Source organism: Pogoniulus pusillus, chromosome 41 (genome assembly GCF_015220805.1).
Source record: "Pogoniulus pusillus isolate bPogPus1 chromosome 41, bPogPus1.pri, whole genome shotgun sequence".
NCBI classification, from domain to species: Eukaryota; Metazoa; Chordata; class Aves; order Piciformes; family Lybiidae; genus Pogoniulus; species Pogoniulus pusillus.
Window position 1 is genome coordinate 3,657,429 of NC_087304.1, and position 67,939 is coordinate 3,725,367.

General features: G+C 54.2%; 3 protein-coding genes across 6 annotated transcripts in view; 1 reads left to right on the top strand and 2 right to left on the bottom strand.

Moving 5' to 3' along the window:
* Positions 1 to 1,211, top strand: part of DAPK3 (death associated protein kinase 3) — a 12,005-nt gene extending 10,794 nt beyond the window's left edge. For both annotated transcript variants that reach the window (XM_064175166.1, XM_064175167.1), the window contains exon 9: positions 96 to 1,211. In XM_064175166.1, the coding sequence (XP_064031236.1) occupies positions 96 to 638 (543 nt within the window). In that variant the 3' untranslated portion in view covers positions 639 to 1,211. The remainder of the gene's footprint in view (positions 1 to 95) is intronic.
* A 4,819-nt stretch (positions 1,212 to 6,030) lies between these two features.
* On the bottom strand, positions 6,031 to 18,119 carry NMRK2 (nicotinamide riboside kinase 2). 2 transcript variants are annotated; one of them, XM_064175206.1, is made up of 8 exons: positions 17,927 to 18,119; positions 15,236 to 15,326; positions 13,266 to 13,314; positions 12,820 to 12,991; positions 8,011 to 8,082; positions 7,437 to 7,543; positions 6,512 to 6,597; positions 6,031 to 6,407 (listed from the first exon to the last, which is right to left on the bottom strand). In XM_064175206.1, the coding sequence occupies exons 1-7, from the start codon at positions 17,950 to 17,952 to the stop codon at positions 6,512 to 6,514; spliced, it is 603 nt and encodes a 200-aa protein (XP_064031276.1). In that variant the 5' UTR covers positions 17,953 to 18,119; the 3' UTR covers positions 6,031 to 6,407. The 2 variants fall into 2 exon arrangements, with proteins under 2 accessions (XP_064031276.1, XP_064031275.1); XM_064175205.1 differs by lacking the exon at positions 17,927 to 18,119 and adding an exon at positions 15,825 to 15,950.
* Positions 18,120 to 33,033: 14,914 nt separating this feature from the next.
* ATCAY (ATCAY kinesin light chain interacting caytaxin) lies at positions 33,034 to 53,464 on the bottom strand. 2 transcript variants are annotated; one of them, XM_064175186.1, is made up of 13 exons: positions 53,041 to 53,464; positions 51,119 to 51,248; positions 46,048 to 46,112; positions 45,192 to 45,413; positions 44,167 to 44,352; positions 43,113 to 43,215; positions 42,475 to 42,606; positions 41,751 to 41,837; positions 39,533 to 39,631; positions 38,928 to 38,963; positions 38,459 to 38,494; positions 37,381 to 37,413; positions 33,034 to 35,768 (listed from the first exon to the last, which is right to left on the bottom strand). In XM_064175186.1, the coding sequence occupies exons 2-13, from the start codon at positions 51,193 to 51,195 to the stop codon at positions 35,759 to 35,761; spliced, it is 1,086 nt and encodes a 361-aa protein (XP_064031256.1). In that variant the 5' UTR covers positions 51,196 to 51,248; positions 53,041 to 53,464; the 3' UTR covers positions 33,034 to 35,758. The 2 variants fall into 2 exon arrangements, with proteins under 2 accessions (XP_064031256.1, XP_064031255.1); XM_064175185.1 differs by having other exon boundaries at positions 37,381 to 37,416.
* Between the last annotated feature and the right edge of the window lie 14,475 nt (positions 53,465 to 67,939).

Below are 67,939 nucleotides of genomic sequence, written 5' to 3' on the forward strand. Positions count from 1 at the left end.
TGGCAGTATCCCATGCCCGTGGCTGTATCCCACGCCCGTGGTTGTGTCCCACGCCCGTGGCTGTGTCCCACGCCCGTGGCTGTGCCTCTCCTCAGGTGATCAAGAGGAGGAACGTCCGCAACGAGGACAGCTGCAGGAAGCCGGAGCGGCGGCGGCTGAAGACCACGCGGCTGAAGGAGTACACCATCAAGTCGCACTCCAGCATGCCCCCCAACAACACCTACATCAACTTCGAGCGCTTCTCCAAGGTCATGGAGGAGGTGGCTGCCGCCGAGGAGAGCCTCCGGGAGCTGGAGAGGAACAAGAAGTCCTTCCAGGAGGACATCGAGGCCTTGCTGTCCATCTACGAGGAGAAGGAGGCGTGGTACAAAGAGGAGAACGAGAGCATCAGCCAGGACCTGCGGCAGATCCGGCAGGAGCTGCACAAGACGGAGGCCCTGAAGAAGCAGGCGCAGGAGGAGACCAGGAGCGTGGTGCAGGTGGCCAACGGCCTCAAGAGGCGTTACAGGAAGCTGGAGAACCACTACGAGGCGCTGGCCAAGCAGGTGGCCTCGGAGATGAAGTTCGTGCAGGAGCTGGTGTGGTCCATCGAGAGGGAGAAGCTGCAGAGCAGCGAGGGGGACGGCAGCATCCGCTAACCCCCGGCCCCGGCTCGGCGTCTGCCGCCTGGAGGGACCTTGGTGGCTCTGCCCCTTGCTCGCCCGAGGAGCTGGTCCACCGACAGATGTCCCCAGGCTCTGCTGGGCTCTCTCTGGGGGCTGATGGCTCCCTGGAGACCCCTGCCTCAGGGGGCTCGAGCTGTGCTGGCCTGGGTTTCGGCTTCCTGCGTGCGGCTCTTGCTTGGCTTCTTGCCCCCCCTGCTCCCCCAAGTTGCTCCTCCCATCGCCGACGTGGGGCTTGGGGACCAGTTCTCCCCATGCCACCCTGGGGCCTGGCTCTCGGAGCTGCTGCAGCACTCTGCCTTGAGCCGGGGGGGGGAGGGGGGGGACGGATCTCGGTGGGGAGACTCCTCCTCTAAACCCTGCCACATCCGAGCCATCACCGAGGACCAATTCCTGCGTGCCCCAAGGTGCCTCAGCCCCACAGCTGCCCCCGGCCGCCCCCCACACTCCCCTGGGGGTGTCACAACCCCCCACCCCCCAGCTCTGGGTCCCACTGGGCACTGCTCCTCTGAACGGTATAAACACAATAAAGGTAACAGCTTCCCTGCAGCTGTGGCTGCTGCTGGGGAGGGAGTGGGACAAGGACACGCTGCGGGGGTGACAGCTCCTCTGCTGTGACCCCACGCGAGGTTTGTGCTCTCAACACAGAGGAGTTCCTTTCATCTGGGGGGAAAAAGGCTTTTTTCTTGCCTTATCAGCCCCAGCACTGGTCAGGGAGCTTCCTGAGGGCTTGGGCTGGGCTCTAGGTGGGGGGTTGGAGAGGAGCCCCCAGCCTCGTGTGCCTTGGCCTCTGAGGGAAGCCGAGGGCTGGTCCTGGGAATATGAGAAGGTCGCTGGAGTTCAGAGAGGCTCCTGGGGCCACAGGGGAAGTCCTTGGCTGTGGGGAGGGTCCCAGGGTGGCTGCGAGGAGGATCCCAGGGTTGCTGTGAGGAGGGTCCCAGGGTTGCTGTGAGGAGGGTCCCAGGGTTGCTGTGGGGAGGGTCCCAGGGTGGCTGTGGGGAGGGTCCCAGGGTTGCTGGGGGAGGATCCCAGGGTGGCTGTGAGGAGGGTCCCAGGGTGGCTGTGGGGAGGGTCCCAGGGTGGCTGTGAGGAGGGTCCCAGGGTGGCTGTGAGGAGGATCCCAGGGTTCCTGGGGGAGGGTCCCAGGGTTGCTGTGAGGAGGATCCCAGGGTGGCTGTGAGGAGGGTCCCAGGGTTGCTGTGAGGAGGGTCCCAGGGTGGCTGTGGGGAGGGTCCCAGGGTTGCTGGGGGAGGGTCCCAGGGTGGCTGTGAGGAGGGTCCCAGGGTGGCTGTGAGGAGGGTCCCAGGGTTGCTGGGGGAGGGTCCCAGGGTGGCTGTGGGGAGGGTCCCAGGGTGGCTGTGAGGAGGGTCCCAGGGTTGCTGGGGGAGGGTCCCAGGGTGGCTGTGGGGAGGGTCCCAGGGTGGCTGTGGGGAGTGTCCCAGGGTTGCTGTGGGGAGGGTCCCAGGGTGGCTGTGGGGAGGGTCTCAGGGTGGCTGTGGGGAGGGTCCCAGGGTTGCTGTGGGGTCTCTATTCCCCCTTTTCCCTGCCGGGCACCAGCGTGGTCCTGGTGTCACAGAAGCATGGAAAGAGACCTTTAGAAGTCATCTAGTCCAACCTCTCCCCATTTGCCATGGGAGCAGAGTGGATAAGGAATTAGCCCTAATACTCTGGGGGCCAGGAAGGGCTTTGGTACCACTGGTGAGTGTGGCAGAGCAGCAAGTGGGCAGAGCTAGGGGGCTGGCACGGGCTGGACCCTCCTCACCTCTGGCCTCCTGGGGACAGGGACAGGAGAAGGCAAGCTCCCAAATCCCCACTTTGTGCAGGGCACAGAGGAGATCCTGGGGCTGGGCTTCCACCAGGAGGGTTTCTGGCTGCCCATAGCTGTGGTGCCAGAGCCAAGTGGAACTCGATCCGGGGATCCACCAGCCCAAGCCCGGCGGTGCCCACGGCGCCTGTGCTCTGCCAGCACCCACGGCAGGGGCTGTGCCTCGGGGGCTGAGCTCCGTGCTGAGGGGATTTGCTCTATTTAGGACGTGTGTTGTCACTTCAGCTCTTCACCCCTCCCCGGGGGTCTGGGTTGGCAGCCAAGCTGGCACAGGCTGGGTGGAAGGGATGTGCCAAGTGTGCCCGGCGCTGGGAGCCCTGGGTGCTGCCTGTGACGTCCCACGGGGTGTAGGTTTCATGCCACCCCTCGGGGCATGTGGGCCTGGGGGTAATTTTAGGCTGCTCTGTTTTCCAGGCTGGGACATTTGGCATCCTGGCCTGAGGACGTGACCAGCAGGCTGCTGGCAGCAGCCCAGGGCAGAGCAGGATCCATTCCACAGCCCAGGCATGCTGGATGGGGCTCTGGTCGTGGTAGGGGACACTGAGGGGGCTAGAGGGGGCTTGGGGCCATCATCCTCCCTCCAGGCTAGGGCCTGGGTCTGGGGAAGGCTTTGGGTATTTGATCTGCTGTGGTGGAGCTGATTCATCAGCAGGGCTGGCACAAGGAGGGATGCTTGGAAACGTTGGAGCCCCAGCAGGGCAAAGGTCGCACAGGGCTGAGGCTCCCCAGGTGCTTCTCATGCCACTGGTTCCTGTTTCCAAGCTCCTGGGAGTCTCCAACCATTCTTCCCCAACTGCCTCCTGCCCAGCACTACACTGCTCCAGAGCAGCTGGGAGCAGAGCTCGTCCTGGTGGATGCTACATGATCCTTGAACACCTCCAGGGATGAGGACTCCACCACCTCCTCGGGCAGCTTGTTCTAGTCCCTGACTCTTGCAGCAAAGAAATCTTCCTCATCTCCAACCCAACCCTCCCCTGGCACATTTTCAGGCCATTTCCTCTCCCACCTCACTGCTGCCTCCTCTGAGGGAGCTGTAGAGAGCAATGAGGTCTCACTTCGACCTCCTCCATACAAAACACCCTCCCAGGTCCCTCAGCTCCCCCTTCCTGCCCTCCAGCCCCTTCCCCAGCTTCATTGCCCTTCTTGGACCTGCTCCAGCACCTCAATGTCCTTCCTGAAGTGAGGACTCCAAAACTGAACCCAGAATTCAAGATGTGGCCTCAGCTGTGCTGAGATGATGCTGCAGGAGCTCAGCTGATAAAACCACTGCAGGGACAGGAGTGGTGCTGGCAGGTGAGGGGTCCCAGGAGACTCAGCAGTGTGACAGCACAGGGCTGTTGTGCCTCAGTTCCCCTCTTTGGAGCTAAGACCACCCCAGGGGGGAGTTGTTCTATTCCCTGTGGGCAGAGAGACTCCAAAAGCCTTTTTTTAGGCTCTGCTCTTTGCTTCCTCAGGGCTGGAAGCAAAGCCCAGTGGCATTGTCCTTATATGTCCCCACGGAGGGACAAAGGTCCTGCTCAGCTTATCAGGTGAGGTCCTCTCTGCTAGCACAGGGAAAACCCTGATGGAAATGACACATCAAGTCCTGCCAGGGCTGGGGTTTGTGCCAGGGAGCAGAGCTACAGCCAGGCTGTGTGGAAATACTCCACATAAGGATGTCAAATGCAGGCTGCAAGGCCTGGAGCAGCTCTGGGAGGAGCAAAGGCTGAGAGCAGTCCCAAGAGGGGATCTGAGCAATGCTCAGCAAGAGCTAAAGGGACTGTGTAGGGCAAGAGGATGGGGCCAGACTCTTTTCCATGCTGCCCAGGGCTGTAACAAGGAGCAGTGAGCACAAACTGAGACCCAGGAGGTTCCATTTGAAGAGGAGGAGAAAATCCTTTGATGTGAGGGTGCTGAAGGACTGGAGCAGGCTGCCCAGAGAGGTTGTGGAGTCTCCTTCTCTGTAGAGCTTCTAACACCACCTGGATGCACTCCTGTGTGCTCTTCTTTTGGTGACCCTGCCACAGCAGGAAGGTTTGGACTGGATCATCTCCAGAGGCCCCTTCCAACCCACACCCATCTGAGATTCTGTACAAGGGATGGGTGAAGGTTTGCAGCAGCCTGGTCCTGCCTGGGGTGTTCCTCAGCTTTGCTGTTGAGGAGCTCCCAGCCCTGGGACAGTGTCATTAGAGCTGCTGTGGTGGCACAGCAGCAGATCTGCCTCTTTATAGCTGCAGAGGTGTAGGTGGTGCCATCAGTCTCGGTTCTGGCTGCAGCCTCCTTGCTCTGGGCACTCAGTTGGAAAGTTCCAGTGCAACATGAGGGCAGACTGCTCTGACTTGGTGCTTCACCAAGCTCCTTACAACACCTCTCAGCCCTGCTTTGGTGTGACATAGATTGGTTTGAGCTTGGACCTTCCAGATAGTCCTCTTCCAACCCCCCTGCCATGGGTAGGGACACTTCCTATGAGCCCAGGTTGCCTTATCCAGCCTGGCCTTGAACATCTCCAGGGAGGAAGCAGCCACAACCACCCTGGGCAACCTGTGCCAGTGTCTCCCCACCCTGTCAACAATTTCTTCCTCTTCTCCAGTCCCAATCTCCCCTCTCCTAGCTCAAAGCTATTCTCTCTCATCCTGCCACTCCCAGCATTTGGCACAAGTCCCTCCCCAGCTCTCCTGTAGCTCCTTTAGGCACTGAAAAGCTGCTCCAAGGTGTCCCTAGAGCCTTCTCTTCTCCAGGCTGAACCACCTCAACTCTCTCAGCCTCAATTGCTAACCTGTGGCAGCTGCATTTCTGGAGCCATGATTCTAATTAAGGCTTGCCCCAAACCCCCTTCCCAAGTGAGCTGTGCTGACACCACAGGCAGGTTATTTTTGTGCCCTAAGGCTCACCACACTCATCCCACGTGGAAGGTTTTGTACTTTGTTGGTGACCTGTTGGTGTGTCCCATGTGCTTGGGGACATCACTTTAATGGCACTTCCTATCTTTAGCTGGGGTTGACAGCTCTCAGCACTCACCTATCTCACCACAGCCTTTTGGCTCCTTTCCTTCTCAGGCACTGTGGAGGGTTTATTATTAGCTTGGAGCCAGCCACTGGCTGAGGACAATGCTGCAACCAAGGCTTCACTCTGGTCACGTTTGGAGAGAAGCAGGATAAGAAGCAACCATGTTGCAACCTCCTGCTGCTCTGAAAAGTCTCTTCCAAGCCAACCCATTCATAGAATCAGTCAGGGTTGGAAGGGACCACAAGGATCAGGCAGTTCCAACCCCCCCTGCCATGCCCAGGAACACTCTGCCCTAGATCAGGCTGGATGAGGCTGTGGCCAGCCTGGCCTTAAACACCTCCAGGGATGGGGCCTCAACCATTTCCTTGGGCAACCCATTCCAGTTCTTCATCATGAAAAGAACTTTCTCCTCACATCCAGCCTGAACCTACCCCTCTCCAGCTTTGCTGCATTCCCCCTAGTCCTGTCACTCCCTGATATCCTGAAAAGTCCTTCCCCAGTTTATTTTTAGCCAGATATTAACACAGGAACCACCCCCTGCAAAAAAAAACCCAAAGCTTTTTATCTGAGTTTTACTGAGCTGAAGCAGCTGTTGCAAAGAAGCCATTACAAGAAGCCTTCACATCTGCCAAAGCACAGAAGCAGGAATCAGTTTTGCCCAATGCAGCTCTCACTTATTCCATTAAAAAAGGAAAAAAAAAAGGCATTTTCAGCTTCTCTTTAAGGCAGGTGGAATAGAAAAAGCAGACCATAAAAAACCCCAAGCAGTCCTGTCCATCCCAGCTGTCAATAAGTTATCTTTCTTTTCCAATTATATACAAAAAAAAACCCCTCTTGCCAAAGGACAAGAAGAGGGACCACAAATAAAGCCTCCCTCTGACTTCCAAGTACTATTTACATCATTCTGTACACAGCTCTCTCAGGTCTTCCAGGCCCTAGAAAGCAAGAAAGGAGAGATGAGTGGCCCAAGCATGAGGACAGGTAAGCTCAAACTCTCAGCCCCTCACTTTTATCCCCCAGCCAAGAAGAACATTCTTACCTAGGAAGAATTTAAGAGCTTGTTGTGGATATCTTCAAAGACTTGGTTGTAAAGTTCATCCCTGGACTTGAGGCCATCTAAATAAACTGGGAGAAAAAGAAAGAGCACAAAACCAAAATCAGGCTGCAGGTTCTGAACAGGAGTTCTGCAGGAGTTCAAGGAATGGAATGGCTTAGGTTGGAAGGGACCCTGAAGGTCATTTAGTTCCAAGCCTCCTACCATAGGCAGGGACATCTCCACTAGCCCAGGTTTCATCTTTGTTGATCCAAATGAGTTTGTTTCCCAGCTGGAAAACAGAACCTCCCCAAGAAGAGGACTATGGCCCACAAGCAGCTCCTCTCTCTTTAAAGAAGGTGTCCCCCCCACCTCCAGGTGATCAGAGAATGATAGACTCAGACTGGTTTGGGTTGGAAGTGACCTTAGGAGATCATCCAGTCCCAACCCCCGTGCTACAGGCAGGGACACCTCCCGCTAGCCCAGGTTGCTCAGGGCCTCCTCCAGCCTAGCTCTGACTGCTTTCAGCCTTGGAGCCTCCACAAGTTCTGAGCAACCTGTTCCAGTGCCTCAGCAGCCTCAGGGGGAAGAATTCTGTCCTCATTTCTGATCTCAATGCAACTTCTTCCAGTCTGAAACCATCGCCCCTTCTCCAGCCACCTCACAGCTGGCACAGAACAAAGGGAAACCTCCTTAGCAGCGAGCTGCAGCCCTCTGGAGGTGAAGCAGGCCACGATTCCAAGTGCACGGGGAATGTGTGTGTGAGGTGTCCCTGCCCATGGCAGGAGGGGTTGGAGCTAAATGGGCCTTGGGGTCCCCTTCCAGCCCTATGATTCAGTGAAACCAGCACATTGCATCACCACACTTAGAGCTCCCTTGCACTGAATTCCTGATTTCCCCTAACCTCCCAGCTCCCATCCCCAGGGCTCACCAACATCCACCCCACTGTCCTCCATTTCTTTCCTGTGTTTCAGGTACATGGGCCAGACGTGGCCATCGAAGAGCCCTGGTGGGTCAGGGACAGTGTAGCTCCGAGTACTGCAACAGAGGAGAGAAGAACATCAGCACTATGGCACCACACAGCCTCTCCTGCACTGCTGGGCTTCACCTGACAGCTGCTTCCTGGCAGGTTAGCATCACCCCAAGTTCCCTTCAGGATTTAGGGTTTGCAGGAAGTTTCTTTAAGCACCCAAAGCAAATGCAGAAGCTAAAGGGCAAAGCAAACAGGATCTGAGGGCTTGCTGCTGCTCGTGGAGGAATCATGCAGATGCTCATCTCCATGTACTCCCCCCCCCCAAAAGGGGACTGCCAGAGATAGAGGCTCAGAAAACACCCCCTGAAAGTCCTTCTCCACTTAGATTACCCATTTGCAGCTGTGATTCCAACCGGGGCCACCAACACATCCCACTAACAGCCACTTAACAGCAGCCTGGAGAACTCTGGCACTGGGGAGAGTCTTTCCTGGTAGGAAGGATGAGATTTCCACCAGAGAATCTTCTCCTCACCTCCTCCTTCTCTTGCACTCATCATAGGGAACTGCCAGGTAGTAGCGGACGTCAAACAGGTCTATCAGTGGTCTAGGGTAGAGGAGAAAGAATTTAGTCCACTTAAAAGTTAGTTCTGTTAATGTTTTTGCCTGGCAGAAGTGCTAATTCACCAGAGAACCCTGCAAAGAGCCTTTAGCCTCTTGTGTCTGTGCCTAATAGAGACAGCAAGAGCCTAAGTGGTCTCTTGAACACACAGCTAATGCTCAGCAGGTTGATTGGTAGCTCCAACCCGTGGGGAATGCTGTTTGCTGGAGCTCACAACAGTGCTTTTCCCTCCCAGGTCTCTCCTAGTGAGTGAGGAGGATCAGACTCTGGGCTGGGGAGGCTCAAGGTGTGAACTGTGGCTCTCCAGAGTCGTTTCAAACTCTGCTTGCAGGAAACCAAAGTCACAATTCATAGATTCACAGAATGGGTTGGAAGAGACCTTCACGACCATCGAGTTCCAACTCCCCTGCCATGGGCAGGGACACCTCCAATAGCCCTGCCCCCAAGTAGCTCCTTGAGCTGGCTCCCCCTCCCCCCCTCAAGTGGCTCCTTGAGCTGGCTCCCCCCTCCCCACCTCAACTGGCTCCTTGAGCTGCCTTCTCCCTCCCCTCTCAAGTGACTCCTTGAGCTGCCTTCTCCCTCCCCACCTCAACTGGCTCCTTGAGCTGCCTTCTCCCTCCCCTCTCAAGTGGCTCCTTGAGCTGGCTCCCCCCTCCCCACCTCAACTAGCTCCTTGAGCTGCCTTCTCCCTCCCCCCTCAAGTGGCTCCTTGAGCTGGCTTCTCCCTCCCCACCTCAACTGGCTCCTTGAGCTGCCTTCTCCCTCCCCCCTCAAGTGGCTCCTTGAGCTGGCTTCTCCCTCCCCCCTCAACTGGCTCCTTGAGCTGGCTTCCCCCTCCCCCCTCAAGTGGCTCCTTGAGCTGGCTCCCCCCTCCCCATCTCAACTGGCTCCTTGAGCTGGCTCCCCCCTCCCCACCTCAACTGGCTCCTGAAAGCACCTGGCCCAGTGCACTGAAGCTGTCAGCTTGTCTGGCCACACAGGCAGGCATAAGGCAGCTCCTCAGCTCGACTTATTTTAGAGAGCCACAAGCAGGCAGCTCTGCTGCAGCTTCCTGCTGAATAAAGCCAGAAAATCCTCCCAGCAGGTGCAGCCTGCAGCTGGGGAGACTGACAGACCTCTGAACGCCTGCCCAGGGGTGCACAAGTGCTTAATACAGCATGAGCTGAGCAAGCTCCAGGCCTGTGGGGGAAATGCTTCCTCCAGAGCAAGGAATCACAGAATTAACCAGGTTGGAAAAGACCTTTGAGATCATCACATCCAACCTGTTACCCAAATCTTGCCTCTTCCTTTCCACAACTGCAAGAGACAAGGTCCTGTTAATAAGGGTGGGCACTTCAGAGGAATTTGTCACCTTCAGGAGAGACACCAAGTGTGACCTCCCCAGGGACAGGCCGGGGCACCCTGCAGTGTGCCAGCCATGTCTTTGCTTGGCCAGTCTTGGTCTGGCAGGTCCCAAGTGGCTGCAGAGATTCTTCTCGGGAGCAGTCTGGCCAGCAGGGCCAGGGAGGGGATTGTCCTCCTCTACTTTGCTCTGCTGAGACCCCACCTGGAGTCCTGCATCCAGCTCTGGAGCCCCTGGGCCAAGAGGGCTGTGGAGATGCTGGAGAGTGTCCAGAGCAGGGCCAGGAGGATGCTCAGAGGCTGCAGCAGCTCTGCTGTGAGCACAGCCTGAAAGAGTTGGGGCTGTGCAGGCTGGAGCAGAGGAGGCTCCCAGGTGACCTTCTTGTGGCCTGCCAGGATCTGAAGGGGGCTACAAGAAAGCTGGGGAGGGACTTTTGAGGCTGTGAGGGAGTGGCAGGAGTGGGGGGAGTGGAGCAGAGCTGGAGGTGGGGAGAGTGAGGCTGGAGGTGAGTGGGAAGTTTTTGAGCAGGAGAGTGGTGAGAGCCTGGCAGGGGTTGCCCAGGGAGGTGGTTGAGGCCCCATGGCTGGAAGTGTTTGAGGCCAGGCTGGCTGAGGCTGTGTGCAGCCTGCTCTAGGGTAGGGTGTCCCTGGGCATGGCAGGGGTTGGCACTGCCTGCTCCTTGTGCTCCCTTCCAACCCTGCCTGATTCTGTGATTCTCTACAAACAGTTCAGTAAACAAAACTGCACTTTGGAGCTCCAAAGACCTTTTGCTTGTTACTTTTCCAGCAGCTCTCTCAAGCTGATCTATTTCACTATTGGAACTTTTCTCTCTTCACTGCCAGGCTGAGCTCTTCAGCCTCCTGCCAAGAATTCCATCTCCATACAGAGACATAAATTACAAAGGGTTGATCTTTGCTCCAGTGCCCAATTAACCAGCAAGGCTCAGTTTATTCAGTGTGCCATGGGGCTCATGTGTAGCACACAGGACAACCACTCCCAAAGTCAAGCAGAGATCCAAGCAAGAGTGCATTAACAACTTGTTCTCATCAACAACCCTTTTCAGCTCAAGGTTTGGGCACTGTGGAGGTGACCAGAAGGGATTCTGAATCTTTACTGCTGGCTTAGTGTTTGTACCTCACCTAAACTATTCCATGCTCCCAAGGCTTCGTTGTGCCCTAAAGCAGAGCTTCCTACATTTACCCTGAGGCAGTCCTGTGTGCACCTCACTTTTCCCAGCATTTGCTTGCAACTTGGAATTCTGGAATGACTTAGGTTGGAAGGGAACTTATAGATCATAGAATCAAGCAGGTTGGAAGAGAGCTCCAAGCTCAAACAGCTCAACATAGCCCCCAGATCTGCCCAGGCACCAGACCATGGCACTCAGTGCCCCTGCCAGGCTTGGCTGCAACACCTCCAGCCACAGCCACTCCACCACCTCCCTGGGCAGCCCATTCCAGTGCCAATCACTCTCTCTGCCAGCAACTTCCTAACAACATCCAGCCTCAACCTGCCCTGACACAGCTTCAGCCTGGGGCCCCTTCTTCTGGCCCTGCCTGCCTGGCAGCAGAGCCCAACCCCACCTGGCTACAGCCTCCCTGCAGGCAGCAATGAGCTCTGCCCTGAGCCTCCTCTGCTGCAGGCTGCACCCCCCCAGCTCCCTCAGCCTCTCCTCACAGGGCTGTGCTCCAGGCCCCTCCCCAGCCTTGCTGCCCTTTTCTGGGCACCTTCCAGCATCTCAACATCTCTCTTGAATGGAGGAGCCCAGAACTGGACACAGCACTCCAAGGGTGGCCTGAGCAGCGCTGAGCACAGGCCCCTCCCTTGTCCTGCTGCCCACACTGCTGCTGAGCCAGCCCAGGATGCCATTGGCTCTGCTGCCCACCTGGGCACACCCTCAGGCAAATGCTCCAACCTCCCCACCATGAATTCTTAGATGTGGTAGCTCAAGACAGGGTGGGTGTATTAGTGAAGAAGAGAATTCAACCCAGCCACTGAGGACCTAGTGTCACAGAATCCCAGCATGGTGGAGGGCTTGGAAAAGCTCTCTGTGCTCAGAGGGCTGCAGCAGCTCTGCTGTGAGGACAGGCTGAGAGAGTTGGGGCTGTGCAGCCTGGAGAAAAGGCTTCAAGACCACCTTGGAATGGCCTTCCAGGATCTGATGGGGACTACGGGAAGGACTATTGATAAGGTCTTGTAATGAGAGGAGGAGGAGGAATGGGTTTGAACTGGCAGAGGAGAGATTGAAACTGGATGTTAGGAAGAAGTTCTTTGCAGTGAGGGTGGTGAGAGACTGGCACAGGTTGCTTAGGGAGGCTGTGACTTCTCCCTCCCTGGAGATGTTCAAGGCCAGACTGGATGAGACCTGAGCTGGTGGGAGGTGTCCCTGCCAATGGCAGGGGATTGGTACTAGATTATCTTTGAGGTCCTTTTCAACCTAAACCATTCTATGATCATCCAGTCCAACCTTCCTGCTAGAGCAGCATCACCCACAGCAGCTTGTCCACGATCCAAGTGCCAGGTGCTGCACTTTGGCCACAGCAACCCCATGCAGAGATACAGGCTGGGGTGGGAGTGGCTGGAGAGCAGCCACACAGAAAGGGATCTGGGGATGCTGATTGATACCTGCCTGAACGTGGGCCAGCAGTGTGCCCAGGTGGCCAAGAAAGCCAGTGGCATCCTGGCCTGCATCAGCAATGGTGTGGCCAGCAGGAGCAGGGAGGTCATTCTGCCCCTGTACTCTGCACTGCTTAGACCACACCTTGAGTGCTGTGTTCAGTTCTGGGCCCCCCAGTTTAGGAGGGACATTGAGATGCTTGAGTGTGTCCAGAGAAGCGCAACGAGGCTGGGGAGAGGCCTTGAGCACAGCCCTAAGAGGAGAGGCTGAGGGAGCTGGGATTGGTTAGCCTGGAGAAGAGGAGGCTCAGGGGAGACCTTATTGCTGTCTACAACTACCTGAGGGGAGGTTGTGGCCAGGAGGAGGTTGCTCTCTTCTCTCAGGTGGCCAGCACCAGAACGAGAGGACACAGCCTCAGGCTGTGCCAGGGGAGATTTAGGCTGGAGGTGAGGAGAAAGTTCTTCCCTGAGAGAGTCATTGGACACTGGAATGGGCTGCCCGGGGAGGTGGTGGAGTCGCCGTCCCTGGAGCTGTTCAAGGCAGGACTGGACGTGGCACTTGGTGCCATGGTCTGGCCTTGAGCTCTGTGCTAAAGGGTTGGACTTGATGATCTATGAGGTCTTTTCCAACCTTGGTGATACTGTGGTACTGTGATCCCAACATTCAGGTAGGGTTGGAGTCTCTGCAGAGAAGGAAACTTCACAACCTCTTTGGGCAACTCCCTCACAGGCAAAGAAGCTTCCCCTGGCAAAGCACAAATCCTTACTTGTAGTTGTAGAGCAGGAAGCCTTCAATGACCAACACATGAGTGTCTTTGGAGGTTGGTTCTTTAGAGCCAGGTGTGACATTCACCCCATGGGAACGGGCAAACTTCACTGGGTTCTCAATCCAGGCACGCACAGTGCTCACCATTGCCTCCATATCCAAGGAGTCCAACACTAGTGAGGAGAAAGAAAAAGGGTGGAAGGGGTGGAAAAAGGAAAGGGAAGACAATCAAACGCCACGAAGCACACATCAAGCTTTAAAGGGAAGACAAAACAAAAAGGAGAAGGAATAGTATAGAATGAACTTGAAAAATTTAAAGTTAGGTAAAAAAAATTTACAGTTAAATCTTTTTAAATAAGGAAAAAAAATAAATAAAGAGAAATATACTTAGGAGGGAAATAAAAATGAAGATACTTTACTGCATCCTATAGGGAACACTGCTCTTACCATCCCATTGCTTAAAGCCGTCTTCCCCGACTTCTATTTGATCTTGTGGCTGAAATATAGTGAGCAATAAAACATTGCTGCAAACCCAGAGTGACCAACTCCCTGCAGCCTGGCCTCTACTGCAACAGACAACAAAGTGTTCACCTCCAACACTTCACAGACCCTCTGGCCACTAATAGTTACCCAACAGAAAGCCTTTGGTGCTATGGAGCAGAAGCAAAAGCGCCCAGCGGTTGCCAGCCCCAAGAATTTGGATGTTTGGGGGTTGGTTTTGGGGCTACACAAAGTATTTCTTTCACTTACAGATCCCTTTTTGGACCCCAGCAATGAATCCAACCCCAAGAGTTTGGACAAGGTTTTATTTGTGGCCAAAGTGTTCATTATTACAGACCACTCTTTGGACCCCAGCAAAGAATCCAACCCCAAGAGTTTGGATAAGGTTTTATTTGTGGTTAAAGTGTTCATTATTGCAGACCACTCTGTGGACCCCAGCAAAGAATCCAACCCCAAGAGTTTGGATAAGGTTTTGTTTGTAGCCATACAATGTGTTAATTATTGCAGACCCCTCTGTGGACCCCAGCAAAAAATCCAACCTCAAAGTTTGGATAAGGTTTTATATGTGGCTATGTAATGTGCTCATTATTACAGACCTCTCTTTGGACCCCAGCAAAGAATCTAACCCCAAAAGTTTGGATGTTTGAGCTTTTTTTGTGGGCACAGAAAGTATTTCCTTCACTTACAGACCCCTCTGTGGACCCCAGCAAAGAATCCAACCCCAAGAGTTTGGATGAGGTTTTATGTGTGGCTATGTAAAGTGTTCATTATTATAGACCTCTCTGAGGACCCCAGCAAAGAATCCAACCCCAAGAGTTTGGATAAGTTTATTTTTGTGGCTCAGTCAAGCCACTCTGGATGAATGGCAAGGGTTTGACAGGCCTCTGGTTAGAAGTCAACACAGCTTAATGCTGTCTGTATTTCAAGTAGCAGCTAAGATGTGCAGCTTCAAGAGCAGGGATGTGGAAGTCCTAAAGGCTCTAATGAGTCACCACAGCATGACTTGGGTCACTTTGTTATGGCTTTATTTGCAGCAGCATTTGCCAGCTCAACACACCAGAGGGAACTCATGGATCAAGTCCAAGAGAATCCCTCCTTTAAGGGCTCAGGTCTGATCAAGTTTGTGCAGGAGGCTTCTGGCAAAGCTCTTGCCAATGAGTGGTCTCCTGTTTGGGACACCATGTGCTCCTGCAAGGGCAGGACAAACCAACCATGTGCTGCTGGTGCTCATGTGTTAGGGGACAAGCTGCCACTACAAGTATGTCTCTTGGACTTCCATCTATGGTGGGGTCCAGCTCTGATGGAATTCCTGTGGTAGTTGCAGCCTGTGGGCTTTGCTGAAGGTGGCTCAGATGTGACCCTTTCCCCTGCTACATTCCCAAGCTGGGTGCAGAACACAAACCTTCTGTGCTCATCTTTGAGCTGGGTTTCTGATGTGGAGCTGTCAAAGCTCCCCAGTCTGCCTGTCTTGAAAGCAAGGTAGAGGTGCTTAAAGCTTCAAATATTACAGAGGAGCAACATTATCAGGTGAATAAAACACAAAAGGAAAACCCAGCCTGGAGAAAGCAATTTGTGCACAGGACAGCAAATAAACCTCTAACTTAAGTCATCAGTTTGGCCTCGAGTTAGAGCTGTTGTTGGAAGTAAAGGAAGCTTTTGCTGCAAGCCCTTCTGTGCCAAGCTTCACTTCTGCAGGAGGCTGGCAGTGTGTCAAGGTCAGCATCCCCTTGCCTGTCCAGATTGATTGACAGTAATATGTAACATATAGAAGGTTAAAAAAAACCCAACTGTGCTGCTCCTGAACTGGCAGAACTTACCTGGAAAGCATGCACAAGTGTGTAAAACTTACAGGGAGACCTTCTGCTGCTGTCACTGCATGCAGTTAACGTTCTAAAGAAAGGAGAAGCTCAACTTACCTTGAAGAAGTCATCCTGGTGGACCACACAGCAGTTAGGCAGTGCCTTGATGATTCTGTTGGTCAAGGTGGTTTTACCACCATTGGTGACACTGCACAGGGAGGGGATAGAGGTGTTAGAGCCAGGTTTTAGAGTTGTTTCACTTGGAAAAGACTTTGAGGATCATCAAGGCCAACCCTTAACCCAGCACTGCCAGGGTACCACTAACCTATAGCCCTCAGCACCACATCGCCATAGCTTTGAAACTCCTCCAGGGATGGGGACTCCACCACTGCCTTGGGCAGCCTGGGCCAGGCCTTGACAACTCTTTTGGGGAAGAAAATTGTTGCTCATATCCATCTTAAACCTCCCCTGCAGCAACTTGAGGCCATTTCTCCTTGTTCTGTCACTTGTTCCTCAGAAGAAACCAACCCCCAGCTGGCTCCAGCCTCCTTTTCTCCAGGCTGCACAGCCCCAGGTCCCTCAGGTGCTCCTCACCAGACCTTTCCCCACCTTCATTTGTCCTTCTCTGGACCTAGTCCAGCACCTCAATGTCTTTCTTGGAGTCAGGGACCCAAAACTGAACCCAGGATTCAAGATGTGGCCTCACCAGTGCTCAGCACAGGTGGACAGTCCCCTGGGTCCCACTGACCACACCACTGCCGATCCAGACCAGGCTGCTGGTGCCCTTTCTGCCCACCCGGGCACACGCAGGCTCATTTCCAGCCGCTGTCACTAACCCCTCCCCACCACGTCCTTTCCTGCCAGGCAGTTTCCAGCCTGCAGCATTCACTGGGCTGTTGCGACCAAGCGCTGAAGCCGCCGGGGTCCAATCCCCACCCCGGCACGCCATGACCTGATCTGACCGCACCGCACCGCGCCGCGCCCAGCCCATTCGAATTTCCCGCCATTCCGCGCGCTGGCCGCCGATTGGCTGCGCCCTGGCCCCGCCCCTCCCGTCATTGGCTGCCGCCGTCCCGCGCGCGGGACCAGCGCCGCTCCCAACGGCCGGGCAGGGAGCGCGCGCGCGGCGCCGCACCGCTCCTCTGCGGCCGGGCAGGGAGCGGGGAGGAGGCGAACGGCGGCGGTTAGGGTTGGATCCCTTGGCTTTGTCTCCCTGCGGGGCACCTAAGGTAGGTAGACGTGGCCCGAGTAGGGAGCGGGCAGTTGCTGCTGTAGCTGACTGAAGCAGTTCCCCTTCCCCCCCCGCTCCCCGGCGGTTCGCTGCCCAGAAACAAGCCTCGCTCGCTCGCTCGGGAGTTCGCCTTAGCAGCCTCAGCAGCCGCCCCGCGGTCGTCAAGTTGTACCGGCAAAGCCCTCCCCGCTGTCAAAACGGGCTCGAATAAAGAGCTCTCAAGCCTTTATATGTTCATGTCTCCTTTTTGATTCAAGAAGCTGTAAACACCGATTCAAGAAGCTATAAACACCCCTGGCGCTATCTTTATCCCACGCCGGAGTTGCGGCTCTTGCCCCGGTGTCAGCTCCGCCAAACCCCCGCGGGCAGCCAGCGGGGCCGCCCCGAGCCGCTTTGCCCTGGCCCCAGCGCACTCAAACCCCTTCTTTTGTTAAAGAAAAGCAAAGCTTTTTGTACCCCTCTACCCCCAACTCCACCTCCGTCCCATCCGACGCGGGATTTTTGTCCCCTTTGCCATTCAGAGACGCTCTTAGAAGCCGAAGTTACTGGCTGCAAACATCTATTTAAAGGTTTGAGCAGAGCCGCTTCAGCTGACCTATAAAATTCCTTCGGAATTACGCTGGGGAAGTGGAAAAAGAAGGAAATATTCCTCTTAAAACAGTAAAACGTGCTGGCTGCCGACCTGCAGCAGCAGCGGAAAGTCGTCGGCAAGTCGCAGCGGTTTTTAGAACCCTCAAAGGCTGTTTCCTAAAGCAGAGCCAGCATCTCCCGAGCCTTAAATCGTCTCGCAGGGAATTAAACGCGAAGGAGATCGACCCAAAGGAAGAAAAACCCAACCAACGACAAACCCCCGAGCAAACCAAAGAGACACCCCCCCCCCAAAATAAAACCCAGCGAGCCAAAGAGACCCCCCCAAATAAAACCCATAGAGCCAAAGAGACACCCCCAAATAAAACCCAAGCGAGCAAAAGAACCCCCCCAAATAAAGCCTAAGCGAGCAAAAGAACCCCCCCAAATAAAGCCTAAGCGAGCAAAAGAACCCCCCCAAATAAAGCCTAAGCGAGCAAAAGAGACCCCCCCAAATAAAGCCTAAGCGAGCAAAAGAGACCCCCCCAAATAAAGCCTAAGCGAGCAAAAGAGACCCCCCCAAATAAAGCCTAAGCGAGCAAGAGACCTCCCCAAATAAAGCCTAAGCGAGCAAAAGAGACCCCCAAATAAAGCCTAAGCGAGCAAAAGAGACCCCCCAAATAAAGCCTAAGCGAGCAAAAGAGACCCCCCCAAATAAAGCTTAAGCGAGCTAAAGAACCCCCAAATAAAACCTCAGCGAGCAAAAGACCCCCCAAATAAAACCTCAGCGAGCAAAAGAAAACCTCAAACCCGACCAAAAAATCCCCCAACAACTCCCCCCCCAAAAAAAACCAACCCAAAGCGAGCAAAAAAGGCAAACACCCCCCCAAAATAACCCCCCAAAAACGCCAACCAACCAAAACCATAAAACGCACCCAACCCCCCCAAAAAAAACCCCGAAACAAGCGAAACAAAAGCGGAACGCGGAGAAAGCCCCCCCGAGAGCTCACCCTCCGATGCCGATGATGTATTTCATCTCTCCAAGCTGCCTCCTCAACGGGGACGCGGGAAGAGGCGGGTGGGGGAGAAAGAGCCAAGAGGCTAAAAGAACCTCCTGCAGCGCAAACTGACTCCTGCCCTTTCCTCCTCTTCCTCCCCCTCACCGAAGCCTTCCTCTCTCGCTCTCTTTCATTGAAGGCGAAGCGAAGCTTTGGCCCCCATTTATAGGGCGCCTCCCGCCCTCCCTGCCCGCCTCTCCCCGCCCCGCTCGCCGCCGGCCGAGCCTGTGACCGTCATGAGCTCTGCGATGTCACCTTTCGGAGCGGGCGCGGGGGTCATGCGCGCTGCCTTGCACCTGTCCCGGACCCCCCAGCCCTGCTCTGCTCTCCTCGGCTTGGCTATAAATAGATCTTTTTTTTTTCCCCCCCTCCCTTCCTCCTCTCTTTCTTTTTTTGGCAGGCAATGCCTTTGCCTAACTTAGTAACGGGGGAGGTGGAAATGTCAGCATCCCTTCGGCCAGTTCCTTTGGGAGATCTGGGGTGCGAGGAGGGAATTCGGTTTCGGGTTGGGTTTGTTGGAGGTGAGGGTGTATTTTTTTTTCGGTCTTTCCTTGAAGTTAAATTTTCTTTGCCTTCCTCTTCGTTTTTTCTCCTGTTTTGATGAGTTGCAACAAGGATAAAGTTGATGATGTTATTGTGGAGGCGATAGGCTGGATAGGATTTAACATCACTAATAACCTTAAAGAGTACTGATGAGAAGGATGATGATGAAACAATAACAGTATAATAGAGTTATTATTCTATCAGTGTATTATTATTCTATCAGTGTATTATTATTATTGCTATTATTATTTCATTATATAAAAATGTGTTTCTATTGTATTATTGATGCTGCTATAATAATAATAATAATGTAATATATACATTTATACTTTATTATTGCTGCTTTGATAATAGCAATAATAGGAATAATAACAATACATTCATATAAATAGATGTATACTTTATTATTGCTGCTTCTATGATAACAGTAATAGCAATAATAGGAATAAGAACAATAAAGTCATATAAATATATTTATACTTTATTATTGCTGCTTTGATAATAGCAATAATAGGAATAATAACAATACATTCATATAAATAGATGTATACTTTATTATTGCTGCTTCTATGATAACAATAATAGCAATAATAGGAATAAGAACAATAAAGTCATATAAATATATTTATACTTTATTATTGCTGCTTTGATAATAGCAATAATAGGAATAATAACAATACATTCATATAAATATATGTATACTTTATTATTGTTGCTTCTATAATAGCAATAACAGGAATAAGAGCAATAAATTCATATAAATATATCTATACTTTATTATTGCTGCTGTTATAATAGCACTAATAGGACTAATAACTAATTTCATGTATATATATGTATACTTTATTATTGCTGCTTTGATAATAGCAATAATAGGAATAATAACAATACATTCATATAAATAGATGTATACTTTATTATTGCTGCTGCTATAATAGCAATAATAACAATAATTTCATATAAATATATTTATATCCTATTATTGCTGCTTCTATAATAGCAATAATAGGAATAATAATAAGAACAGTAAATTCATATAAATGTATTTATACTTTATTATTGCTGCTGCTGTAATAGCAATAATAGGAATAAGAACAATAAATTCATATAAATATATTTATACTGTTATTGCTGCTTCAATAATAGCAATAATATAGGAATAATAACAATAATTTTATATAAATGCATTTATATTTTATTATTGCTGTTGCTATAATAGTAATAATAGGAGTAGTGATAATAGGAATAATGGTAATAGAAATAATAGCAATAATTTCATATAAATATATTTATACTTTATTATTGCTGGTGCTATAATAGCAATATTAGGAATAGTGATAATAGGAATAATGAGAATAGAAATCACAATAATTCTATAAGACTATAGTTTAATTTTATTATTGCTGGTGCTATAATTGTAATAATAGGAATAATGGCAATAGTAATAATAACAATAATTTCATATAAATGCATTTATACTTTATTATTGCTGCTTCTATAATAGCAATAATACGAATAATAGGAATAATTATAATAGTAATAATAACAGTAATTTCATATACATGTATTTATATTTTATTATTGATGCTGCTATAATAGTAATAGGAAGAATGATAATAGTTACAGTAATGATGATAACAATTGTAATAATGATAATGGAGATAATAACAACAACTAATAATGATAATAATAATAATGATGTTGAAGTTAGGAAGGGACATTGATGTCAGTTCCATCTGCTCAGTCCTCTTTACACTCAGGCTGATTGTATTATTATTATTATTATTATTATTATTATTATTATTATTATTATTATTATTATTTCGTTTCATTATATAGAAATGTTTATATATTTTTGCTGCTGCTATAATAGTAATAATGATAATAATTATTGTGATGATAATATCAACAACAACAACAGTAACAATTATTATGAAGTTAGGAAGGGACTCTACTGTCAGACCTCTCTGCCCCAGTCCTCTTTACACTGGAGTCAGACTGATATCATCATCATCATCATCATCATCATCATCATCATCATCATCATCATCATCATTACAATCATTTTATTGTTATTACAATAATAATAATATTTAGTTATATAAAATATGTTTATATATTTTTGCTGCTGCTATAATAGTAATAATGATAATAGTAATAATAATGATGATAATAATTACTGTGATGATAACAATATCAACAACAACAATAATAATGACAACAACAACAACATTAATGACAACAACAACATTAATAACAACAACAACAGTAACAATGAAGTTAGGAAGAGACTCTTTACACTGGAGTCAGGTTGATTGATGATGATGATGATGATGATTATTATTATTTCAATATATAAAAGATGTTTATATATTATTGCTACTGCTATGATAATAATATTAGTAATACTAATACTAAAGATAATAATTACTGTGATGATGATTATAACAACAACAATACCAATAATGTTGAAGTTAGGAAGGGGCACTGGTGTCAGGCCCCTCTGCCTCAGTCCTCTTTACACTGGAGTCAGGCTGATATTATTATTATTATTATATTATTATTATTATTATTATTATTATTATTATTATTATTATTATTATTATTATTATTATTATTATTATTATTATTCCTGTGTATTCCTAAGATTCTAGGAATTTTAGGGATAAAGCCTTCATAATGGAGAACTTCCCCTATGGGGACAGGCTTAAAAAATTGGGATTGTTCAGCCTGGAGATGAGAAGGCTCCAGGATGACCTCAGAGTAGCCTTCCACTACCTGAAGGGGCTCCAGGAGAGATGGAGAGGGACTTGTGACAAGGGCTGGGAGTGACAGGAGGAGGGACAATGGCTGTGAGCTGGGAGAGTGAGAGTGGAGAGGAGGAAGAAATTCCTGATAGTGAGGGTGGGGAGACACAGGCACAGGTTGCCCAGGGAGGTTGTGGATGTCTGGAGGTGTTCAAGGCCAGGCTGGATGAGATCTGGAGCAAGCTGGGCTGGTGAAGTTATCCCTGCTCATGGATGTCTGGAGGTGTTCAGGGCCAGGCTGGATGAGACCTGGAGCAAGCTGGGCTGGTGAAGTTATCCCTGCTCATGGATGTCTGGAAGTGTTCAAGGCCAGGCTGGATGAGATCTGGAGCAAGCTGGGCTGGTGAAGTTGTCCCTGCCCATGGATGTCTGGAGGTGCTCAAGGCCAGGCTGGATGAGACCTGGAGCAAGCTGGGCTGGTGAAGTTTTCCCTGCCCATGGATGTCTGGAGGTGTTCAAGGCCAGGCTGGATGAGATCTGGAGCAAGCTGGGCTGGTGAAGTTATCCCTGCTCATGGATGTCTGGAGGTGTTCAAGGCCAGGCTGGATGAGACCTGGAGCAAGCTGGGCTGGTGAAGTTGTCCCTGCCCATGGCAGTGGGGTTGGAACTTCATGATCTTGAAGGTTCCTTCCAACTCATTCCATGATTCTATGAACCCAAGGCTTTGGGAGCTATGCAGGCAGGGTGTTCCCTAAGCTGTGCCCTGTGTAGGGGAGCTCTAGAACATGAATTCTGGCATCTCTTTTCTGCCACATGGCATCCTCTGGCTTAATCACCTCACACTTGTTAATATCCTCCCATTTTTATGGGTCACTTCTGCTCAAGTTGCATAATTGTTTGAGCTCCTCACCTCTGCTTCAGAAAAAACTTAGCAGCTGGATTTCACTGGAATCTTTCTGCTTCTATTTCAGGCCTGAAGAAGGAATTTATGAGCTAAAATTCTGTTTGTCTCACCCCAGCTACATCTGTTTTTGGAATTAAAGATGGGACTTTGCCCAAACAAGGCTGGTTTGTGCTCATCAGCACTGAGGGCTTTGATCCTGGGCAGCAAATGAGAAGGTTTTTAACCCATCAGAGGTGTGAGACCCTGCAAGTCTTGGAGTGAAGACATTAAAGGCAAGAAAACAAATCAAACTCTGAGAGACCTCAAAAGGAGCTCACAGCAGATGCTCTTCTCCTGCCTGTGATGCTGCTTTCATTCTCTGTGTTTAATAAACATATCTCAGCCACTGATGCCACTCTAATCATTATTTATGGTCATCATTAGGACATTGTTTGGTTGCTCCTGCAGACATCACTTGCAAATTGTACTTTTCTTATCACTCCCAAGGTAAAATGTGGCCAGCAGGACAAGGGAGGTTCTTGTGCCCCTGTGCTCAGCACTGCTCAGGCCACCCCTGCAGTGCTGTGTCCAGGTCTGGGCTCCTCCATTGCAGAGAGCTGTTGAGGTGCTGGAAGGTGTTTGGAGAAGGGCAGCAAGGCTGGGGAGGGGCCTGGAGCAGAGCCCTGTGAGGAGAGGCTGAGGGAGCTGGGGGGGTGCAGCCTGCAGCAGAGGAGGCTCAGGGCAGAGCTGATTGCTGCCTGCAGCTGCCTGCAGGGAGGCTGTAGCCAGGTGGGGTTGGGCTCTGCTGCCAGGCAGCCAGGGCCAGGAGAAGGGGACCCAGGCTGAAGCTGTGTCAGGGCAGGTTGAGTCTGGATGTTGTTAGGAAGTTGCTGGCAGAGAGAGTGATTGGCACTGGAATGGGCTGCCCAGGGAGGTGGTGGAGTGGCTGTGGCTGGAGGTGTTGCAGCCAAGCCTGGCTGGGGCACTGAGTGCCATGGTCTGGTGGCTGGGCAGGGCTGGGTTGGGCTGGGTTGGGCTGTTTGAGCTTGGAGCTCTCTTCCAACCTGCTTGGTTCTGTGATGGCTCCAGAGAAATCTAGAGCTGGAATTCTTGCACGTGAACAAGCCAGGACCTGGGGGGAAATCAGACCTCCAGCAGCTGCCCCTTGCTTTTGCAGTGGAGCCACCAGCTTAGGTTGTCAGCTTGGTCAAGTTGCTGCTGTGCATCGAGGTGGAGCAGGGCTGATTTGCACCAGCTGTAAACCTGACCTAAGATTAGCTCTTGGCTCAGATTTTCATGCCCTTCTTTGCACTTCCCTTCTGTCTGTGAGCTAGGAGAGTGTGTTGGTGAAGGGAGCGAACTGTGGTTCCTGCAGGGTTTGTTTTACCACATCAGCCTCATGTGCCAAGCCAAAACTGGCAGGCCTGGGAGCTGTGTGGAAGTTAGGAAGGGACACTGGTGTCAGTCCCCTCTGCTCCAGTCCTCTTTACACTGGGGTCAGGCTGACTTTAGTATGTCTTGAATGTGCCATCCTCGAGGTGAGTGCAGATTGGGTTCTGCCCTGTGGGATTTACTGCTGTGGATGTGAAAGGCAGGCTGGGGCTTTGCACTGGAGTAAAAAAGAGGATTTGGCCTAAGATGTGTCAAAAAGAACAATGTAGAATGGCTTGGGTTGGAAGGGACTTCCAAAAGTCATCCAGTCCAACCCCCATGCAGTCAGCAAGGCCAATCCTCCACGAGTTCAGGTTGCTCAGAGCCTTGATCAAGCCTGACCTTGAACAGCTCCAAGGATAGAGACTCAACCACCTGCCTGGCCAACCTGTTGCAGTGTTCCACCACCCTCACGGTGCAGAACTTGCTCCTAACATCCAACCTAAATCTGCTCTGCTCTCATTTCAAACCATTGCCCTCGTCCTGTCCCTCTGCAGACTTCTTGTAGCCCATTTCATGCACTGCAGGGCTGCTCTAAGCTCTCCTTGGAGCCTTCTCCAGGCTCAACAACTCTATCTCCCTCAGCCTGTCCTCATAGCAGAGGTGCTCCAGCCCTTTGTGGCCCTCCTCTGGCCCTGCTCCTTCAGCCCTTCCACAGCTGGCCACAGCTCTGCAGGTGAGCTCTCAACAGAGCAGAAGGGCAGGATCCTCTCTCCATCTGTTGACCTGCTTTGGATCAGCTTTGGATGCTTTGGATCTGCTTTGGATGCTTTGGATCTGCTTTGGATGCTTTGGATCTGCTTTGGATGCTTTGGACCTGCTGATCTGCTTTGGACCAGCTTCGGATGCTTTGGATCTGCTTTGGATGCTTTGGACCAGCTTTGGATGCTTTGGACCAGCTTCGGATGCTTTGGATCTTCTTTGGATGCTTTGGACCAGCTTTGGATGCTTTGGACCTGCTGATCTACTTTGGACCAGCTTTGGATGCTTTGGATCTGCTTTGGATGTTTTGGACCAGCTTTGGATGCTTTGGACCTGCTGATCTGCTTTGGATTCAGCTCAGGCTGCCACTGGTGCTTGAGCATAGCTCCAAACTGAGCACCAGCTGTGGCAGCAGCAATCCAGATAGTAAAGCCTTTGGGATCAGTGAATTCCAGAGCAAAGGAAGTGGAGCTCCACTGTCTATGTGAAGAATGCTAAAGCTTTGTTGGTGCTGTGGACTGGAGGAATGAAGGACACAGCATTTTAATGGTGGTTGGGGTTTGGTTTGTTGGGATTTGGGCTTTTTAGGGGCTTTATTTGTCAGGCTTTGGTTTGGGTTTGATTTGTTGGGGTTTGGTTGTTTGGGTTTGGTTAGGGTTTAGTTCATTGGGGTTTGGTTTGGGTTTAGTTCATTGGGGTTTGGTTTGGGTTTAGCTCATTGAGGTTTGGGTTGGGTTTAGCTCATTGGGGTTTGGTTTGGGTTTAGCTCATTGAGGTTTGGGTTGGGTTTAGCTCATTGAGGTTTGGGTTGGGTTTTCAAGAGGCTTTGTTGGGGTTTAGTTTGGGTTTGGTTTGTTGGGCTTTGGTTTGGGTTTTCTAGAGGCTTTCTTTGTTGGGGTTTTGGGTTTTGATTTTTTTCTGGTGTGTGTCTGGGTTTTCATTATGGTTGTTTTAATTTTGTTTGTTTTGGGTTTTTTTTGGTGTAGGTTTGGGTTCTTTTGGCTAGTTTTATTTATTGCTTGTTTGGGGGCAGTTTGGTTGTTGGGGGTTTTTGTTTGGGGGCAGTTTGCTTGGTTGGGTTTTTGTTTGGGGGCAGTTTGCTTGGTTGAGTTTTTGTTTGGAGGCAGTTTGCTTGGTTGGGTTTTTGTTTGGGGGCAGTTTGCTTGGTTAGGTTTTTGTTTGCTTGTTTGGGGGCAGTTTGGTGATTTTTTGGTTGCTGTTGTTCTTTTTTCACCTGTCAGTTGCAAATCTACTTCCTGCAGCCTTCAATTCCAAAGCTCCTTCACACCCTCTGCTCTTCACACCCCCTGCTCTTTACAATCCTTTTACAACTCCTCCTCTTCACACCCCCTGCTCTTCACACCCCCTTCTCTTCACACCCCCTTCTCTTCACACCCCCTGCTCTTCACACTCCCTTCTCTTTACAATCCTTTTACACCCCCTTCTCTTCACACCCCCTGCTCTTTACTATCCTTTTACAACTCCTCCTCTTCACACCCCCTGCTCTTCACACCCCCTGCTCTTTACAATCCTTTTACACCCCCTTCTCTTCACAACCCCCTGCTCTTCACACCCCCTGCTCTTTACAATCCTTTTACAACTCCTTCTCTTCACACCCCCTGCTCTTTACAATCCTTTTACAACTCCTCCTCTTCACAACCCCCTGCTCTTCACACCCCCTGCTCTTTACAATCCTTTTACAACTCCTTCTCTTCACAACCCCCTGCTCTTCACACCCCCTGCTCTTTACAATCCTTTTACAACTCCTTCTCTTCACACCCCCTGCTCTTTACAATCCTTTTACAACTCCTTCTCTTCACACCCCCTGCTCTTTACAATCCTTTTACAACTCCTCCTCTTCACAACCCCCTGCTCTTCACACCCCCTGCTCTTTACAATCCTTTTACAACTCCTTCTCTTCACACCCCCTGCTCTTCACACCCCCTTCTCTTTACAATCCTTTTACAACTCCTTCTCTTCACATCCCCTGCTCTTTACAATCCTTTTACACCCCCTTCTCTTCACACCCCCTGCTCTTCACACTCCCTTCTCTTTACAATCCTTTTACACCCCCTTCTCTTCACACCCCCTTCTCTTCACACCCCCTTCTCTTTACACCCCCATCTCTTTACACCCCCTTCTCTTCACACCCCCTTCTCTTCACACCCCCTGCTCTTTACACCCCCTTCTCCTTACACCCCCTTCTCCTTACACCCCCTTCTCCTCACACCCCCTTCTCCTCACACCCCCTTCTCCTTACACCCCCTTCTCTTTACATCCCCTTCTCTTCACAACCCCTCAGCCTGGATCTGGCTTTTCCTGTGCCTAAGCTCCTCGAGCTGACTTTTCACCACCTCTACTCACACTCAGGCCCCAAACACGCAGTGAAATCATCTCCACTCACATAGCTCAAATGCTCAGATGCCTGCTTGGCCTCCCTGCTGCTGTCCCCTCTGCTGCTGGCGTTTGGCTGCCTGTGCTGGCAGACCTCTGACATTTCAGCTCTTTGCTTCCAAGCAGAACAAAAAAAAAACCTCCTCCAAAGACCCTGTCTGGCAGGAGGTGGTGACAGTTAACACTGCCCAGCCACCCACAAGCCTTCCCCAGCCTGTAAAAACCTCTCTGTGCAAACATCAAGTGCTCATAAATGCTTTTTTTAGCCACGTTTCTCAGTCAGTGCTGTGTTGGTCATCTGAAACTTCCTCTTTTTTTGGCCTTTGTTTGTCTTGCAGCTACGTTATCTGCTTGACACTCCTAACCCAAACCTCATTCCACAGCCTGCTTCAGTGCCAGGCAGAAAAATCTCCCCTCTCTTGCCATGATTTTTAGTGCCCTGATGTTTGCTAAAAGCTGAAGGTTGATTTTTTTTTCCTCTCTTTCTTAATGCTAAAGTCAATTTGGCAGGCTCCAGTTTAATACTCCTGGAGCCATCCTGGCATCACTTCCCCAGGCCAGTTTGGTTCCTGTGTGTGCCCCACTGACCTTTCTGCTGCAGAATGTTGACTCATTTCTTCTGAAGCCTTAATTCAGAAGTTCAATCCTTCACTGGTCACAAGACTTTGGAGGAGGGGGGGGGGGAGTGAGCAAGGTTATGGCAAGGTTCCTTCCTCTGGAAGCCTGCAGGAGGGATACAGAAGTGGAAGAATGGGTGAAGGAATGAGAGTCATTTTCACTTGGAGGGGGGGGAGATTTTGAAGCCTTAAGTTTATTTCTACTCTCCTGATTGCTGCCTTAGTTGGGTTGTTCAGAGAGAATTTGTCTCTGAGGCTTGGGAGGCTGCTGATGTCCTGACGCTGCAGCAGCTCCCACAGCCCTCAGCAGGGGGACAGCCAACACTAAAGGAGAGGACCCCACCCCCCAGGGGGTCCAGGGGAGGCCATGAAGATGGTCATCTCATCTTGAGCACTGCCTTCAGTTTGGGGCTCCACAGTTGCAGAGGGACAGGGATCTGCTGGGGAGAGTCCAAGGGAGGGCTGTGAGGATGAGGAGGGGACTGCAGCACTGCCTGCTGAGGAGAGGCTGAGAGACCTCTCTGGAGATATTCAAGAACTGTCTGGATGTGCTCCTGTGTGACCTGCTCTGGGTGGTCCTGCTCTGCAGGGGGACTGGACCAGATGAGCCTTCGAGGTCCCTTCCAGCCCCTGACACTCTGTGACTCTATGACCTGGGGCTGCTTAGGCTGCAGAAGAGAAGACTGAGAGGGGATTGAATCAATGTCTGTCAATCTCTGAGGGCTGGGGGTCAGGAGGGGGGGGACAGGCTCCTGCTCACTGCTCCCTGGGCTAGGACAAGCAGCAATGGATGGAAGCTGCAGCACAGGAGGTTCCAGCTCAGCACAAGGGCAACTTCTTGTCTGGAAGGGTCCCAGAGCCCTGGCACAGGCTGCCCAGAGAGGTTGTGGAGTCTCCTTGTGTGGAGCCCTTCCAGGCCTGCCTGGTTGTGTTCCTGTGTGCCCTGAGCTGGATTGTGTGCTCCTGCTCTGGCAGGGGGGGTTGGACTGAATGAGCTCTTTGGGTCCCTTCCAACCTCTGACACCCTCTGAGCCTGTGATCCAAAACTGCCAGGAGGAGAGAGGATATTTTGGGCAGAATTTTCACCCCAAACTCAGCCATAGAAGGAAAACCCTCACCTGGGTTGATGAGCCCCACTTAGAATCATAGAATCAAGCAGGTTGGAAGAGACCTCCAAGCTCATCCAGTCCAACCTAGCACTCACAGCCAGTCCCTGTGATCCTGTGACCTGGAAGACTTAATGAAGACAGACTGAAAGATTTGGGCTGTTCAGCCTGGAGAAGAGGAGGCTGCAGGAAGACCTCAGAGATGCGTTTGGACATCTGAAGGGGACCTGCAGGAAGGCTGTGGGCTGCTGAGAAGGGTCTGTGAGGATAGGATGGGAAGCAATGGTTTGGAAGTGGAGCAGGGCAGTGATGCAGCAGGAGTGTGCAGCTCACACTGCTTTTGCTACAGCCCAGGACACAGCTGCCCTCTGGGCTGCCAGCAACCATTGTTGGCTCCTGGTGAGCTCTGTGCCTTGCTGTAAATCATCTGATCAGCAGCAACGACATTAAAAGCACTAAAAAATAAGTGAGACCTCAGTTTTTACCACTCTTGGCTTCTGTTCTAGGAGAGAGAAGGTCTCATCTTGCTCCCCCTCAACTGAATCTCTTTTGGCTGATGCTGCTTGTACTGATGGGTGAGAGGAGGGGATGAAAGCAAGCCCAGGAGGTTGGCTTGGAAAGGGAGGAAGGATGGAGAGTGAAGAAAGCATGAAATGGGTGTTTGAGGTTCTCAGAGCAATGAGGCAATGGAAAAGCTGAGCTGGAAGGTGTGCAGCTGACGTGGGGGTGATTCATCCAGAGCTCCAAAATGTTCTGACAGCTCTTCAGGTGTGTTTGACAGACACTTCAAAACCAGTCTGAGCACACAGACAACAAAGGGAAGCTTCTCTCTTCTTGCTGCTAAAAGCTCATCCTTGCCCCTGCTGCTTTGTTGGTGGGGCTAAGGCAGATGCAGGCTTTGAGGTTTCTCTCTGCTCTGCTCCTTGCTGGCCTGGTCTCTGTGAAATTCCCAACTGAACCAGAGGAAAAAACTTCTGTGGTGTGAGGCTGCTGGAGGCCTGGAGCAGGCTGCCCAGAGAGGCTGTGGAGTCTCCTTCTCTGCACAGCTTCCAGCCCCACCTGGATGCATTCCTGTCTGACCTGCCCTGGGTGATCCTTCTTTGGCAGGGGGGGTTGGACTGGATGATCTCCAGAGGTCCCTTCCAATCTCTACCATTCCATGATTCTGAGCATCTGTTAGTGACATTTTCCATTCCCTACCCACAGTTTTGTTCCATTCCAGGTACAAAACCTTATTCTTGCAGCTCACCTTTCATAGAAGCACAGAATCAGGCAGGTTGGGAGAGAGCTCCAAGCTCAAACAGCTCAACCCAGCCCCCAGCCCTGCCCAGCCACCAGACCATGGCACTCAGTGCCCCAGCCAGGCTTGGCTGCAACACCTCCAGCCACAGCCACTCCACCACCTCCCTGGGCAGCCCATTCCAGTGCCAATCACTCTCTCTGCCAGCAACTTCCTAACAACATCCAGCCTCAACCTGCCCTGCCACAGCTTCAGCCTGGGGCCCCTTCTTCTGGCCCTGGCTGCCTGGCAGCAGAGCCCAACCCCAGCTGGCTACAGCCTCCCTGCAGGCAGCTGCAGGCAGCAATCAGCTCTGCCCTGAGCCTCCTCTGCTGCAGGCTGCACCCCCCCAGCTCCCTCAGCCTCTCCTCACAGGGCTGTGCTCCAGGCCCCTCCCCAGCCTTGCTGCCCTTCTCCAAACACCTTCCAGCATCTCAACAGCTCTCTGCAGTTCAGACCCTGACTGCTTCTATGACTCACCTTAAACTATCTCCCTAAGCACCACACCTAAACCACCCTTAAACACATCCAGGCTGGGTAACTCCAGCACCTCCCTGTTCAAGCCCAGGCAGGATGAAGCTGAGTCTAGCTGAGAGGTGTCCCTGGGCATGGCAGGGAGGTTGGAGGAGATGATCTCTGAAGTCCAACCTGAGCCATTCCAGGAGCCTCTGAGAAGCTGGTGACATAGAGAGGGCTCTGCCTTTCTTTTTTTCCATAAGGATTAGTCTCATTTTAATAGAATATCCACAGATTCTGATGGAATAACACAAAGAAAGAAAGAAAAAAGAAAGAGAAGAGAAGAGAAGATCACAGACTCAACAGCAACCTAAGGCTTCTAGCATCAACCACCTAAGTTACAGACACTGGAGAGAAAAATGACAGCTCACAAACGTTGACCTGGAGGTTTGGGTTCAAAGGAGCCACCAGAAAGGGGCAAACCCCCCCAACCCCCCCCTCCCCCCCAAGAAAAAAACCCACAACCCCAAAACTGAGCTGGATGATGTCCTGTGGTGGTGGTGGTGACTCTGAAATTCACTTCACCAGCAGCATGCTGTGCTTTTGGTTTTTGGGCTGGCAGGAAGGATGGGAATACAAAAGTGACACTCTGTGTGTTCAGAGTGGTTGAGCCTGGATGCTTCAGCTGCTCCCAGGCCACTCTCAGCTCATTGCCACCAGCAAGCCACCCAAACTCTTGTTTGATTTCATCCCCAGGTGATGTGAAACAGAGGAAGGGTTGCTCAGAAGAACCTTCTCTAGTCAGGTTTAGGAAGGGTTGCTCAGAAGAACCTTCTCCAGTCAGGTTTCCTCCTTATTGCCACCAGCAACTCTTGGGTTTGGCATTTCACCTCCATCCCCCCCCCCACCAGGTGATGTGAAGGGGAGGAAGTGGTGCTCAGAAAACCTTTTCCCTTTAGGTCTCTCCTCCTGCATGTCTGTAAGCAAGGGAAAAGAGAGATGGAAAAGCTGCCATGAGGTTTGCTCTACACATCCACTCACATCCAGACAGGGCTGTACAGGGGGAGCTGTGGTCAGCAGCCAGCAGCACCAGCTGTTGGCTTCCCTGTGTCTTCCTTATGGATCAAAATGGGAATGGCTGGAGCAAGCCCAGACCTGGGGCATTCCTGGATGTGCCCAGCCAGTTTGCAAAGGGTGGGGTTGAGTCCTCTCAAGGAGATGGGGAAGTGTTTCCTGGTCTGTCACCCGCTGTATAGGAGGGGAATCTGATTCTTCAGCTTGTAGGTTGCTGCTGGGTGAGAGATTCAGTCACTGGTTGGTAGGGATTCAGCCACTGGAGGCAGAGCTTCAGCCACTGGAGGCAGAGGTTCAGCCACTGGTTGGTAGAGCTTCAGCCACTGGAGGCAGAGGTTCAGCCACTGCAGGCAGATGTTCAGCCACTGGAGGCAGAGGTTCAGCCACTGCAGGCAGAGCTTCAGCCACTGGTTGGTAGAGGTTCAGTCACTGGAGGCAGAGCTTCAGCCACTGGTTGGTAGAGGTTCAGTCACTGGAGGCAGAGGTTCAACCACTGCAGGCAGATGTTCAGCCACTGGAGGCAGAGGTTCAGCCACTGCAGGCAGATGTTCAGCCACTGGAGGCAGAGCTTCAGCCACTGGTTGGCAGAGGTTCAGTCACTGGAGGCAGAGGTTCAGCCACTGCAGGCAGATGTTCAGCCACTGGTTGGTAGAGGTTCAACCACTGGAGGCAGAGCTTCAGCCACTTGTTGGTAGAGGTTCAGCCACTGGTTGGTAGAGGTTCAACCACTGGAGGCAGAGGTTCAACCACTGGTTGGTAGAGGTTCAGCCACTGGAGGCAAAGGTTCAGTCACTGGAGGCAGAGCTTCAGTCACTGGAGGCAGAGCTTCAGCCACTGGTTGGTGTCACTGCCTGGGTTTCCTGGAAGGTAATTCCTTGGGTTTAAGCTGCTGGGTAACACTTCCCACCAGTGTGATGACAACATCTCTCTGCACACTCCCCCACATTCCCAACCCCCCTCAGCATCCCTGTAGCCTCCCCTGGACTCTCCCCAGCAGTTCTCTGTCATCTTCAGCCCTGCTCAGTCCATCACTTACTGCAAACCTTGCCCCAGTGTCTTTTCCTGGGGCAAATCCAAAGCAGCCACACAACCAAACCCTTCCTCTGGCATCTTAACTGCTAAGACTCCAGCAGCAAACTCCTCCTTTGGGGCCCAAACCCACCCCCAGCTGAGGTTTCTTCTCTCCCACCTGTCCCAGGGCAGCACCATCTCAGTGCTCCACTCTTTTCCATGGTGCTGTGAACCTTTTTCCTTGCAGTGTTTTGTAACTGCTGATGCAAGAAAAGGCTTCCAGAGCTGCTCTTTGAAAACATCATCCAACATCCCATCCATGTGGGTTCGTGATGCAGCCACAAAGGTCCCTTCCAGAGTCTGAGTTGCATCCTAGAGTGGGAAGCACAGCAGGGGAGGATTCTGTTTTCACATCCTAAATGCATAAAAACAGCCTCAAAAGAAGGAAGGGAACTCCAGGGCTCAGTGTTGCCACCAGGGGACAGTGACCTGATGTTGTCTGACACACACAGAGAGGTTGATTTGTGGCTGTTTCTAAGCTGAGAGCACAGGAATGCCAGCAGCTGAGTCCTCTCCTCATTTTGGGTGGGCTGATTTGGGCCATCTGACAGCCCATGTGTGAGGGGAGGACCCCCAGAGCTGCAGCTTGGGCTGGGACATGGACGTGTGGAGCTGCCTGACTGTTCCTGCTCTCCTGCACAGGTGTCTGCTGCCTGCTTGGGACAGAATGGCTGTGGTTGGGGAGGGGTCATTGGCATCAAACCCAACCTCCATACCCCCTGAAGTCCTTTTATTCCCCCTCAAGTCCTTTTATTCCCCCTCAAGTCCTTTTATTCCTCCTGAAGTCCTTTTATTCCCCCTCAAGTCTTTTTATTCCCCTTCAAGTCCTTTTATTCCCCCTCAAGTCCTTTTATTCCTCCTGAAGTCCTTTTATTCCCCCTCAAGTCCTTTTATTCCTCCTGAAGTCCTTTTATTCCTCCTGAAGTCCTTTTATTCCTCCTGAAGTCCTTTTATTCCCCCTCAAGTCCTTTTATTCCCCCTCAAGTCCTTTTATTCCTCCTGAAGTCCTTTTATTCCCCCTCAAGTCCTTTTATTCTCCCTCAAGTCCTTTTATTCCTCCTCAAGTCCTTTTATTCCCCCTCAAGTCCTTTTATTCCTCCTCAAGTCCTTTTATTCCTCCTGAAGCCCTTTTATTCCTCCTGAAGTCCTTTTATTCCTCCTGAAGTCCTTTTATTCCCCCTCAAGTCCTTTTATTCCTCCTCAAGTCCTTTTATTCCTCCTGAAGTCTTTTTATTCCCCCTCAAGTCCTTTTTTCCCCCCTCAAGTCCTTTCCCCCCCCTCTCTTGCAGCTCAGCACTGGCTGCTAATTGGCTCTTAGTGACCTTTCTAGAAAGCACTGGGAGGTTGATGCTTGCTTGGTGCTCTCTACCATGCTGGTGAGGCAGAGGGTGGAGGTTTTAACCACCTTCAGCTCCTGGGGCTGATGCTTTGGGTGCAGTGCTCTGCCTGCCATGCAAAGGTCTGTGTGGCAAACAGGTCTGTGGTGGGAGTGTGGCAGAGGAAACCTTTATCAAGGAGGAAGGGAGGTCAGAAAACACTTTCTGCTCATGGGGAGACTCTGGAACAGGCTGCCCAGGGAGGCTGTGGATGTCCCCTCCCTGCAGGTGTCCAAGGCCAGGTTGGGTGAGTCCTTGAGCACCCTGGGCTGGTAGGAGATGTCCCTGCTCATGGTACTGGATGATCTTGGAGGTCCTTTCCAACCCAATTCCATGATTCTATGAATTCCTTGCTCCTTCCAAGCATTTGGGGAAAACAAAGCTCCCTGCAGCAGTTGTCTCCACTGAAAGGTACCCAAAAGAGACCTTCTTGTCTTGAGGAGAGCTTTGCCTTGCCAGGATTGCCCTCCAGGGGATTATGGAGCAGAGTGAAGGGTTGGCAATGTCAAACAGCCCTGGCTTAGGCTTGGAATAGTCCTTGAGTGCTGAGATCCATGGGTAGGTCTTCACTGTGGGGGTTCCTCTGCTGTGCTTCAGCTTGGCTAAGTTGGCTCTGCTGGCACCAGGAGCTTCCAAATGGTTGTGGGCAGAGAGTTGTATCTTAATTTTCTCCTCTGCTTTGCTCACAGAATCCTCAAGAGTCCAAACTACACACTTCAGGAGCCTCAGGATCACTTCTCCATCTCATGGCTAAGCCAACCACAGCCTCTTGCCTCTACCACTGTAGCATTCCCTCTCTGGGCTTCCCTGGGCAGCTGTGTTTGGAGATGAGAGAGCCTGGTTGCCCAGGGCCAGCAGGGAGGACAGTTCAACCTTCTCTGGAGCCTTTCAAAGCCTGTCTGGATGTGTTCCTCTGTGATCTGTGCTAGATAGGATTGTCCTGCTCTGGCAGGGGGATTGGGCTGGATGATGTCCTTGGGTCCCTTCCAACCCCTAACATCCTGGGAGCCCTTTAAGCAGCTTTGTCTGCACAGCAGGAGGTATTAGGAGTGAATGATTGTCCAGCAGCATGGAATCCACACAGAGACAAAGTGTCAGAAGCTTTCCTGTCCACAAGGCTCCCTCTTCCAGCCAGACCTGCCTGCTGGCAGGAGGAGATGCTCACCTGTGGAGGCTGCCCTGGCATTTTGGGTCTCTCTTGGAGAGTTATCTCAATGCCTTGCAAACCAAGAGAGAACAGTTTGGGGTTCGAGGTGGCATTTAGTTGGGTGTGAGTTAATAACTGAATTAAGTGAGGTGGTCAAGGTTGGAAGAGATGGCCAAGGATGGGAGAGGTGGCCAAGTTGGAAGAGGTGCCCAGGTGGGAAGAGGTGCCCAGGTGGGAAGAGGTGCCCAGGTGGGAAGAGGTGGCCAAGTTGGAAGAGGTTCCCAGGTGGGAAGAGGTGGCCAAGGTTGGAAGAGGTACCCAAGGCTGAAAGAGGTGCCCATGGCTGAAAGAGGTGCCCCTGGCTGAAAGAGGTGCCCAGACCAGTGGGCACTTGTTATTTCCAGGAGGAACAAGTACAGGCAGCTGCTCTCTTTTCATTGCCTGGCTGAGACATTCCCTGGGGCTGCTGGAATGGAGGAGTGAGCAGATTAAAGGAGAGCATCTCAGTGCTGGCCAGCAGCAAGTTAGAGGAAAGGGTTTCTGATTGAAACAAACCAACCCCAAAAACCAACCCAAACATCTCTCTCCCTGGGCTGGTGGCTAATGGACTGCAGGATGCTGTTCCTGGGAGGAGATGTGGTTAATTCTCTGCACTGCTCAACAGCTTTCCACAAACCATTGCTGGAACCTCTCCTGGAAAGTGCTTTTCTTGGCTTGGTTTGCTTTGTGGCTTGGGTTTGAGTTTTTTGGTTTGTTGTTGGAGGGTTTGGGGTTATTTTTTTTTGTCCTTGCATTTTCCTTTTCAAAGTCAAATGTTTGCCAAAACTTGAAAGGACTTTGCATGGCTCCATGGTCTTTAGAGAACTCAAGAGTTAGATGGTGGCAAGGTCTTCTACCAAAAGGTCAGGTAGGTGGGTGAGTGCCAGGCTGCATCATTCTTCTGCTCCATTCATTCCACTCATGACATGCTGGGAAGGAGCAGAAAGAGCTATTTGGAGAGAGTAAATTGTACCACACACAAATTACTATTCCCACTAGCTAAAAAATACCCCAAACCTGAGTGTGTTTGGGTGTAAGCCTCTGGGAAAGAGGAGCAGAGCCAAAGCCAACAGCATTCAGAGCTTTTGTGGCCTTTCTGCTTCTCTGTGGAGTTTTCCTGAGCATGCAGAGCCATGAAAAGGTTCCTGCAGGGTGCAGGAATGTGGCTCAGCACCCATGGGCACACCTTTGCCTCTGAATACATGGGCACACCTTTAGCTCTGCATCCACATGCCAACTTTTGCCCCTGCACCCACCTGCACCCCTTTATCTCTGTACTCACCTGCACCCCTTTAGCTCTGCACTTGTTAGCTCTTCACCCACCTGCACACCTTTAGCCCTTTACCCACCTGCACCCCTTTAGCTCTGCACCCACTGCACCCTTTAGCTCTGCACCCACCTGCACCCCTTTGGCTCTGCACCCACCTGCACCCCTTTGGCTCTGCACCCACCTGCACCCCTTTAGCTCTGCACCCACCTGCACACCTTTAGCTCTGCACCCGTTAGATCTTCACCCCCCTGCACCCCTTTAGCTCTGCACCCACCTGCACCCTTTAGCTCTACACTGACCTGCATCCTTTAGCTCTGCACCCACCTGCACCCTTTAGCTCTGCACCCACCTGCACCCCTTTAGCTTTGCACCCACCTGCACCCCTTTAGCTCTGCACCCACCTGCACCCCTTTAGCTCTGTACCCACCTGCACCCCTTTAGCTCTGCACCTCCTGCACACCTTTAGCTCTGCACCCATGGGCACCCCTTTAGCTCTGCCCCCATAGGCACACCTTTGCCTCTGCACCCACCTTTAGCTCTGCCCCCATAGGCACACCTTTGCCTCTGCACCCACCTGCACCCACCTTCAGCTCTGCACCCATGGGCACCCCTTTGCCTGTGAAAGGTGCTGGGTGATTTACTGAGGAGCAGCTCTTGTACAGGGTCCCCAGAGCAGCTGAAACTGTGACCAACCCATGCTTTAGGACAAGCTGTGTGGTGAAACACAGCATGGAGGGGTTGGAAGGGACCTCTGGAGAGCATCCAGTCCAACCCCCCTGCCAAAACAGGGTCACCTGGAGAAGGTCACACAGGAGTGCATCCAGGTGGGGTTGGAATGACTCCAGAGATGGAGACTCCACCACCTCTCTGGGCAGCCTGCTCCAGTGCTCCATCACCCTTAAATGACAGAAGCTCCTCCTTATGTTTGGTTGGACCTTCTGATGGTCAAGTTCGTGCCAGTTTGCCCTTGTCCTGCCACTGGGTGCACTGAACAAAGCCTGCCCTCATCCTCCTGCCACTCACCCTTGAGGCACTCATCAGCCTGGATGAGATTCCCCCTCTCAGGCTGCTCATTTCCAGCCTAAATAGACTCAACACCTCCCTGGTGCTGTCCCCACTCCCAGAGCTGCAAAGTGCCTCCTTTGTGCTTGCTCAGTGGCACTGGGCTAAAGATGTGCTGGGTCTAGCCCAGCCTTGCTTTGCCTTACAAACCCAATGGAATCTGCCAAGCAGAGAGAGAGGGAGACAAGAGAGGGAGGTAGAGATCAAACCTGGTTTCTTGATCCTCTGCTGGGGGCTCAGACCTGCTTGGAGAGAAGCAGCAAAGCAAAAAGTCAATCTCCCACCACTCCCTTTGTGGCCCTGAGCTTCCCCTTTTTGGCTCTCAGAACAACCCTGACTCTTCCAATGGACTTTGGGAATTTTGATCAAAGCTCCTTTTGCTCTGAGCACAGCAGAAGTAGGAACTGATCCCCCTCAGGAGCTAGTTAGGTAGAATGAAAAAGAAAGAGAGAGGCTAAAAGCACTCTGAAGCAGAGCCAGAACCAGGCCAAATTAGCCTGGCACAGGATTTTGATGCTGTCTTCCAAAGCTGCCTAGAATTTTCCTTCCCCTCTAATGTTACAGCCTCATGCCCTGCCTTTGGGCACAGCCAGGATGTGCCTGGCAGCAGGATTTGGCCTTCTGCATTGCAGCAGCCTGCAAAAGCTAAGGCTGAATGGCAGGAGAACATCCATCCCCTGCTGCCTCTGGCTCTGCCCCGTGCCCAAACAGCTTTCCTGGCTTGACAGAGGTAAAAAGCAGCATCAGGAACACATCCAGAGAGCTGAAGGGGAACAACATCACCCAAGTGGTGGCAGAGGCAGCTGGCAGGGGAGGCAGAGGCTTCAGACACCTCAGAGATCTCCTGCTGGGGCCAAATCCCTGTTGGCTCCCAAACTCTTGAGGCTGCAGAGCCTGATTCCCCAGGAGCTGCCAAGCAGTAGCACTGTGGAATCATTTTGCTTGGGGGAGACCTTGAAGATGCTGGAGTCCAAGCTTCAGCCCAGCACTGCCAGGGCACCCCCAAGCCATGGCCCTCAGCACCACATCTCCATGGCTTTGAGAGCCCTCCAGGGATGGGGACTCCTGCACTGCCCTGGGCAGCCTGGGCCAGGGCTTGGCAACCCTTTGGGGGAAGAAATCATCCCTCATGGCCAAGCCAATCCTCCCCTGGGGCAACTGAAAGCTGTCTCCTCTTGTCCTGCCACAGCTGACTCTGCTCAGCCCCAGGCAGAGCAGCAGCAGGCCACGCTTGCAGGCAGGCTCCTGCCCTTGCCAAGGGCTGGAGCAGTGAAGAGCAGTGCTCACCTTTCCCTCTCAGCCAGGTCTTGTTTCTCTTCTGCCCTGTAAACACAAAGCACCTTTGAAAGCTCTCCTCTAGAGCCCAGCAGGCTGAAGGAGCAGAGAGCCTAAGAGCTCCCCAGGCAGGCAGCTGGAGCCCAGAGGGAGCTTCCAGCTCTGCTCACAAGTGCCCACTGGCATCTCCTTGCTGTGCCACACAGCCTTGCTCTCAGCCTGCCAGTGCTGGCCCTGCAGAGATGGAGCCTGAGCTGCACAGCTTCCCCTGCAGCAGCTGCTGCTGACCACAGCCACAGAATGCATTGGGCTGCAAGGGACCCTCGAAGGTCATCTTGCCCAAGCCCCCTGCAGTCAGCAGGGACACCTCCAGCTAGAGCAGAAGTGCCTGCTTGTAATGGCAGCAATGATGGGGGAGAGCAAAGGCATGCCCAGAAAATGAACCCATCCTCCCCCTCCCACCCCCCCAGGTGGATCCTACCTTTCTTTTCTGGCCTTGATCCTCTCTTCCTCATATCTGTGACAAACAGGAGATATTCTCTCAGTGCTACCCACTCAGAGCTGTTCACTTGTCACAGAATCCCTAAATCCCAGCATCTTGGGCTTGGGAGGGACCTCTGGAGAGCATGCAGGGAGCTCTGGAGCTCTCCCAGTCCAACCCCCTTGCTCCAGCAGGGCACCCACAGCAGCTTGCCCAGCAGCACAATGCCCAGGGCAGGTTGGAAGCTGTGCAGAGAAGGAGACTCCACAACCTCTCTGGGCAGCCTGCTGCAGGCCTCCAGCACCCTCACACCAAAGGAGTTTCTCCTCCTGCTCAGATGGAGCCTCCTGGGTGCCAGTTTGTGCCCACTGCCCCTTGTGCTGTCCCTGGGCACCACTGAGCAGAGTCTGGCCCCATCCCCTTGCCCCCCACAGCTCCTTTGTCTCTCGCTGAGCATTGCTCAGCTCCCCTCTGGGGCTGCTCTTCTGCAGGCTCTCAGCCCCAGGGCTCTCAGCCTGACTCCTCACAGCATCCAGCTGCAGAGGGCTTTTGTCCTGGGCCCTCTCAGAGCTAGGGGTGCCCCGGGGTGGCCCTGGGGTACTCACTGTAGGACACAGTCTGGGATCTGTACATGCTCCATGGGGATGAGCTGCTCCAGTTCCTCCAGGCTGTGAACGTACTGGATCTTGTTGATGAACTTCACACTGGCAGGGAGAGAGAAAGAGGCTGTGCTGGAGGGCTTGGCTGGATGCTCTCTCCATGGGAAGCTGGATTTTTCCCTGGGGGAAACTGGGAGCTCTGCACTGCTGCAGCCTCTGCAGCCTGAGCTCATTCCTCTCCCCCTGGGGCTAACACACTGGGGACTGCAAGGGGTGGTGAGATGCCTCCTGCCTTTGCATGACCCCCACCACCCTCAGAGTCTGTAGGGGGCAGTAGGGACCCCCATTCCTGCTCTTCCCAAGGAATCTTTATGCACTATCCACTGGGACAAGCTTTGATCTGGATCCAGAGCACCACTCTGTAGATCCATGGAATGGGTCTCTTCCAACCTGCTTGATTCTATGATTCTGTGATTCATCAACAACCTCTAGGGATGTCCTTGGAGGTATCAGAGAATCTGGCACCAGGAAGAGAGCTCCAAGCTCAAACAGCCCAACCCAGCTCCCAGCCCTGCCCAGGCACCAGACCATGGCACTAAGTGCCCCAGCCAGGCTTGGCTGCAACACCTCCAGCCACAGCCACTCCACCACCTCCCTGGGCAGCCCATTCCAGTGCCAATCACTCTCTCTGCCAACAACTTCCTCCTCACATCCAGCCTCAACCTGCCCTGCCACAACTTCAGCCTGGGTCCCCTTCTTCTGGCCCTGGCTGCCTGGCAGCAGAGCCCAACCCCAACCTTGGCTGCTGCTAGTGAAAAGCTGAGCTGCAGTTCTGATGGAAGAGCTTAAACTTGCCCTCTGAAGTCAGCTGGGTTGGAGAACAGCTCACAGGTACCTGGTGGAGGGTCTGGAAATGGCCAGCATGACATGAAACTTGCCCTCAGAGGTCAGCTGTGTTGGGGAGGAGCTCAGAGGTACCTGATGAGGGGTCTGGAAGTGGCCAGCATGACATGAAACTTGCCCTCTAGAGTCAGCTGGGTTGGGGAACAGCTCAGAGGTACCTGATGGAGGGTCTGGAAGTGGCCAGCATGACATGAACCTTGCCCTCTGGGATCAGCTGTGTTGGGGAACAGCTCAGAGGTACCTGATGGAGGGTCTGGAAGTGGCCAGCATGACATGAAACTTGCCCTCTAGAGTCAGCTGTGTTGGGGAACAGCTCAGAGGTACCTGATGAAGGGCCTGGAGATGGCCAGCATGACATGAACCTTGCCCTCTGAGGTCATCTGGGTTGGGGAACAGCTCAGAGGTACCTGATGAAGGGCCTGGAGATGGCCAGCATGACATGAACCTTCCCCTTTGAAGGCAGCTGTGTTGGGGAGGAGCTCAGAGGTACCTGATGAAGGGCCTGGAGATGGCCAGCATGACATGAACCTTGCCCTCTGAAGGCAGCTGTGTTGGGGAACAGCTCAGAGGTACCTGATGAAGGGCCTGGAGATGGCCAGCATGACATGAACCTTGCCCTCTGAAGGCAGCTGTGTTGGGGAGGAGCTCAGAGGTACCTGATGAAGGGCCTGGAGATGGCCAGCATGACATGAACCTTGCCCTCTGAAGGCAGCTGTGTTGGGGAACAGCTCAGAGGTACCTGATGAAGGGCCTGGAGATGGCCAGCATGACATGAACCTTCCCCTTTGAAGGCAGCTGTGTTGGGGAGGAGCTCAGAGGTACCTGATGAAGGGCCTGGAGATGGCCAGCATGACATGAACCTTCCCCTTTGAAGGCAGCTGTGTTGGGGAGGAGCTCAGAGGTACCTGATGAAGGGCCTGGAGATGGCCAGCATGACATGAACCTTGCCCTCTGAAGGCAGCTGTGTTGGGGAACAGCTCAGAGGTACCTGATGAAGGGCCTGGAGATGGCCAGCATGACATGAACCTTGCCCTCTGAAGGCAGCTGTGTTGGGGAACAGCTCAGAGGTACCTGATGGAGGGTCTGGAAGTGGCCAGCATGACATGAAACTTGCCCTCTAGAGTCAGCTGTGTTGGGGAACAGCTCAGAGGTACCTGATGAAGGGCCTGGAGATGGCCAGCATGACATGAACCTTGCCCTCTGAAGGCAGCTGTGTTGGGGAACAGCTCAGAGGTACCTGATGGAGGGGTCTGGAAATGGCAAACATGACATGAACCTTGCCCTCTAGAGTCAGCTGTGTTGGGGAACAGCTCAGAGGTACCTGATGAAGGGCCTGGAGATGGCCAGCACTGTCCGGATGAACCAGGAGGGGTGCACAATGATCAAGGCTTTCAGGTTCTTACGCAGCCTGTGGAGAAGCCATGGGATGGACAATCAGCTTCAGAGAACCTCCTCTTAACCCCCCTCCAACAGGTTAGGCCAGCTCTGAACCTTGGCCCTCAGCATCACATCTCCATGGCTTTGAATCCCCTCCAGGGATGGGGACTCCAGCACTGCCCTGGGTGGCCTGAGCCAGGGCTTGGTAACCCATTTGGGGTAGAAATTGTTTCTCATGTCCAAGCTAAACCTTCTCTTGTTCAACTTGAGACCATTTTCTCTCACCTGTGCCTTGGGAGAAGAGCCCAACCCCCAGCTGGCTCCAGCCTCCTCTCAAGGAGCTGTAGAGAGCCATGAGGTCTCCTCTCAGCCTCCTTCACTCCAGGCTGAAACCCCCCCCAGCTCCCTCAGCCACTTTTCATTGGACTTGTGCTCTTCACAAGACCTTTCACCTTCACAGGAGCACTACTTTGAGCTCTCTGAAGGTGCTTCTGAAGGAAAGGGGCAGTGGAGGTGATGAGGAGAGCCTGGGGGAGGTCAGAGCACCGCAGCAGGGGAAGGAACTGCAGAGTGCAGGAACTGCAGAGTGCAGGGAGTGAGGAAGAATTGGAAGTGATGCAAGAAGAGCACTGGGAAGAATGAAGAGGTAACACCAACAGGGCTCTCACCTTCTGTCTATCATCTGGTAGCACTTCTTCAGCCAGCCCAGGCCTGGCATCCTCCTCCGGGGGGTTGCTCCGTTCAGGTACACGATCATGTAGTCCTCAGCCACCAGCAGCTCCAGGCTGCTGATCACATATCTGTTGGGTGGTGACCAAAACCAACAGGGACAGGAGGCTCAAAAAAGGTCCCTTGGCATTCCTTCAGGTGTCTGTGTGTCATCCCCAAAGGACTCCAAACCCCTCCATTTAGAACTTGGAATGGGTTTGGGGTTCTCCTGGCACCTTGGGGTAGTTCTTAGGGAGCGCTGGAGCTCCTTAGAGCACTGCAGGCACTGCTGGGCACCCCTGCTCTGTTCTTCTGCCCAGCAGCAGCTCCCAGCTGCTCAGCATTGCATGCATATGTTCTGGCCTGGCTGGGAGTCCATCACTGGCATCATTAACAGTGAGGCTTTGAGTGCTTTGACTCACTGGACTTGGCCTTGAACGCCGTGGCCAGCATCTGACCCAGCCTGCAGCTGCACGCTGGGTGCCTTTGGACTGGATTCAAACTCTTTCCAGCAACCAACACAGGAGAACTGTTCCCCCAGAGCCCCAGTTACCTTCCTTGCCCTCTTCTCCCTCACAGAGCTCAACCAGCCACTTACAGGAAGAGGTTCTCCATGATGTAGTGGTAGTCAGCCAGGTTACTGTCCGGGAGATAGCAGGCGGCGAAGACAATGATGGCATTGAGCCCTTCCCCGTAGTAGCCTGGCAAAGACAGACACAGGCAGCATCAGAGATCCTCTGCAGGGGCAGATTTAGGATGATAGAATGGTCTGGATTGGAAGGAACATCCAAAACTCATCCAGTCCAACCCCCTCTGCAGTCAGCAGGGACATCCTCAACTCAATCAGGTTGCACAGAGCCCTTTTGAGCCTCGTCTTGATTATCTCCAGGGATGAGGTCCCAACCACCTCCCTGTTCCACAAACACCTTGCTCCTGATATCCAGTCTAAATCTACTCTCATGTAAAGCCATTGCCTCTTTCCAATCCCACCAGGCCTTCTTAAACAGTCTCTTTCCATCCTTCTTGTGGTGGAGTCCCTGAAGGGGTTTCAAAGCCTCCTGGGTGTGGTGCTGAGGGAGGTGCTGCTGAGGGAGGTGGTGCAGTGGCAGTGGCTCAGCAGCAGTGTGGGGCTGTGAGCTCTGGGGGAGCAGCAGGACTGGATGAGCTCAAAGCTCTCTCCCAACCTCACCAGTTCTATGGCTCTATCATTCAACCCACTCCTTTCTCTTGCTGTTGCCTCCTCCAAATCACCTGGATCCAGCACAGGACAACTCCCAGAGGAGCTGCAGTGCTGGAAATCCAGCCTGGTGCAGTGCTGACTTCCTGCATCCCTGCAGGTGTGAAGAGAAAGGATTCCAGAGCAAAGCACTTGTGCTGGCAGGCAGAGCTGGGCCACCTCAGCCCAGCAGTCTGTGCTCAATGAAATACCTCTGAGAGCAGGCTGATAGGGGGGGGAAAAAAAACCTCCCAGCACCAAAATCCTCTGGCTCCAAGTCCTGGGATGGCAGCCAGTAGATGGCATTCACAGGCTGCTGTATGGGCAATAAAGGGCACTAAAGCTGGGGAAGGGTTTGGAGAACAGAGCTGGGGAGGAGCAGCTGAGGGAGCTGAGGGTGTTCAGTGTGAAGAAGAGGAGGGTCCCTGTGCCTCACCTCCATGTGTCACCACCCTCATGTAGGGTTTGATCATCTGGAGGTCGATGCGGTGCTCCTGCTCGCCGATGATCACAGTCCTCCAGAGCCGCCCGTTGGCAGCGCTGCCATCCTCTGCCCCTCCGTCCCCAAACAGGTCTGCACTGTCCCCAGGCATGTTCTTGGCCGTGGCCACAGGAGTGTCATCTGCAAAAGGGACATCTGTGCCAGGGAGGGGTTCTGCAAGAGCTCAGGTGTGCAGGGAGAGACAAGAGCCGCCGCGGGCCGAGGGTGAAGCATTTCAGCTGCAGCTTAGGGGCATGGAGTCGTGGAGTTGTTTGGGTTGGAAGAGGCCTCTCAGGTCAGCCAGGCCAACCAGCAACCCAAGCCCACCCTGGCCACTGAGCCATGGCCCCATGTGCCATGTCACCTCCAGGCACAGTGACTCCACCACCTCCCTGGGCAGCCTGTGCCAACCTCTGGCCACTCTTGCAGGAAGAGATTTTCCCTCATCTCCAACCTAACCCTCCCCTGGCACAATTTCAGGCCATTTCCTCTCCTTCCATCACCTGATACTAGGGAGAAGAGCTCAACCCTCACCTCACTGCAGCCTCCTCTCAGGGAGCTGCAGAGAGCAATGAGCTCTGCCCTCAGCCTCCTTTTCCCCAGTCTAAACATCCCCAACTCCCTCAGCTGCTCCTCCCCAGCCCTGTCTTCCAGATGCTTCCCCAGCTTCATTGCCCTTCTTGGACCTCCTCCAGCCCCTCAGTGTCCTTCCTGGAGTGAGGGTCCCCTCAGCTGAACCCAGTATTTGAAGTGTGGCCTCACCAGTGCCAAGCAGAGGGGCACAATTCCATCCCTGGACCTGCTGGCCACAGGATCAGTTCCTTCTTGGTGCTGGATGCTTTCCCAGGCAGCTTTTTGGCCCTTGTCCCAGCTTGTCTCCTATCTTCAGCACCTCATGGTGAGTGGTACCCAAAGAGGTTAAAATGGGGCTAAAACCCAGCCCAGCCCCTGCAGACCTTCACTCCAACCTGGCCTTTTACCTTCCCATTCCAATTCGTTGCCATTCCCTAGGAATTCCAGGGAATCTGTCTCATCAGGAGTCTCAATGTCATCCACATTGATGTCCAGGTCATCAGGGGTGTCCAAGAAGTCATCAGAGAGGATGGAGCCTTCACTCTGGTCCAGGGAGATGTTGATTTCAGGTGCCACAAGAGTCTTCCTCTTACGATGAGCCCCGTTGAAGTTTAACGTGTTTGGGGGAGCTGGAGTGAAAAGGAACAGAACTGAGAGCTCTGGAGCTGGACCTGGAGCTTCCTTCAGGCTCCAGCCTTGGCAGCTAAGGGTGGTGGAGCTGGACCTGGAGCTTCCTTCAGGCTCCAGCCTTGGCAGCTAAGGGTGGTGGAGCTGGACCTGGAGCTTCCTTCAGGCTCCAGCCTTGGCAGCTAAGGGTGGTGGAGCTGGACCTGGAGCTTCCTTCAGGCTCCAGCCTTGGCAGCTAAGGGTGGTGGAGCTGGACCTGGAGCTTCCTTCAGGCTCCAGCCTTGGCAGCTAAGGGTGGTGGAGCTGGACCTGGAGCTTCCTTCAGGCTCCAGCCTTGGCAGCTAAGGGTGGTGGAGCTGGACCTGGAGCTTCCTTCAGGCTCCAGCCTTGGCAGCTAAGGGTGGTGGAGCACAGCTAGTGGGAGAGTGGGTGGGGGGTGTGTGTCCTGGTAGCCTGCAGGATAGAGGCACCCAGACTTCAGGGACACCTATTTCCTCCCCCAGCTTCTTGAGACAGAGCAGCAGGCACAAATCTCTGCTGATTTCCTCTTCCCCATGGGAATTGTGCTCCAAGGGGTCTGGCTCTTGCTCTACCTGGATTGCCCTAGAGCTCTTGATGACTCCAGCTGGTACTTACAGGATGTGTTCTCATCTTCTGTAGGGCTGCCCAGGGACTCCATCCCTGTCTCTTCTGGGAGAGGTCTGCAGGCAAACCAAGATAGGGAGGGGGGAAAAAAAAGACAGGAGGTGAGAGGAGGATGCTTAGGAGAAATCATTCCAGGGCAGACAGTGGACAGGGAGAAGCCAGGAGCAACATCTGTGCTCTGCTCTGGCATCATGGAACCACAGAACTGCTGAGGCTGGGAGAGAGCTTTGAGACCACCCAGTCCAACTGCTCCCCCAGAGCTCACAGCCCCACTGCTGCCACTGTGCCCCCAGAAGGAGGATGGGGCTGGGGTCCAGCAGCTGCTGGCCCTGACGTCTGGTGATGATGATGAGGAAGATGCTGGGGAACGATGCCTCAGGAGGACACAGCTCTGCCCTACACAGGCTGCCATGAGCCACCAGGCAAATTAAACCCCACAAACATTTAGCTGAAGACATAATCCCCTCCTGGCTGCTCGTTGGATATTTGTGAGGGTTGGGAGACCTGATCAAAGGCAACTTTTGCTCTGCCCTGCAGCACCCAGACCCCGTGGGCTGCCACCCGAGCAGGCAGAACAAACCCTCTGCCCCCTCCAGCCTCTCCTCCTCCCTTTTGCTCCTGTCTCCTGCCTGCTTGTTGATCTGCCTGCGAGCTGGCGCCTGGCACAACTTGGTGATACAGCATCAAAAGGAAGGGGGGGGGAGGGGGGAGGTGAGGGGGGGGGGGGGGTGGCCCAGCTGCACCCGAGTACGTGCTGCAGGCAGGCAGGCAGGCAGCTCCCTGATGCTGGGATTCATCCCAGAAGAGCAGTGACAAAAGCAGAGGAGAAGAAAAGACCTTTCTTACCTTCCCGAAGGATGCTCGGATCGCTCCCTCCCAGCCTCGCCTGCAAATCTGCCTCCCGGCAGGCAGCCAACCCCAGGTGCAATCCCCCCCCCCCCCCCACCCCTCCCCCCTGAACGAAGCAGGTTTCTTAACGGCTGAGTGCCACCATTTGGCTCTCTGCTAACATCCTGCTGCCCAATTCCCCCCTCCCCCAGCTTCTTGGGCACCTTCTCCCCGGTTGCAAGCAGCCTGTGACCCGACGGACGGGTGGGTGATGGAGTGAGCATGCTCCTGCCCTGCGCAGCATCAGCATCAGCATCATCAGCATCACCACCACAGGGCAGCGCTGGCACAGCCAGCTGAGACTGATTGGCAGCAGGAGGCTAAACCTTCGGGGAGCAGCGTGGGGAGGGACACACAGACACGCACGACACAAACAAAACCCTTTCCTTGCTGCCTCCTCGGCAGGAGCTGCTTCTGCCCATCAGCTGCTGGTGGTGGGGAGGGTGAGGCTGTGGCTGCCACGAGCAGCTGCAGAGAGTTTTAGCTCAGATCTTTGGCAGGGATTTGGGTTTCATTTGGTGGTTTTAGTTCTTTTCTCTCTCTCTTTTTTTTTTGGGGGGGGGGGGGGGGGGGGGGGGGAAGGTTGGTTAATCACAGCTGAGCAAAAATAGCTCCGCAGCAAATCATCTTGCCAGGGAGCTGCTGTCCCACATGCAGCAGCTCCTGCCCTGTGATTTGGTTGCTTCTAGAGGGGGAAGAAGTGTCTGGGAAATTGTTATTGATTTATTTTTAATGCCTGGTTAAGGGCAGGCAGTGCTCACTGAGTGCCTGCTGGAGGGGGGAGGAGGAGAGGGGAGGGCTGGAGGGGGGGGGGGGGGCTCTGCTTCGCTTGCATCATTCCTGATCTAATCCCTCCCGCAGCAGGTTGAGGAGCTCTGGGCTCATCCCTCTCACTGCCCTGCAGCCCAGAGAAGCAGTCAGGGTTGGAAGGGAGCACAAGGAGCAGGCAGTGCCAACCCCTGCCATGCCCAGGGACACCCTACCCTAGAGCAGGCTGCACACAGCCTCAGCCAGCCTGGCCTCAAACACCTCCAGCCATGGGGCCTCAACCACCTCCCTGGGCAACCCCTGCCAGGCTCTCACCACTCTCCTGCTCAACAACTTCCTCCTCACCTCCAGCCTCACTCTCCCCACCTCCACCTTTGCTCCATTCCCCCCACTCCTGCCACTCCCTCACACCCTCCAAAGTCCCTCCTCAGCTTTTTTTGTAGCCCCCTTCAGATACTGCAAGGCCACAAGAAGGTGACCTGGGAGCCTCCTCTGCTCCAGCCTGCACAGCCCCAACTCTTTCAGGCTGTGCTCACAGCAGAGCTGCTGCAGCCTCTCAGCATCCTCCTGGCCCTGCTCTGGACACTCTCCAGCATCTCCACAGCCCTCTTGGCCCAGGGGCTCCAGAGCTGGATGCAGGACTCCAGGTGGGGTCTCAGCAGAGCAGAGCAGAGGGGCAGAATCCCCTCCCTGGCCCTGCTGGCCACACTGCTGCTGCTGCAGCCCAGGCTCTGCTTGGCTCTCTGGGCTGCAAGTGCACACTGCTGGCTCCTGCTGAGCTTCTCCTCCAGCAGCACCCCCAAGTGCCTCTGCTCAGGGCTGCTCTCCAGCCTGGCACTGCCCAGCCTGGATTGGTGCTTGGCATTGCCTCGCCCCAGCTGCAGGACCTTGCCCTTGGTCTTGTTGAACCTCCAGAGCTTGGCTTGTGCCCACCTCTGCAGCCTCTTCCTGGGCTTGCTTTGCCCCTTAGGTGGTGCTTGGGGGGTCTGCAGAAAAAAATGCCCCTTGGAGGCTTGGCTGGGGCTTGGAGGGAGTTTGCTGCTTGCAGGGTTAGCTTGAAACAGAGCCTGGCACCTCCTGCTCCAAGGTGATGGCTTTGCCTCACCTCTCTTTCCATACCTTCTCTTCCTTTCCATGCCTCTCCTTCCTTTCCACGTTTCACCTTCCTTTCCATACCTTCTCATCCTTTCCATACCTTCCTTTCCATACCTTCTCTTCCTTTCCAGGCACCTTCTTCCTTTCCATACCTCTCCTTCTTTTCCATACCTCTCCTTCCTTTCCATACCTTCTCATCCTTTCCATACCTTCCTTTCCATACCTTCTCTTCCTTTCCATGCACCTCCTTCCTTTCCATACCTCTCCTTCTTTTCCATATCTTACCTTCCTTTCCCCACCTCAGCTCCTTTTCTTTCCCTCCCTCTCCATCCTTCCTTTCTGTACCTCACTTTCCTTTCTGCCCACTACCAAGCTTGCCAGCACAGTGCTGTCAGGGAGCCTCAGGCTTGCAGATGTCCATCAGCCCAAAGCTCTGCTCTCAGAGGAAACAAAGCATCATCCCAGAAGGCCAAGAGCTTGGCTGAGCCCACCTGTGGGGCCAGCGGAAGACCAAATCATGTCCTGTGTGCCAGGAGTGAGGCTGGCACAGAGGTGCTCAGATCAGGCCTGCAGCTGGATCTGGGTGAACAGAGGGGGGCTGAGCTTGGTGCACAGTAGAACAGGGCAGCACTGTCTGTGAATACAGGGACAGTGTGGGCTGCCCGGGGTGGGGGGGGGGGAGGCTCAGCTGCAGCTGGCACATGGAGAGACAGCCCTGAAAAGACCCTCAAGAGCCCAGAGCCCAGCTGCAGCAGGGCTGGGTGCTGCCCATGCTGTGTGTGCCTCAGCAAGCATTGGCATTGGGGTGGGGATGAGGAGGGTTGCACCCTCTGGGTGGCTGCAGGGCATTTGTTTAGCACTCTGTGGGGTAAATGAAGTCTCTGTGAAGGTGAGAGCTGCCACTTTGGCACCTGTCTGCTTTCCTTGCTGTGCAGCCAGCCAGCTTGGGCAGATTCACTGTGATGTGGGTCAAGAACTGGCTGCAGGGCTGGGCTCAGTGAGTAGTGGTCAATGGTGCCACAGCCAGCTGGCAGCTGCCACCAGTGGTGTCCCACAGGGATCAGTGCTGGGCACAGTCCTGGTCAATATTGGTGATCTGGAGCAGGGGATTGAGTCCAGCAGCAGTGAGGTTGCAGATGGCACCAAGCTAGGAGCAGTTGTGAAGCTGTTGGAGGGAGGCAGAGCTCTGCAGAGGGACCTGGCCAGGCTGGATGGGTGGGCAGAGGCCAAGGGGATGAGACTGAACAAGGCCAAGGGCAGGTTCTGCACTTTGGCCACAACAACCCCAAGCAGCACTGCAGGCTGGGGCCAGAGTGGCTGAGAGCAGCCAGGCAGAGAGGGCCCTGGGGGTGCTGGCAGAGAGGAGCTGCAGAGGAGGCAGCAGTGCCCAGGTGGGCAGCAGAGCCAATGGCATCCTGGGCTGGCTCAGGAGCAGTGTGGGCAGCAGGACAAGGGAGGTTCTTGTGCCCCTGTGCTCAGCACTGCTCAGGCCACCCCTGCAGTGCTGTGTCCAGGTCTGGGCTCCTGAATTGCAGAGAGCTGTTGAGGTGCTGGAAGGTGTTTGGAGAAGGGCAGCAAGGCTGGGGAGGGGCCTGGAGCACAGCCCTGTGAGGAGAGGCTGAGGGAGCTGGGGGGGTGCAGCCTGCAGCAGAGGAGGCTCAGGGCAGAGCTGATTGCTGCCTGCAGCTGCCTGCAGGGAGGCTGTAGCCAGGTGGGGTTGGGCTCTGCTGCCAGGCAGCCAGGGCCAGAAGAAGGGGCCCCAGGCTGAAGCTGTGGCAGGGCAGGTTGAGGCTGGATGTTGTTAGGAAGTTGCTGGCAGAGAGAGTGATTGGCACTGGAATGGGCTGCCCAGGGAGGTGCTGGAGTGGCTGTGGCTGGAGGTGTTGCAGCCAAGCCTGGCTGGGGCACTGAGTGCCATGGTCTGGTGGCTGGGCAGGGCTGGGTGCTAGGTTGAGCTGTTTGAGCTTGGAGCTCTCTTCCAACCTGTTTGATTCTATGGTCCTATGTTAATCTCCCTGTCCTCTGCCCCCAGCTCCTCACCCACTCCTTGCCATACACACAGAAGGTTGCCACAAACCTCCCCAAAATCCTGAACCATTCTGAGCAGCCTTGCTGCAAACTCTCTGTCCTCTGGCCCAAATGCTTGTTGGAACTAAGATCCCTGTTGGCTGCAGGGCTGGGCAGCAGGGACCTGCATGCTCCATGCCCTGCTGCTTCCTTCCAGGAGGAAAGAAAATTCTCCCTGCTTCTCCCTGGTCTTTGTGGGATTCCTCCCCTCCCCCACCCCCTTTTTTTCCCCCAGGGAACAAACCTGGGGAAGTCTTCATCTTGCCACTCTTCCTTCACATCCACATTTTCCATCCTCAAAGTGGCTTCTGTGGTCCCCATGGTGCTGGGAGGAGGGGTGGCTGCGTGGTGCTTCCCTCCAGGAAGGGCTGAGGCTGGAAAGTGGAAGGTGGAGAGGTTGGCATTGAGCATGGTGCCTGGGGAGCATCTCACCCACACCCTTCAGGGCAGGGGTGCTGATGGCAGGCTCCACAGCCTCCCAGCTGCTTGGTTTTGCAGAAGCAACAAGGCATGGCCATGGGGTCTGTGGCTGCTTGTTGGGCAAGAGAGAGAGAATGTGAGGCTGGCCCCGATGAGAGCAGCAGGTCTGTGTCTGCTCTGCTGTGGCTTCAGGGCATGTCCTTGAGGATCAGCACTGCCTAGGCTGATGTCCACCTGGTTTTCTCTTGCTCCTTCTCTTCCAATACTCATCTCAACATCACCAAGCACCTCTGCTGAGGGGAATGAGGTGTGGCTGAAAGGGGAGAAAAGAGCAAGCTCCTCCCAGGCTGGTTTCAGGCTGCTCTGGCAGTGCCACCAGTTCCCATTTTGTTGGCCTGGCTTTGGGTCTGCAGAGAAATTCCTGGCTGCTGCTGGCCTGTGCTCATCCCTGGACCAGAGGAGTGCCAAGAAGCCCTCACAAGGATGGGAACCATCCTTCCACACCCCTGAAGAATCCACATCTCTGCCTTGCTCCCAGCTGAACCAGAGCAGATGCCAGAAGAACAGGAGCACCTCCAGTGGAGCCAAGGTGGTTGTGCTGCTCCCAGTCTGGGCTTTCTCCTGCACTGCTGTGAGCAGGACAAGTTCAATTCAGTCCTTATCTTCACTCCCACTAACACCCCAGCAGCAGAAGGGACCCTTAGGACTGCTCTCACTGGAAGGTTCCTCCCCTGCCAGCCAGCCAAAATCAAACCTTTGCACTCATTTCCTAAGGTGCAGCCCCTGAGAAAGCCCAGCTGAGGGCTCAGCACCAGCCCTTGCAGGACCAGCCCTGGCTGGAGAGAGCAGATGCACTGCTCTCAGCTGGACACTGCTGCAGCTCAGCCCGGAGGGGGCAAGGTCAGGCCACATCTTGCATTGAATCTGCTCAAGTGCAGCCAGCTCCTGTGCTGGGTGCTTGCCCTAACCCAGCCACTGCAGGGCCGTTTGGAGGTGCTTGTAAACGCACAGAGATGTGGTGCTGAGGGCCTTGGTTGGGCTGGATGATCTTAAAGGGCTTTGCCAACCAAATTGATTTGGTTTATGTCCTTCCCAGGCTCAGCCTTCACACTGCCACTGTGCTCAGGCACTGGATGGGGAGGGTTAGATTTTAGAAGGTGATTTCAGGCTGCTTTGTCTGTCCTTGGTGGCAGGGGTAGGGTTAGCCTAAGCTGCTTCTGACCAGGGCTTTTTCTGCCTCCTTAGGAGGTGATGGTCTGGAGGAAGCTCAATCTGTGTGCAGCTGCCCTGAAGGAATGAAGCTACGGAGAGGCCCCAGTTAAATCCAGCATCTGTCGTTATCCCAGGTGCTGGCAGAGACAGGGATGAGAGCAAGGAGCGGGCTGGGAGCACTGCAGGGCTCTGCCCCTGCCTGGTGTCTCTCATCTTCTCCCTCTCCCCCAGCACACAGGCGACGTCTTCAGCCCTCACCCCCACGCCTGGCTGCCTGCGATGCCCACGGCAGGGTCACACACGGCTCCATTTTTGATCTCCCTGCATGCAGGCAAAGAAGACACCTCGGGACTGCAAGAGACCTCACCCTTCCCCTCCCCCTCCCCTCCCCGCCGCTGTCATCTGCTTGCTGCTATCCCTGAAGGCATCATGGAGGGAGGCAGCGAGCAGCAAAGCGGCGAAGCCAGCCGCAGGCTGCAGCCTGACGTTTCCCTGCCCGGCAGGAACGGGGAGCTCAGATGCTGCTGTACTCACCGATGCTGCCGGCTAGCGAGGAACAAAGCAGATGCTGCCTGAATCCCAGCCCAGCATCCCTCTGGATGCGGAGGGGCTGCTCAGGAGCTCCAGCGCAGGGATGCGGCGGCAGACGTCTGCGGCTTCCTCAGCAGGGGGCTGGGGGGATGCATCTAGGTCGGCCTTCCTCCAAGCATTCCTTGCTCGGGGAGCTGGATTTTTGGGGCGGGATGGGGGTGGGAATTGAGGGCAGTTATTTGTATTCCATGGCTGTTGCTTCCTCTGCTGCCTCCTCCCCCTCCAAGGTACTTGATGATGATGATGATGATGATTTTCTGCTCGCAGCTGCCTCAGCCTCAGCTCCCCTAAGGCAGCTAATCGCACTGCTTTTGTGTGTGTGAGGAGGATGAGGGTGGTGGCGGTGATGATAGAGGGTGTGTGTGTGTGGGGGTGTGTGTGTGTTATGGAGGATGGGTGGAGAAAGGAGCTGGTAGCATCCCTCCCCACCCCCCCCCCCCCCTCGGTGTCGCCTCTCCTCCAATCGGCTGCGAGGTGCCAAATATCTCCCTGCACTCTTCCTCCGGATGAGTGATGCTGCCAGGGGCTGGGCACAGCGGCTGCTCTCAGTGGGAGTCAGGGATGCCCATCAGCCAGCAGGGTCTGCTCCCGGAGGAGGTGTGGGAGCCGGGGAAGGGTGGCTGGGAAGGGGAGGGCATTTCCAGCCAGCGCATCGCTCAGCGAGGAGGTAAAAAAGGTGCCCGCAGCTGGCGGTGGGATACAGGATTTGGTGGGGGGATAGGATGAGAGAGTTGGGGCTGCTCAGCCTGGAGAAGAGAAGGCTCCAGGGAGACCTTAGAGGAGCCTCCCAGTGCCTGAAGGCGACTCCAGGAGAGCTGGGGAGGGACTTGTGAGAAGGGTTTGCAGTGACAGGACGAGGGACAATGGCTTTGAGCTGGGAGAGGAGAGATGAGGCTGGAGACGAGGAAGAAATTCTTGAGAGCGAGAGTGGGGAGACACTGGCAGAGGTTGCCCGCGGAGGTGGTTAAATCCCCATCCCTGGAGGTGTTCCAAAGCCGCAGATGTGCAGTGCTGAGGGCCGTGGGTTAATCCCAGCCTTGGTGGAGTCGGAGAACGCTTGGGCTGGATGCTCTTGGAGGTCTTTCCAACCCAAAGGTTCCTGCCAGTGGCTGTTCTGCAGGAGGCTGCGGCCGGCAGCATTGGACAGCAGATGTGCGAATATAGCAGCCTGTGAATGCCATCTACTGGCTGCCATCCCAGGACTTGGAGCCAGAGGATTTTGGTGCTGGGAGGTTTTTTTTCCCCCCCTATCAGCCTGCTCTCAGAGGTATTTCATTGAGCACAGACTGCTGGGCTGAGGTGGCCCAGCTCTGCCTGCCAGCACAAGTGCTTTGCTCTGGAATCCTTTCTCTTCACACCTGCAGGGATGCAGGAAGTCAGCACTGCACCAGGCTGGATTTCCAGCACTGCAGCTCCTCTGGGAGTTGTCCTGTGCTGGATCCAGGTGATTTGGAGGAGGCAACAGCAAGAGAAAGGAGTGGGTTGAATGATAGAGCCATAGAACTGGTGAGGTTGGGAGAGAGCTTTGAGCTCATCCAGTCCTGCTGCTCCCCCAGAGCTCACAGCTCCACGCTGCTGCTGAGCCACTGCCACTGCACCACCTCCCTCAGCACCACCTCCCTCAGCACCACACCCAGGAGGCTTTGAAACCCTTTCCAGGGCTGGGGTCTCCACCACCTCCCTGAGCAGCCTGGGCCAGTGCCTGGGAACCTTTGCTGGGAAGAGATCATTCCTAATATCCAACCTAAACCTCCCTTGAGGCTGTTTCCTCCTGTGCTGTCACTTGCTGCATGTGACAAGAGCCCAACCCCCAGCTGGCTCCAGCCTCCTCTCAGGGAGCTGCAGAGGACAATGAGGTCTCCTCTTGGCCTCCTCTTCTCCAGATTGAACACCCTCAGCTCCCTCAGCTGCTCCTTCCCACCTCTGTTCTCCAAACCCTGCCCCAGCTTTAGTGCCCTTCTTGGACCCACTCCAGCACCTCAATGTCCTTCTCGGAGCGAGTGGCCCAAAACTGAACCCAGTATTTGAGGTGTGGCCTCACCAGTGCCAAGCAGAGGGGCACAATCCCATCCCTAGCCTTGGTGGTGTTGGGTTGGTTGGTCTGAGTGACCTCAGAAGTCTCCTCCAACTGAAACAGTTCTGTGACTTTGACCCTGTCTGCCATGACATCCTGGTGAGCAAGCTCAGGCAGTGTGGGGTGGGAGAGCAGGCAGTGAGGTGGAAGAGGAGATGGTTCCAAGGTCGAGTTCAGAGGGTGGTGATCAATGGTGCCAGGTCCAGCTGGAGAGCTGTGACCAGTGGTGGCACCCAGGGATCAGTGCTGGGACCAGTCCTGATCAGCATCTTCATCAATGCCATTGCTGAGGGCACAGACAGAGTCTGCTCAGCAGGTTTGCTGCTGGCACCAAGCTGGGAGGCTTGGCTGAGAGAGCTGCAGGCTGTGAGGCCATCCAGAGAGCCCTGGGGAGACAGAGATGGGCACAGAGGAACCAACTGAGGTCCAACAAGGCCAAGTGCAGAGTCCTGCTCCTGGGTTGGGATAATAAACTGCAGCAGTCCAGGCTGGGAGGTGACTGCTGGAGAGCAGCCCCAGGGAGAGGGAGCTGGGAGTGCTGGGGGAGAACATCCATGGGCAGCAATGTGCCCTGGGGCCAAGAGGCCAATGGGGTCCTGGGGGGCATTGAGCAGAGTGTGCCCAGCAGAGCCAGGGAGGTTCTCCTGCCCCTCTGCTCTGCCCTGCTGAGACCTCATCTTGAGCACTGCCTTCAGTTTGGGGCTCCCCACTTGAAGAGGGACAGGAACTGCTGGAGAGAGTCCAGTGGAGGGCTGTGAGGATGATGAGGGGGCTGAGGGAATGGCTGCTGAGGAGAGGCTGAGGGCCCTGGGGCTGCTTAGGCTGCAGAAGAGAAGACTCAGAGGGGATTGAATCAATGCTTCTCAGTCTCTGAGGGCTGGGGGTCAGGAGGGGGGGCAGGCTCTGCTCACTGCTCCCTGGCACAGGACAAGCAGCAATGGATGGAAGCTGCAGCACAGGAGGTTCCAGCTCAGCACAAGGGCAACTTCTTGTCTGGAAGGGTCCCAGAGCCCTGGCACAGGCTGCCCAGAGAGGTTGTGGAGTCTCCTTGTGTGGAGCCCTTCCAGGCCTGTCTGGATGTGTTCCTGTGTGCCCTGAGCTGGGTTGGATGGTGCTGCTCTGGCAGGGGGGCTTGGACTGGCTGATCTCCTTGGGTCCCTTCCAACCCCTGACATCTGTGAGCCTGAGATCCTGTGTTTGTTGCCCTACCTGGGTGCAGAACCGACCCACTCGTCCCGGGTGCTTCTTGTTCCCACCACACGCAGCTGTTTCTTGCGCGCTGGTGGAAGCCAAAGCCACGAAGCAATTCCGGATCCTGCCACAGGAGGGCGCTGAAGTCCTCCCCAGCCTGAACCCTCGCTTCTGGCAGGGCTGGGAGATGCAGGCAGTGAGCTGCAGAGGTCACCTCGCACCAGCGGATAGCAGGGACTTGGCTGTCAGAGAATCATGGAATTGTTGGGGCTGGAAAAGAGTCACAGAGTCACAGAATCAACCAAGCTGGAAAAAACCTGTAGGGTCATCGAGCCCAATCTATGACCCAACCCTTCTGATTAACTGACCCCTGGCACTAAGTGCCTCATGCAGCCTCCTTTCAAACACATCCAGGGACAGAGACTCCACCACCTCCCTGGGCAGCCCATTCCAGTGCCAATCACTCTCTCTGCCAGCAACTTTCTCCTAACATCCAGCCTAGACCTGCCCTGCCACAGCTTCAGCCTGGGTCCCCTTCTTCTGGCCCTGGCTGCCTGGCAGCAGAGCCCAACCCCACCTGGCTACAGCCTCCCTGCAGGCAGCTGCAGGCAGCAATCAGCTCTGCCCTGAGCCTCCTCACATGCAGGCTGCACCCCCCCCAGCTCCCTCAGCCTCTCCTCACAGGGCTCTGCTCCAGGCCCCTCCCCAGCCTTGCTGCCCTTCTCCAAACACCTTCCAGCACCTCAGCAGCTCTCTGCAATGGAGGAGCCCAGAACTGGACACAGCACTGCAGGGGTGTCCTGAGCAGTGCTGAGCACAGGGGCACAAGAACCTCCCTTGTCCTGCTGCCCACACTGCTCCTGAGCCAGCCCAGGCTGCCATTGGCTCTGCTGCCCACCTGGGCACTGCTGCCTCCTCTGCAGCTCCTCTCTGCCTGCTGCTCTCTAGTCCAGCCATCAACCTACCACCTTATTGGGTGTGATGCTCCAGTGTGGTGTTAACCTGTTTCAAGCTCTTGGGGCTACCAAGAGGTGGCCAGCGAGTGAATGGTCACCTCATTGAGTGTGATGCTCCAGCACAAGCTCAACCTCTTCTTAAACTCCAGAGAGCCCTCACTGAACAGTAACATTACAGACCTGGGGCAGTGAGGCTGGAGAGCTGCCTGGCAGAGAGGGAACTGGGGGCTGTAATAGACAGGAGCTGAATGTGAGCCAGCAGTGTGCCTAGGTGGCTGAATATGAGCCAGCAGGCCAATGGCATCCTGGCTGGGATTAAAATGCTGTGTCCCGCAGGAGGTGCTGGAGTCCCCCAGCCTGGATGTGTGTAAGGAGCTGCCCAGGGAGGTGCTGGAGTCCCCCAGCCTGGATGTGTGTAAGGAGCTGCCCAGGGAGGTGCTGGAGTCCCCCAGCCTGGATGTGTGTAAGGAGCTGCCCAGGGAGGTGCTGGAGTTCCCCAGTCTGGATGTGTGTAAGGAGCTGCCCAGGGAGGTGCTGGAGTCCCCCAGCCTGGATGTGTGCAAGGAGCTGCCCAGGGAGGTGCTGGAGTCCCCCAGCCTGGATGTGTGCAAGGAGCTGCCCAGGAAGGTGCTGGAGTCCCCAGCCTGGCTGTGTGCAAGGAGCTGACCAGGGAGGTGCTGGAGCCCCCAGCCTGGATGTGTGTAAGGTGCTGCCCAGGGAGGTGCTGGAGTCCCCCAGCCTGGATGTGTGTAAGGAGCTGCCCAGGGAGATGCTGGAGTCCCCCAGCCTGGATGTGTGTAAGGAGCTGCCCAGGGAGGTGCTGGAGTCCCCCAGCCTGGATGTGTGTAAGGAGCTGCCCAGGGAGGTGCTGGAGCCCCCAGCCTGGTTGTGTTTCAGGGTGGTGTGGATGTGGTGCTTGGGGAGATGCTTTAAGGTGACTCTTGCAGAGCAGGGTTCTAGGTTGGCCTAAGTGATCCTGAGGGGCTTTGCCTGCCTGGGTGTTTCTGTGCCATTTTGAACACCCAGCTCTGGGAGACACTTTTCAGAGCAGGCTGCTGAAGGATCCAGACAGGAGGGTGAGGAAATGAGGCTTGCTCAGACGAGCTGCTGGCAGGAACAGCTCCCGCTCAGCGCCTGCGGTTTTCTCTTCTGCTAATCTGGTTTCCCCTCTCTCAGGTCAGGCAGAGGTGATAGGTTTTGTCTCCATTGATGAGAGGAAAAAGTGAACCTTTCATTTTAAACTTCTCAACTGCAACAAAAACCAATTCCCAGCAGTTGGGGCTTGAAAATAGCAACAAAATCTGCTGCAGCCCTTGGGCTTGGCAGGGCTGGGGGTGCCGCAGCTTGGGGTGGTTTAATGGCCATGGGAATCACCCAGGAGAAGGCTGCAGGGTCTGGATGCTTCCTTTTGGAGCTGGTGATAAAAATCACACCTAGGGAGGCTGAGAGGCACCTCTGGAGCTGATCTGATCCAACCCCTGCTCAAAGCAGGAGCAGCCAGAGGGAGTTCAGTGGAAAAGGATAATGGTATCCTGGAGGGCATGAAGAAGAGTGTGGGCAGCAGGGCAAGAGAGGTTCCTGTCCCACTCTACCCTAGGGAGGCCACACCTGGACTGCTCAGTTCAAGAGAAATGAAGAACTGGTGGAGAGAGTCCAGAAGCTAGGTCTAGGCTGGATGTGAGGAGGGAGTTGTTGGCAGAGTTGGGCTGCCCAGGGAGGTGGTGGAGTCTCTGTGCCTGGAGGTGTTGGCAAGGGCAGGAGCCTGCCTGCAAGCGTGGCCTGCTGCTGCTCTGCCTGGGGCTGAGCAGAGTCAGCTGTGGCAGGACAAGAGGAGACAGCTTTCAGTTGCCCCAGGGGAGGATTGGCTTGGCCATGAGGGATGATTTCTTCCCCCAAAGGGTTGCCAAGCCCTGGCCCAGGCTGCCCAGGGCAGTGCAGGAGTCCCCATCCCTGGAGGGCTCTCAAAGCCATGGAGATGTGGTGCTGAGGGCCATGGCTTGGGGGTGCCCTGGCAGTGTTGGGCTGAAGCTTGGACTCCAGCATCTTCAAGGTCTCCCCCAAGCAAAATGATTCCACAGTGCTACTGCTTGGCAGCTCCTGGGGAATCAGGCTCTGCAGCCTCAAGAGTTTGGGAGCCAACAGGGATTTGGCCCCAGCAGGAGATCTCTGAGGTGTCTGAAGCCTCTGCCCCCCCTGCCAGCTGCCTCTGCCACCACTTGGCTGATGTTGTCCCCCTTCAGCTCTCTGGATGTGTTCCTGATGCTGCTTTTTACCTCTGTCAAGCCAGGAAAGCTGTTTGGGCACGGGGCAGAGCCAGAGGCAGCAGGGGATGGATGTTCTCCTGCCATTCAGCCTTAGCTTTTGCAGGCTGCTGCAATGCAGAAGGCCAAATCCTGCTGCCAGGCACATCCTGGCTGTGCCCAAAGGCAGGGCATGAGGCTGTAACATTAGAGGGGAAGGAAAATTCTAGGCAGCTTTGGAAGACAGCATCAAAATCCTGTGCCTTTCCAACCTCCACCATGCTGGGATGCTGCTGGAGCTGTTCAGGGCTGTGTGCAATCAGGTCCTGATTATCCTCAAGGATGGAGACTCCACAACCTGCTCCTGCTTTTGACCACCCTTACAGCTAACCAAACCCAAACCCCAGAGAAGAAAGTCAAATTTCTCCTCTGTTCTGGGGGAATTCCTCTCATGGTCCTTGCCCCTTTACTGGGCACCACTGAGAAGAGTCTGGCTCCAATCAGGTTAAAGGCAGCCTGGGTGAAATTAGAGATGAAACATTTGTTTGCAGGGGGAAAATGAAAGTTATTTTGGTTCCTTTGAAACTATTTACAACTCTAAGTGAAGTTTGAAGCAGAGAAGAAAAAAGAAGGGAAAGAGAAGGAGGGGGAGGATGGGAAGAGAAAAATCAAAGAGAAAGGAAAGGAGGGGGAGGGTTGGAAGAGGAAAAGAAGAGGAAGGAAAGGAGGGAGAGGGTTGGAAGAGAAAAAGAAGAGGAAGAAAAGGAGAGGGAGGATGGGGAGAGGAAAAGAAGAGGAAGGAAAGGAGAGGGAGGGTTGGAAGAGGAAAAGAAGAGGAAGAAAAGGAGGGGGAGGGTTGGAAGAGGAAAAGAAGAGGAAGAAAAGGAGGGAGAAGGTTGGAAGAGGAAAAGAAGAGGAAGAAAAGGAGGGGGAGGGTTGGAAGAGGAAGAGAAAGAAAAGGAGGGGGAGGGTTGGAAGAGGAAAAGAAGAGGAAGAAAAGGAGGGGGAGGGTTGGAAAAGGAAAAGAAGAGAAAGAAAAGGAGAAGGAGGATGGGGAGAGGAAAAGAAGAGAAAGAAAAGGAGGGGGAGGGTTGGAAGAGGAAAAGAAGAGGAAGAAAAGGAGGGAGAGGGTGGGAAGAGGAAAAGAAGAGGAAGAAAAGGAGGGGGAGGATGGGAAGAGGAAAAGAAGAGGAAGAAAAGGAGGAGGAGGATGGGGAGAGGAAAAGAAGAGAAAGAAAAGGAGGGGGAGTGTTGGAAGAGGAAAAGAAGAGGAAGAAAAGGAGGGGGAGGGTTGGAAGAGGAAAAGAAGAGGAGGAAAAGGAGGGTGAGGAGGGGGAGAGGAAAAGAAGAGAAAGAAAAGGAGGGGGAGCATGGGAAGAGGAAAAGAAGAGGAAGAAAGGAGGGGGAGCATGGGGAGAGGAGGAAAAAAAGCATTTTAGGGATAAAAAAAGTCAGGCTTTGTGTCAGATATGCTTGAAGTGAAATGCTTGAACTCTTTTATTGCACTGTGCCATCCTCCATTTGAGAGCTGCCTGCCTTTAATTAAAGGAAGGGGACCACAAAGTGACTTCTAACAGAGGCACAGAGAGTGGGTTTTGTTTTGGGGGGAGGACAAAATGTTTTCATTGCCTCCACTCAAGGGAAAAAACCAACCCCAACCCCAAAATAACCTCAACCTCCCCCACACCAAGCCCCAAGGTTGTGCTGTGACAAGTAGGAAGATGTCACTCAGGGTTGACCTAAAGGGAAATGTTTTCCACTTTCTTGTTTTCAAATGGGAGCTCTGAAAGGGCAAAGCAGCTGCTGGTGCAGGGTCTGGCTTTTGCCTTTGGCAATCCAAAGGAGAGGATGCTGGGATCTGGTAGGTGTTGGTAAGGTGGGATCACAGGATCACAGGATGTCAGGGCTTGGAAGGGACCCAAAGAGATCATTGAGTCCTTCTTGTGGCCTTCCAGGATCTGAAGGGGGCTACAGAAAAGCTGGGGAGGGACTTTGGAGGCTGTGAGGGAGTGGCAGGAGTAGGGGGGATGGAGCAGAGCTGGAGGTGGGGAGAGTGAGGCTGGAGGTGAGGAGGAAGTTGTTGAGCAGGAGAGTGGTGAGAGCCTGGCAGGGGCTGCCCAGGGAGGTGGTTGAGGCCCCATGGCTGGAGGTGTTTGAGGCCAGGCTGGCTGAGGCTGTGTGCAGCCTGCTCTAGGGTAGGGTGTCCCTGGGCATGGCAGGGGTTGGCACTGCCTGCTCCTTGTGGTCCCTTCCAACACTGCCTGGTTCTGTGATTGAACCTCTCCAGAGAGGCTCAGAGGCAAGTCCAGCAGACCCAGGGGCTCCTTGGAGAGGTGCAGAGACTTGTGCCAGATATTTGTGGTCTTGTCTCAGCCCAAATCCTGGTGTATTTAGGGCATTTCAGTGAGGAAGTGATGCTTTCCTCTCTCAGGAGGTGCTTTGCATATCTAAACCACCCAGACAAGCATCCTGTGGTTGCTCACTGACCTGGTTTTGCAGAGTGAGGCTGGGAGGATGGCTCATGGCCCTTGCACAGAAGCCAGGAGCCTCACTGCTGGACCCAGAGAGGCACTTGTGGTTCCTGTCACTTCCAGCTTCCCCCTGGGAAGCAGCACAGGCCAAAGGACACAGGGATGCTTGGGGCAGTGGAGCAGGATTAGGGCTGCTGCTCTCTGCAAGCCTGCTTGTAGCCAGGGAAGCAGCATGTGTGTGCCTGGAGCTCAGTGCCTGAGTGATGCTTGAGGTCCCTGGGGTGCAGACATTCATTAGTCCTCTCTAAACACTTCTCCCTGTCACTGGGCTGCAGGAGACAAGTTCAGATGTGATGGAGATGGAGCCCTGGGAAAGGCAGACCTTGACTGACAGGTTGGGTTAAACTCCTGCACAGGCTGAGGGCTTGTGGCTACCTCCCAAGAAGCTCTTTCAGGGCCAGCAGCCTCCAGCTCAGCCTTCCCTTCCCAGGCTCTACAGGAAGGTAGGAGAGACCTGAGGCTCTTCAGCCTGCAAAAGAGCACTCTGAGAGGGATCTGCTCAATGCTCATTAAGTATCTGAAGGGTGGAGGTCCTGAGGGTCTGGATGGGCTCTTTGTAGTGGTACTCAGTGCTAGGACCAGGGACAATGGGCACAGGCTAGAACACAAGAGGCTTCTCTTGAACTTCTGGACAATTAGAGAGTGGCTGAGAGCAGGCAGGCAGAGAGGGAGCTGGGGGTGGTGGGAGAGAGGAGCTGCAGAGGAGGCAGCAGTGCCCAGGTGGGCAGCAGAGTCAATGGCATCCTGGGCTGGCTCAGGAGCAGTGTGGGCAGCAGGACAAGGGAGGTTCTTGTGCCCCTGTGCTCAGCACTGCTCAGGACACCCCTGCAGTGCTGTGTCCAGTTCTGGGCTCCTCCATTGCAGAGAGCTGTTGAGGTGCTGGAAGGTGTTTGGAGAAGGGCAGCAAGGCTGGGGAGGGGCCTGGAGCAGAGCCCTGTGAGGAGAGGCTGAGGGAGCTGGGGGGGTGCAGCCTGCATGTGAGGAGGCTCAGGGCAGAGCTGATTGCTGCCTGCAGCTGCCTGCAGGGAGGCTGTAGCCAGGTGGGGTTGGGCTCTGCTGCCAGGCAGCCAGGGCCAGAAGAAGGGGACCCAGGCTGAAGCTGTGTCAGGGCAGGTTGAGGCTGGATGTGAGGAGGAAGTTGTTGTCAGAGAGAGTGATTGGCACTGGAATGGGCTGCCCAGGGAGGTGGTGGAGTGGCTGTGGCTGGAGGTGTTGCAGCCAAGCCTGGCTGGGGCACTGAGTGCCATGGTCTGGTGCCTGGGCAGGGCTGGGTTGTGCTGTTGGAGCTTGGAGCTCTCTTCCAACCTGCTTGGTTCTGTGAAATCTCTTTGGTGTGAGGCTGCTGGAGGCCTGCAGCAGACTGCCCACAGAGGTTGTGGAGTCTCCTTCTCTGCAGAACTTCCAACCCCCCACCCTGGCCATTGTGCTCCTGGGCAAGCTGCTGTAGATGCCCTGTTTCAGCGTGGATGATCTCCAGAGCTCCCTTCCAACCTCTCCATGCAGGGATTCTATCATCCCAAAGCCTCACTGCCTGCAGTCCCATGATGGCCTCAAACAGTGTGTGGAGGAGAGTCATGGCCACTTCCTGCAGGAGCCATTCTCCAACCTCCTCCACCAGGAAAATGCCTTTTTAGGGGTAGGAAAGAGATGTCAGAGAAAGCAAGCAGTGGGTGGGGGATTCATTTCATCTCCCACTTTAGGTCTGAAGCTTTAGATCAAGCCCAAGGACAAAAACATCTGGGAGAGATTATAGCCCTGGTGTGAGGGCTGCTGATTATGCCAGGTGAAAGGGCTCATGGTGAGAGGGCATCAGGGGACCTGACCTGCTCCACAGGGCTTGTTTGCATCTCATAAGCAGGAACATTTCACCCACACCCTCCTCCCTGCTGACCCTCCCTCCTCTGATTGCCTCTTGGACTACCCTGGGTACACAACTGCTTGGTGATGTTCAGAGACCTGCTCCTTCTTGGGGTGCTGAGCTGGGGCTGGCTCTGTCTTGGGCAGCAGATTTAGTGTCCCAGGTAGCCCTGCTGGAAAGCACAGAACCACAGGAGCAGAGAGTGTCAGGGGCTGGGGGGCCATGAGGATGCTGAGAGGGCTGCAGCAGCTCTGCTGTGAGCACAGGCTGAGAGAGTTGGGGCTGTGCAGCCTGGAGAGGAGAAGGCTTCCAGGAGACCTTGGAGTGGCCTTGCAGGAGCTGAAGGGGGCTACAGGAGGGCTGAGGAGGGATAATTGACAAGGGCTTGGAATGAGAGAAGGAGGAATGGGTTTGAAGTGGCAGAGGGGAGATTGAAAGTGGATGTTAGGGAGAAGTTGGCAGGGAGAGTGCTGAGAGACTGGCACAGGTTGAGGGTGGTGAGAGACTGGCACAGGTTGCCCAGGGAGGTTGTGGAGCACAGAAGCACAGAATGGGATTGAAGATCTGTCCACATGGAACCTCCTCTGCTTCAGCTTGCAGCCACTGAACCACAAAGTGTCAGGGGCTGGAAGGGACCTCCAAAGCTCAGCCAGTCCAACCCCTGCCAGAGCAGGAGCACCCAGAGCAGAGCACACAGGAACACATCCAGGAGGGTTCTCAATGTCTCCAGAGAGGGAGACTCCACAGCCCCCCTGGGCAGCCTGTGCCAGGCTCTGGCACCCTCACAGGCAAAAAATTCCTCCTCATCTTTAAATGAAGCTTCCTCTGCCTCAGCTGCCACCACTGCCCCTTGGCCTGGCACTGGCATCCCCCAGCAGAGCCTGGCTCCAGCCTCCTGCCACTCACCTGCACATCTTGAGAACCACTGCTGAGGTCACCTCTCAGCTCCTCTGCTCCCAGCTCCCAGCCCCAGCTCCCTCAGGCTCTGCTCCTAACAGAGCTGTTCCATTGCCTTCAGCATCTCTGTGGCTCTGGGCTGGGCTCTCTCAATGCCCTTCTTGAACTGGGGGGCCCAGAACTGGACACAGGACTCCAGATGTGGCCTCAGCAGGGCAGAGCAGAGGGGCAGGAGAACCTCTCTCAACCTACTCACCACAGCCCTGCTCATGCCCCCCAGACTGGCACTGCCCCTCCTGGCACCAGAGCACACTGCTGCCTCCTGCTCACCCTCCCATCCACCAGGACCCCCAAATCCTTTTCCCCTTTGCTGCCTTCCAACAGCTCAGTCCCCAACCTACCCTGCTCCCTGGGGTTGTTCTGTCCCAGGTGCCAGACTCCACCCTTGCCCTTGTTTAATTGCATTCCATTTCTTCCTGCCCAGCCCTGCAGCCTGATCAAGTCTCACAGCCTGGTCCTTGGTAAGTTCACCCTTGCCTGACCAGGTGGACTCTCTTTGATCAAATGCAGGGTTTGGAAGTTCCTTGTTGGATCTTCTTTAGGTCTTTCTTCTTCTTTGGGGTTGCCCAAGGAAGTTTTAGTTCTTCTCTTGGGGCCTTTGCTCATTTCCCAGCATCTGGCTGGAAAGTGAGGCAGTGTCTGATGGCCTCTCAAAGCTGGCATGGTCTGAAGGACAGGCTGTGTGCTGCTGTCCAACCTCACCAACAGGCAGGGGAGTCCTCCAGGGCTGCTCTGCAGATGAACTGGAAGCCCAACCTGTCTCCAGCCCAGCACTGGTTGAGAAGAGAGGCCTGATTCTACTCAGGTGCAGGGGGGAAAAAGAGAGGTGGATGCTTGAGACCAACCCTTCCTCCATCCCACCCATTCCCTCTCCTCCACTCAGTTCCTTGTTCTCACTAATCTCTCCCCAAGCCTTCCCTTGCCCTCAACTCTGACCTTCCCTCTCCTTGCAGTGCCCTTGCTCCTCTGCTTCTCCCCATCCTTTGGTCCCTTGCATCCTCCTCTCAGCTTCCTCCTGCCCCATTCTCATCCTCTCTGTTGAGCAGCCTCCAGCAAGCCTCCACAAACCAATCCCTGCAGTTTGCCAGCTCCTGGAGTTGTCAAGGAGGGGAAATTGAAGCAAATGGGCCATGCAAACCAGCACCAGCCAAGAATGCAGCTTGGTGTGGCTGCTGAGGGGCTCACATCTGCACTGACAGGTCCAGAAGGGTGATTTTTCTTGTTGTCCTCTGCTTTAAAGCATCAGGTGGTTGTTGTTGTTGGGGGTCTGCATTCAGTTGCACAGGCAGAATCACTCAGCAGCAGAGGGATGTCATGGGTCAGCAGCAGAGAAGACAGAGCTTCCCTGCTGCCTTTTGGGGGAGGGCAGAAGATAGCTCAAGTGGATGGACTGGGGGTGTGGATATTGATGGAGAGGTTTATAATCTGCTTAGAACTGAGCCCTCACCTCAAAGAAGCTGCCAGTGATGGATTTGCAGGCTGAGCTCCATGGCACCTCCCAAGGCTTTGCACCTGCCCAGCTCTGGGATCCATCTCCACTTCAAAGCCATTGAGCTCTCCACCTCCAGCTGTGCCCCAAGGAGAAGGGCCAGCAGGGTGGGGCAGAGGAGGGCTTTGCTTTTCAGCTTGATGTAGTCCATCAACACCAGCCCCAGCCCCACCTGGAGGCTGGGTGGGTCAGCACTAAGATAAACTCCAGAGTGCCTGAGCCTGGGGGTCTGGCTGGGAGGTTCAGCTGGGCAGCAGAGCACAGCCTGTGGCCATGAGGGAGGTCTCTGCTCTTCAGCTGCAGCTTGTGGGTCATAGAATGAGAGGGGCTGGAAGAGACCTCCAAAGCTCAGCCAGTCCAAGCCCCCTGCCAGAGCAGGAGCACCCAGAGCAGATCACACAGGAACACATCCAGGAGGGTTCTGAATGTCTCCAGAGAGGGAGACTCCACAGCCCCCCTGGGCAGCCTGTGCCAGGCTCTGGCACCCTCACAGGCAAAAAATTCCTCCTCATCTTTAAATGAAGCTTCCTCTGCCTCAGCTGCCACCACTGTCCCTTGGCCTGGCACTGGCATCCCCCAGCAGAGCCTGGCTCCAGCCTCCTGCCACTCACCTGCACATCTTGAGAACCACTGCTGAGGTCACCTCTCAGCTCCTCTGCTCCCAGCTCCCAGCCCCAGCTCCCTCAGGCTCTGCTCCTAACAGAGCTGTTCCATTGCCTTCAGCATCTCTGTGGCTCTGGGCTGGGCTCTCTCCAGAAGTTCTGTGCCCCTCTTGAACTGGGGGGCCCAGAACTGGACACAGTGCTCCAGATGTGGCCTCAGCAGGGCAGAGCAGAGGGGCAGGAGAACCTCTCTCCACCTACTCACCACAGCCCTGCTCATGCCCCCCAGACTGGCACTGCCCCTCCTGGCCCCCAGAGCACACTGCTGGCTCCTGCTCACCCTCCCATCCACCAGGACCCCCAAATCCTTTCCCCCTTTGCTGCCTTCCTGTAGCTCAGTCCCTAACCTACCCTGCTCCCTGGAGTTGTTCTTTCCCAGGTGCTTTCCCAAGATCCTACCTTTGGACCTTGCTCTGCTCTAGCTGTGAATGAAGCCAGGTTGAGCTGGGCTTATCCTGGTACCCAGTGCCACAGGCTGTGGGCTCCTGAGGAAGGGAGCAGGAACCACCCTGCCAATGGCTGTCCTTAGCTTTGGCCCTTCCTGGGAAGGGACTGATGAGAGGGAAGGCTTCTGAGTAGGGGGAACCAAAGAATTCACCCTGGCTGGAGTGATGTGGTCATGGCCTTGTCCTGACTTCCTCAGGACAGTGCTTTTGGGATGCTGTGTGGGTTTTGGAGGCTTGAGGATGGGACAAAGTGAGTTGAGGCATTTATGAGCATGGGAGAGGCATCAGCCAGATGGAGAGGAGCTGGAGTGGGAGAGGAGCTGGAGTGGGAGAGAAGCAGGAATGGGAGACGAGCTGGAATGGGAGAGGAGCTGGAGTGGGAGAGAAGCTGGAGTGGGAGAGAAGCTGGAATGGGAATGGAGCTGGACTGGGAGAGGA

What these genes read in the sequence shown, in the direction of transcription:
- NMRK2 (XM_064175205.1), bottom strand. Translation starts at nt 15,934, where the DNA reads ATGAGCCTGCGTGTGCCCGGGTGGGCAGAAAGGGCACCAGCAGCCTGG. An exon ending in TCCACCTGTGCTGAGCACTG is followed by an intron (nt 15,327 to 15,824) that starts GTGAGGCCACAT and finishes CTCCCTGTGCAG; the next exon opens with TGTCACCAATGGTGGTAAAA. An exon ending in GAGTGCAAGAGAAGGAGGAG is followed by an intron (nt 7,544 to 8,010) that starts GTGAGGAGAAGA and finishes CCTCTGTTGCAG; the next exon opens with TACTCGGAGCTACACTGTCC.
- ATCAY (XM_064175185.1), bottom strand. Translation starts at nt 51,195, where the DNA reads ATGGGGACCACAGAAGCCACTTTGAGGATGGAAAATGTGGATGTGAAG. An exon ending in TACCAGATGATAGACAGAAG is followed by an intron (nt 41,838 to 42,474) that starts GTGAGAGCCCTG and finishes GCTTCTCCACAG; the next exon opens with GCTGCGTAAGAACCTGAAAG. An exon ending in ATCCCAGACTGTGTCCTACA is followed by an intron (nt 38,964 to 39,532) that starts GTGAGTACCCCA and finishes TGTTTGTCACAG; the next exon opens with ATATGAGGAAGAGAGGATCA.